This window comes from Vicia villosa, linkage group LG6, assembly GCF_029867415.1.
Source record: "Vicia villosa cultivar HV-30 ecotype Madison, WI linkage group LG6, Vvil1.0, whole genome shotgun sequence".
In the NCBI taxonomy this organism is placed as follows: domain Eukaryota; kingdom Viridiplantae; phylum Streptophyta; class Magnoliopsida; order Fabales; family Fabaceae; genus Vicia; species Vicia villosa.
The window spans coordinates 78,833,658-78,904,000 of NC_081185.1; the positions used below are offsets into that span (position 1 = coordinate 78,833,658).

General features: G+C 35.4%; 2 protein-coding genes, 1 long non-coding RNA gene, 1 other non-coding gene and 1 pseudogene across 4 annotated transcripts; 3 read left to right on the forward strand and 2 right to left on the reverse strand.

Annotated features, from left to right (window-relative positions):
* Positions 1-6,487: 6,487 nt before the first annotated feature.
* Positions 6,488-6,594, reverse strand: LOC131615358 (small nucleolar RNA R71). The gene has a single exon (XR_009287777.1). It is a non-coding gene; the product is annotated as a small nucleolar RNA R71 (small nucleolar RNA).
* Positions 6,595-25,643: 19,049 nt separating this feature from the next.
* LOC131613954 (uncharacterized) lies at positions 25,644-36,537 on the forward strand. Its single transcript, XM_058885593.1, has 6 exons — positions 25,644-25,794; positions 25,887-26,134; positions 26,223-26,435; positions 26,540-26,632; positions 36,055-36,369; positions 36,451-36,537. Exons 1-6 carry the CDS (start codon positions 25,644-25,646, stop codon positions 36,535-36,537), a joined length of 1,107 nt encoding a protein of 368 aa, XP_058741576.1.
* Positions 36,538-38,767: 2,230 nt separating this feature from the next.
* Positions 38,768-39,967, forward strand: LOC131613955 (F-box/kelch-repeat protein At3g23880-like). The gene has a single exon (XM_058885595.1). It carries the CDS (start codon positions 38,768-38,770, stop codon positions 39,965-39,967), a length of 1,200 nt encoding a protein of 399 aa, XP_058741578.1.
* A 4,455-nt stretch (positions 39,968-44,422) lies between these two features.
* Positions 44,423-50,117, reverse strand: LOC131613956 (agamous-like MADS-box protein MADS2; annotated as a pseudogene).
* Positions 50,118-55,317: 5,200 nt separating this feature from the next.
* LOC131611707 (uncharacterized) lies at positions 55,318-60,550 on the forward strand. The gene is made up of 5 exons (XR_009287098.1): positions 55,318-56,385; positions 56,541-56,676; positions 57,471-57,547; positions 57,632-57,779; positions 58,649-60,550. It is a non-coding gene; the product is annotated as an uncharacterized LOC131611707 (long non-coding RNA).
* The last annotated feature ends 9,793 nt before the right edge of the window (positions 60,551-70,343 follow it).

Here is a 70,343-nt window from a genome sequence, read left to right on the forward strand (position 1 = left end):
TACGAATGCGAATGAGGAAGCTGGTTCGGTTCATGTAAATACGTAAGCGAACAGTAATGGGGACTATTCTGCGTGCTGTAGGAAAGTCGTGTCTTCGGCATGTCCGGTGGATATTTCCGATTCACATGTGGTGGGAACAAGGGGGTGTGAGAGAAACGTGGTGCTTGATATAAATGTTATAGAGGAGGAAAACTCTCGTTCCCTGGTTCCCGATTCTGTAGGAGGTGGCAATTCAGTGGGTTGTTTTGATGAAGCGGTGAGGTCGGTTGGCAAAGAGATTAACAGTGGGGGTGGGGATTCTATGGCGCCTATATGCAATGTGGTAGACAGGATTTATAAAGAGGGGCCTATTGGTGGTGGTGGAGTTATTTCTCTAGGTGCGGATGTTCCTTTACATGTTGGGGATATTAGAGTTAAAAAAGGAGATGCAGGGGCTAGCAACTTTGTCTCAAAAAAAAGGTTTTATGTCCTAAAAGTGTTAGATTTAGAAACTTATTGGAACTAGGAAGAGGGGGTTTATTGAAAAGAAAAAAAAAGCTATTCAAATAGGGGGAAGAAGAAGGCTAGTGGTGTGTTTTCGAAGAAGTCGAGGGGAGGCATTCTTTCTGATACGGTGGACGTTTCCTCACTGGCGTCGGGTGTAAATCACCACAGTAGGGAGATGGTTTGTTATGAAAATCTTTCGGAGAATGATTTAATCAGAACAAACAATACGAAACAACGGGAGTTTGTGAAAAAAAATGTGGGGGTCAAATTGTGGTCGGATTTTGAAGAATTGGGATTGGGTTATATGAAGGACCGAATAAATTTTATCAATAAGTGGGGAGTATCGGAGAACAAGGAGCTTGAGGATGATTTATCAAGGAAGGAGCTTTCTTCTATTTTGAAATGATTATAGGACTGGTTAACATTTGAGGGGGAGGGAATGCTCTTAAAAGAAGAAGGATTAAGTCAATAATTAAGAAGGTAGATATTGATATCGTTTTGATTCAAGAAACAAAAATAACAAATATGGATGATGCAATTGCTTTTAGTTTGTGGAGTAACACGGATGTGGGGCTTTCTTTCTCTAATTCTAATGGGAGGTCGGGAGGAATTTTAACTCTATGGAGGAAAGATAGGGTGGAAGTTCTTCAAAGTTTTAAAGGAGAGGGATTCTTAGGGATCAAGGTGGGGTGGAAGGAAAATATTTATTATGCTGTGAACATATACTCATCTTGCTTTCTAAACAAGAAAAAGGAGTTATGGAATAAGTTGTTAGGGTTGAAAAGTGCTTATTCGGATGGGGAATGGATTATTGGTGGTGATTTTAATGCGACTAAAAGTTCTATTGAAAGGAAAGGGAGATCGGATAGGGAGATGGTGTCCGGTTCGGATCTCTTTGGTAAATTTATTGATGATAGCGAATTGGTGGATGTGCCTTGATCCACTGTTGCGCACGGATCAAAAACGAGTATTTTGTAAAACAATAGTTTAGCGGTAACGAAAGCTCGAATATAGTTCTCACAAGGATTCTTGTTGATTAACCAAAGGTAAGTCGATTTTTGGGGGGTTTATGGTTTCAGGATCGATTTGAAGGAACAAAGTAATAAAGCGATTAAAATAAGTGATTATAAAATTAAGCCAATCTACTGTTTTCGGTTCCGGCTTATCACAGATTTCTACCTAACAAATTCACTAAGCGGCTCCGATCTCTATTCGATTTCTATATCAATTGATAAGCGCAAAATCGATATAGAATAGATTGAATTCCTATTTTCCGAATTAAGCAAACGGATAAGCCCTTGTGAATTAAGCAAACACGAATTACAAACGCGAATTAATGACAAAGCGACGTAACGGCGAATAAAAGTTAGGGATGCAATCATACAAATTTAATCAATACAATTCTATGTAATAACAAATTAAGCAAATGCAATTCATATAATAGTATTGAAAGAGAAACGAATTAAATTGATAGAGTATAAACCTCAAAGCGTTGGAAACGCGATTACGGCAGATTGACTCTGAAGAATTTAGCTATCCATACGGTTTGTACAAAGCAAAAGTTTGGAAGATGAAATCGTGAATAGTGAAAAAACATGTTACCTGAACCGTACGTCCAGTCCTTGGTAAATGGGAGAAATAAGAATTTGGGTCATAACCCAACTAGGTCAAACAAACATAACCCAGGCCCAAAACTAGCGACCCAAAACTAAATAAAACTAGTGCTACAACTTCAAACGCAATTCTGGAAAATATGCACTCTAAATCTAACTTCGACTCCAACATGAAAGTTGTAACTCTTTCTCTTAGCTTTCCGGCGATTATTAGAATGCGTCAATTGGATTCCCGTAGCTCTAGTTATGATCATTTTAGTACAGACTGCTAATGCTGAAAATAAAGTGCGAAAATCAAATAACAATAAAAATAAACTGAAATACAAAAACATGATAAAATAGAAAAATAAATAAACCAACCCATAGAAATGCCCAAGGTTGTCAAACTCGCGAGTCTACTCAAACTCGTAAAGGGTTCATAGACTCAACTCGTAGACTCGACTCGCAAACTCGTACGAGTCTATGGAAAATCAAAAATGACTTTCAAAAACTGTAAATGACAAATATATGACACACTCCTAAATTTTTACACTTGTAAATACCTCATATATGGCACAAATATATATAATAGAACACCAATTAACATTAAAATTTAAATTTCATACTCTATAACAAATTTCTTAGCAAAAAACTCAAAATAAAACAAATAAAATAGTAGAGTATGTAGTTAAAGACTTAATGTACTAATATCTTTTTAATTGGCAACTACATAAAGCAAAAAAAAATCATAAAACAAATATGCAAATAATTTCAATCATCGAAAGTTCCAGTGAAATAATCACCATCAATATTATCATCATCTTCTTCATCGGTATCTTGAGTATCATTATCAAACTCTACCCCAGATGAATCAACTTCATCATTAACCATTGTTGGATTGCTTCAAGTTCCACTTTCACCTAACTCCACATTGTCAACCCACCACTGCATAACATTAATAACAACAACATCAGCTTACACAATATTGTAAACAATAACATCATCTTACTCAACGATAACTACAGTTTGCATATTTTCTTCATTAGGATCTTCAGTTATCCATTCATCATCTGAATGAATATCTTAAAATGAAATAACAACACTCTTTACTTCTCCTTTTCTACTTTTCAACTTCAAATTGCATATCGTATAAACCAAATTATTTATCTTTTTCATGCAACATATTTCTTCTCTTTGAATGAAATTGCAAAGTAACTATTAATTCAACTCAATGTTTCTAAAAAAATAAAAAATAAAGTCTATAAACAAACAAATAACAATTACTCCAATTCCATTCAAAACCAGAGGAGCTACAAGTTAAGCTTTGGACACGAATTGCAAACCTCTTTAATTCTGGAGTCATATCCCCATTGAAATCTCATACTAGAGACTAGGAGGGAGGGAGAGAGAGAGAGAGAGAGAGAGAGAGAGAGAGAGAGAGAGAGATATTATAATTCTTGTACAACCAAAACTAAATAAGGATTTTTTAGAAAAATACAAAAAAATCTTTTGGGGGAATTTGGACCTTTATTGGTTTAAAAAAACAAAATTAAAAAACTTATAGACTCGTAAACTCATGATAGACTCGCGAGTCTATATAAGTTTGTGCGAGTCTACCTGAGTCTACTCGAGTCTATCAAAAAATGATTCTATGTGCGAGTCTACTCGTTTATGCTTCCTAGACTCGTAAACTCGTACGAGTTTACAGGTCTACCCGCGAGTTTGACAACCATGGAAATGCCTAAGTAAAAACATAAAGGAACGTGCATCAAAATGAACTGATCATGCCTTGTAAAGGGAAAAGATTTACTTGGTATAGCAGAGATGGTAGGTCCATGAGTAGGATTGATCGTTTCATTGTGTCTAATGTTATTGTTAATAGATGGGGAGTGGTTGGTCAACTTGTGGGGGAAATGTACATTTCGGATCATTGTCCGGTATGGTTAGTGATGGATAAATTAAATTGGGGTCCTAAACCATTCAAGTTCAACAATGAATGGTTTACTTTTAACTCTAATAACACGATTTTATATAGGATATTTAGCTTAAAATCCATGAATATTATTAGCATTTTCTTTTAATTATATTGTTTTATTATGATATTATGCGGGTATTTGCGATGTTTCAGGTTTTACGTTCATATTGAGACTATTAGTGAAAAGGAGAAGAAATGGAGCTAAATTCATTATTATTTATTCTTAAAAGATGAAAAAGAGGTGTTGAAGTAACTAAGGGGTGCAAAAGAAGACCCAAAGGCCCAAAGATAGAGCCAGCCCACAAACGAACTGGATCAGACTACTAGAGCACGTGGAGACGCCCGTCTCCAACGTCTCTCTGCCACGTCACACAATGGAGACGCCCGTCTCCCACCTTCCCTGAAGAATCTCCACTTGAGACGCACGTCTCAAGTCTGTTACCTGGTCTCCCCAAAAAGTGGAGACATGTGTCTCCCAAGTCCCAGTCAGAAGTGCCTACATTCACGGAACGAATCTGCAGACCCTCAACTATAAAGGGAGACTGATACCTCAGTTCTCCGGGTCCGAAATTTTGCTAACGAAGTGCTGCCAAATTCATTCCTCAAGCATTTTATTTTTCTCCGCATTTTAATCAATTGCTTTCTTTTTCTCATAATAATTTCTACACCGGAAATTGTTGTGAACCTTTTATAGATCTAGCCTTACGTTAGATTTATTTTTATTTTCCTTGCCTTTAAATTTTACGCCTAATAATTTTTGAAGAACGGTCCAGCCAACCTGTGGTGGAAGTTCGAGTACTTCAAGATTCAATTTCATTTCAGATTAATTTTATTCAGGATTATTATTTACCGCCTTTATTTATATTTATTTGCATGATATATTGTATGCCATTTAATATGCCTTTCATTATGAACCAAACGAATTTATGCATGTTTAACCGTATCAATATGTCTGGCTAATTAATTAAGATATCGGTATGTAAAGTAAGTTAACCGTGGGATCCGAAATAAATTGGCTTAATTATGTTTTATTAAATATCACTTGTTTTTGGTTTTTATGTCTAATTTAATTAATAGAGTCTTAAAATCAATAGAGCGAAAGTTTGAGGTTTTAAGGCCGACAAAGGTTAAAATCAATAGAGCGAAAGTTTGAGATCTTTAATTGGATAGTAGACATAGGACATTAGTTTTAAGGATGGCGAAAGCGTATTGAAACTAATTAGAAATTATTTACTTTCAAAAAGTGTTTTTAAACCCGACGCGGGATGGCGAAAGCGTACGTTAGGGAATACTAGCATGAACCGAGTCAACAGAGCGAGAGTTTGAGAATAGGGGATTTAAGTAGATAACGACTTCATAAAGCAAGCATTATATTAACTAAGTTGTTTTCAAAAAGCGTTTCTAAATCTAATGGGATGGCGAGAGCGTACATTATGAGTTAAGATAGTGGTCTAAATCAACAGAGCGAGAGTTTGAGAGGAGGACTTTTAATTAACTAAATTAATAAAGATCTTTAATCGAATGAATACCATAGCCAATGGACCTTCGGATCACCTAAGTTAAACGAAATACATACTGATATCCGTTTATTATTATATTTCTTAGAATTCACAATCACATTACCTTTAGAAACAATCAAAATATTAGTATCCTTAGCTTTACATAGTAACCTTAGATAACGGTAGGTCTATTCATAGTCCCTATAGATTTGATATCTTTTAAAACTACACGACACGACTGTGCACTTGCAGTTATTAGATTTATAGACACGTAAAGTCGCGATCAAGTTTTTGGCACCGTTGCCGGGAACTATTTAAGTCGATATCGTAACTCACTGTTACACCGTAGAGACTAGGGCAAATTATTTCCTTTCTTTTTGAACGATTGTATGCCAAGTACTCGTTCACAAGGAGGAGACCGGATACAACGAATCAACGAGATCAAACGTTTTGTTAACGTAAGACGTCGAGCTTATCATCTTCCCGAAGTAGCACCATTTCCGATTTCTCAGGAATTGATCTTTACTGATCAAATCAATCAAATTATCCCGAAGTTAGAGATGGTTTCCCCTCGTCCTCTTACAGACTATGCCGCTCCTTCACGAGCTGAACCGCACTCAAGCATCGCACCACCTGCGATTGAGGCAAACAATTTCGAACTGAAACCTTCATTGATACAAGCTGTCCAACAGAACCAATTCTCTGGAAGCCCTGCGGACGATCCTAATCTCCATTTATCCGTGTTCGTGCAATATGCCGACACTATCAAAGCTAACAACGTTAGCCCCGAAGCTATTCGATTACGCCTTTTTCCCTTCTCCTTGAGAGATAGAGCTAGGGCGTAGCTTCAGTCCCTGCCTTCTAATTCCATAACTACATGGGACGAACTAAAGAGAGTATTCTTAGCTAGATATTTTCCGCCTAGCAAAACTGCTATGCTAAGTGGTCAAATCAACGGATTTACCCATAAAGATAACGAATCACTCTTCGAAGCTTGGGAGCGATACAAGGACATGCTTAGACTATGCCCTCATCATGGACTCAACCCATGGCTGATCAACCATACTTTCTATGGTGGTCTACTTTATAACACTAAAATGACTATAGATGCCGCTGTTTGCGGATCTCTAATGGACAAACCCCATGATGAAGCATACAACCTCATAGAAAACATGGCACAAAACAATTATCAATGGGGAGGAGAACGAGCTGCTCTAGAGAAAACCCAAACCAAAGGAGGAATGTACGAAGTAAGTGGAATAGACCGCGTTAACGCTAAAGTAGACGCTTTAACTCAAAAGATCGAGAACTTAACCATCACTCCTTCAGCCACCGCGGCTGTTGTAGCACCTAACTGCGAGATTTGTGGATTAACTGGACACGTTGTTGCCGAATGTCAACTCCTGACTAGTATTCCATCTGATCAAGTAAACTACGCTCAAGGAAACTGATCAGTGCATTTTAATGCACGTTCTTCCATGTTTGTACTCAAGCATTTCTTCGGTTTGTTTTATTTATTTTTATGTTTTAATATGTTTTTATATTTTATTTTATTTTTGCACTTATTTGTTTTTCGTATTAATTTTTCAGCATTAACAGTCTGCACGGAAACGATCATATATGGAGTTCCAGGAGTCCGATTGAGGCGTTCTAATAATCGCCGGAAAGCTAAGAGAAAGAGCTACAATTATTATGTTGGAGTCAAAGTAATAATCGGACTGTAGAAGGGCCAGAATATTCGTTGAAGTTGCAGCACTAGTTTTATTTCAGTTTCGGGTCATTAGTTTTGGGCCTGGGTCGTATGTTTGACCCAGTTGGATTGTAAAACGGGTTGTCTTAGTTTCTCCTAGGGCAGCAGCCGAAAGATTGTTCACGAATACACTGTTCACGATTTGGATGGAGGGCTTTTACGAACTCATGGAGAACTAATCGCATTTGAGTCGATCTACTGTAATTCAGGTTCCAATACTTGAGATTATTATAATGTTAATTCTAGTTTAATTCCTTTCGATGATGTTTTGTGTTCTTGTTTGCTTAATTCAATTACATGAAATATATTGATTAAATTTGGTTGATTGTATGATCCTAACCTAGGCACGATACGTTTGCTTAATCCGTTTTTGTGCCTGATCAATCATGTTTGCTTAATCCATGAAAATCTATCCCGTTTGCTTAATTCGGACAATAGGATCATACCTCTCACAAACTTAACCGCTTGTCACTGAGTTTGTATCCAAATAGGAACAGACAATCCGCTTAGGGAATTAAAATTATGATAATCGATGATAGTAGGAACTGATTCAGTAGATTGGCTTATTTCAATAATCATTTTTTCAAAACAGCTTATTTCAGAATCACTTATTTTAAGCGCTTCTTTTTCTGTAATTCGACCACCAAACCAACCCCCCCCCCCCCAAATTCGACTTTGCTTTTAGTTAATAGAATCAAGAATCCTTGCGATATGACTCGAGCCATTGTCGCTATACTACGTTTTTGAAAACTATTCGTTTTGACCCGCGAGCGACAGCGGATCAGAAACCCTTACTCTGATACGTACAGCCCTGGATGGAAGAACCATCCAAACTTTTCGTATAAGAACAACAATGCGTTGTACGTACCTGGACAAGCACCTGCTGTCCCACCTGGCTATCAAAAAGCGCCTGTAGCTGCTCCAAACGCCCCTAGGAAGTCAAATCTAGAAACCATGATGGAAAACTTTATAGCTTCCCAACAACAAACCAACAAAGACTTCCTAAATCAAAATATTCATAATAGTGAGCAACTAAAACAATTATCAAACAAAGTAGATGCTTTAGCTACACATAACAAGATGCTAGAGACACAAATCTCAAAAGTAGCTCAACAACAAGCACCTACTGCTGCCCCTGCTGGCACGTTTCCTGCTCAACCACAACCTATTCCTAAAGGACATGCGAACGCGATTACACTGCAAAGTGGAACGAACTATGATGGACCTATCGATCATAGAACTCAAAACGCACCCATGTCACAACAAGAGCCAAAGGAAACCAAAAAGACATCAACTGATGATCAAACTGCTAAAACAAATGAAAACAACACCGAAGTGGAACCTGAAAAAGAAAAACCTTATGTTCCACCACCACCTTATAGGCTACCAATTCCCTACCCTTAGAGATTAGCTAAATCTAAAACCGAAGCGCAATTTAAAAAGTTTGTAGAACTTCTGAAACAATTAAACATAACCATACCTTTCATAGAAGCTATAACTCAGATGCCTTCGTATGCAAAGTTCTTAAAAGAAATTCTATCGAACAAAAAGAAACTCGAGGATAACGAAACTATAATGCTTACCGCTGAATGTAGCGCTATCATTCAAAACAACATGCCTCCCAAGCTAAAAGATCCTGGTAGTTTTTCCATACCCTGTGTAATAGGAAAGACTGTTATAGACAAAGCCTTATGCAATTTAGGAGCCAGTGTTAGTTTGATGCCTCTTTCAACCTGTAAGAAACTAAAACTAGGTGAGCTTAAAACAACGAGAATGTCTCTTCAACTGGATGACCTTTCAGTTAAATACCCTGTAGGAATGTTGGAAAATATCCCTGTGCGAGTAGGTCAATTCTACATCCCAACTGACTTTATCATTATGGATATCCAGGAAGATTCTAACATCCCAATCATATTAGGAAGACCATTCTTAGCAATTGCTGGTGCAATTATAGACGTTAAACGAGGAAAGCTTACCTTCGAAGTCGGAGAAGAGAAGATTGATTTCAGTCTTTCTTAATTCCTGAAAGCACTTTCTATAGTTGATACATGCTGTTCCGCTGACATCATTGATGAGTGTGTAAATGAAATAATATCTGAACCACATGAGGAAACCGAGATCCTAAGAATTCCTATACCGCCTATTCTTGAAGACGACAACTGGCGTGGGGAATATCAAGATAACCACCTGAGTGAATGTCTAACATTAACTCCTGATCCTATACCTGGACCTAAGAAACCCGCCATAGAACTTAAAACATTACCTAATGACCTAAGGTACGAATTCTTAGACGAAGAACTTAACCGATCTGTCATAGTTAATGCCGATTTAGGACGAACCTAAACCGAAAAGTTACTCGCTGTCCTAAGAAAATACCCAACCGCTCTAGGGTATAACATCTCAGATCTGAAAGGAATAAGCCCTTCTCTCTGTATGCACCACATTATGCTCGAAGAAGATTGCAAAACCTCTAGAGAGCATCAAATACGAATTAATCCCATCATGAGCGATGTCGTTAAAAAGGAAATTCAAAAACTATTAGAAGTCGGAATCATATATCCTATATCCAATAGTAAATGGGTTAGTCATATTCATGTCATACCTAAGAAAGGAGGAGTCACCGTAATCACTAACGCAAAAGGAGAATCTGTAGCACAACGTACCCAAATTGGATGGAGAATGTGCATCGATTATAGGAAGTTAAACAAAGCCACTCGCAAAGATCATTTCCCTTTACCGTTCATAGATCAAATGCTCGAGCGCTTGGCCAAACACTCTCATTTCTGTTATCTAGGTGGATACTCTGGATTCTTCCAAATTCCTATTCACCCCGATGACCAAGAAAAGACCACATTTACATGTCCTTATGGTACATTCACTTATAGACGAATGCCTTTCAGACTTTGCAATGCACCCGCAACCTTCCAGAGATGCATGATGGCAATATTTGCCGATTTCCTGGATGGGATAATGGAAGTCTTTATGGACGATTTCTCTGTCTGTGGAGAAAGTTTTGAAGCATGTTTAACGAACCTTGAATTAGTGCTCAAACGATGTGTGAGCGTCAATCTCGTACTCAATTGGGAAAAATGCCACTTCATGGTTCGACAAGAAATCGTACTTTGACACATCGTGTCCGATAGAGGAATCGAAATGGATAAGGCAAAAATTGAAGTCATTGAAAACCTTCAACCTCCCAAAATCGTTAGAGAAATAAGAAGCTTTCTAGGACATGCCAATTTTTACCGATGTTTCATTAAAGATTTCTCTAAAATAACCAAGCCCTTAACTGAAAGATGTTGAATTCATCTTTAACGACAAATGCACTGAAGTGTTTCAAACACTTAAACAAGCATTAATCTCTACGCCGATTATGCAACCTCCTGACTGGAGTGAACCCTTCGAAATAATGTGCGACGCAAGCGATTATGCTATAGGTGTTGTTCTAGGCCAATGAAAATATAAGAAACTCCATGTCATATACTATGCGAGTAGGACCCTAGACGAAGCCCAAATGAATTACGCCACAAAAGAAAAGGAACGATTAGCAGTTGTGTTTGCGTTAGACAAATTCCGTTCCTACTTGTTAGGGGCCAAAATCATCATATACACTAACCACGCTACTATTAGGTACCTTCTAACTAAGAAAGACGCCAAGCCTAGATTATTAAGATGGATCCTTTTATTACAAGAATTCGATTTAGAAATTAAAGATAAAAAGGGAACCGAAAATGTCGTAGCCGATTATCTTTCTCGACTCGAAAATATGAAACCCGAACAAGTGCCAATCGATGACGATTTCCCTTACGAAAGACTCATAGCTCAGTTGGAAGCTAACGAAATAGAACCATACCATCCAACCATTAAATCCAACAACTTAGTAGAAGTGACTTTAGCTCACTCTGCAGCACCTTGGTACGCAGATTTTGTAAACTACCTAGCCGCTAATGTTCTTCCACCTGATCTAACATATCAACAAAAGAAAAAGTTCTTCCACGACCTCAAACAATACTATTGGGACGACCCCCTCCTTTTAAAAAGAGGCCCCGATGGAATCTTTAGACGTTGTGTACCTGAGGAAGAGGTAGGAAGTATAATAACGCATTGCCATGCAGCCCCTTATGGTGAACATGCTAGCACGTCTAAAACCTGTGCTAAAATCCTCCAATCTGGACTCTATTGGCCCAACCTATGGAAAGACATTCACTTTGCCGTTATAAACTGTGATAGATGTCAACGAACCGGAAATATCTCAAGACGAGACGAAATGCCTCAAAAAGGCATTCTAGAAGTAGAAATATTTGACGTCTGGGGAATAGACTTTATTGGTCCCTTTCCTTCATCATTCGAAAATAAATATATCCTCAGAGCTGTCGATTACGTTTCGAAATGGATAGAAGCTATCGCTTCTCCTACAAACGACACACGAGTAGTGATCAAACTCTTTAAAAATGTTATCTTTCCTAGGTTTGGTGTACCAAGACTGGTAATTAGCGATGGTGGATCTCATTTCATTTCAAGAATCCTTGAAAAACTCCTTCGAAAATACAGAGTAAATCATCGAATAGCTACACCATACCACCCACAAACAAGCGGACAAGTAGAAGTCTCTAACCGAGAAATTAAGCAAATATTGGAAAAGACTGTTGCTATATCTAGAAAGAATTGGTCATCCAAGCTAAATGAAGCTTTATGGGCATATAGAACAGCTTTCAAAACTCCAATAGGAACCACCCCATTCAAACTCTTTTATGGAAAATCATGTCACCTCCCGGTAGAATTGGAACATAAAGCCTATTGGGCCATTAAGAATTTCAATTTAAATTACACTTCTGCTGGTGAAAAATGAATTCTAGACATAAACGAATTAGACGAGCTTAGACAAGACGCTTACGAAAACGCTAAAATCTATAAAGAAAGAACAAAAAAATGGCACGACAAGCGTATATCTAGGAAATTTTTTAGCATAGGCGATAGAGTCCTGTTATTTAATTCTAGACTAAAATTATTTCCTGGAAAGCTACGATCTAGATGGTATGGTCTATTCGAAATTACTAACATATTTCCGAGCGGAGCGATAGAAATTAAAGGAGAAACGGTCGAGCCTTTTGTCGTAAATGGGCAACGTCTTAAATATTACCATCGTCTCGAGCACGATGAAAATATTCAAATTTTAAAACTTGACGAGCTGCCCGCTCATTCGAAAAAATGATTTTCATTTAAATCGTCGAGCTTACGACCTAAAACAAAGCGCTTAGTGGGAGACAACCCACATTTTTATTTCATTTTCTTACCTTTATCTCTTTAATTTAAAAATATTTTTTTTAATCTTAATTTTATTTTTACTTTTCTATTTAGATTTTTATTTTCTGCCACTTATAATAATTATTATGATTATAATCATTATTTTAATCTTTGCTATAAAAATCTCATCATTTTATAATTATAATTATAATCATTATTATAATTTGTCACATCTTTTAAATTTTTATTTCTTTTTAATTTTTATTTTTTTTCAACACTAGCCTAATTCTAACTTAATTTTCATATTTTTCAACTTATAGACTTATTTAGTTACTAACTCATCAAGATGCAAGAAGTTGACAATATGGAAGTTGTGTTCCGTGGGAGAGCACAAGAAGCGAGATATGCTAAGTTAGCTCAGAGGCAAATGGATTTGACTCGCTATCCTCACCACCCGACTATGGAAAAGTTAGGAATCGATGAAAGTGTCATGTACTTGCTGAACCAAATCGGTTGGACTGGTTCTCACCTGTTCCGCAAATTCTGTACCTTCCGAAAGCTCACTCTGGAATTCTTGAGCTCATTGACTTACCTGCCTAACTGTGGACAAGGATTGAGGAAAGGAATTATCCTTTTTCGACTTTTTGGATTGGAATATTAGTTTTGTGTCCGTGATTTTGCTGGTATGTTAGAAATCCCTAATGGATCGGATGCATACACCACATTTTCAGAGGAACATCTTGCTCACTGGGAGTTGGAAAATTTATGGGGTAAGATTACTGGAAACGGTAATCCTGAAGAGCATGAGTTTCGCTCAGAGAACATTCATAATCCTTGCTTCAGATACCTGCATAAGATTATCGCTCACTACATTTTCGGTAAACCTGAGAATGTCACTGAAGTTTCTAGAGAAGAGCTATTCATCATGTTCTGCACTTCTCAGAATTGTCCGGTCAATGCTATTACATTTATGCTAGCAAAATTCGAGCGCATCACGCAAGACGAATTTTCACCTATTCTGATCGGCGGATTCGTCACTATGATAGCAAATGCTATAGGACTGAGACAACCACTACTTAGATTGACACCTTTTGGTTCCTATAACTCCATGAACATTCGTTTCTGCTTCAATCGAGGTATCATTGGAAACCTTGGTCCTGATCAGTTTGACCTACTTATTGACAACAAAGTACTGGATCAGTTCACCTTACCGAATCCGAGGACGAGTGTGCACAACCCTGCTAACTGGCTTTACTTTGGTCAGATTCCTAATAGAGAGTCATCTCCTGAAACTCCACAAGCCTATGAACAATTGGATAATGACTTGTATGTAGCAGAAGAAGACTCTGAACCTGACACTCCTCCCAGATACTATGACATGAATCCTCCTGAAGACGAGCCAGTGCCTGAGTATGAACCAATGCCCGAGGATGAACCTGTGCCTGAGTATGAACCATTGCCCGAGGATGAACCTGTGCCTGAGTATGAACCAATGCCAGAGGCCGAACCTGTTCCTGAGTATGAGCCTGAGACTCCTACTGGTTCACAAGAAAATTAATCTGAAGATATGACCGATGTCGAGCCTGAACAACAACATCCTGCTGCATCCGCTGAATCAGTGGCCCCGAGAAATGCTCCTCCAAGGATCAAGCATGCTCATAATCCGATCACACATGGCCAAGCTATATATACATTACAACATAAAGTTCAGCATATGCGTGACGAGCTACACACTTTACAAATGCACTTCTTTGATTTCATCGACACCGTTAATGCTCAATTCGACGAAGTCTTCAAGCACATTTATTCTAATGTGCACAACAACAGACGTGGCTAGATGTTTACTTTTAGGATATTAGATTTTTATTTCTATTTTTAGCAATTTCTTATTCCTAGTTTAGATTTTCATTTTATGCATTTTACATTCTACTGCTATTAACACTCAGTACCCAGTTTTAATTCGAAATGCAATATTTTATTCATCACTGCTACTGTGTTTTATATATTCTGCTATCTGACTGCTATATATTCATGAATGCATATAATATACTCAGTCAGGTCAAAAGCATTTTGCTGTTTATAGTAACATAGCATATCACTGTTCTGTACTGTTTATCATGTTTTATTGTACCTGTCAGAACATGACCACAAAGGTGCATGCGAGACAGGCATGTTCCCTAGGCTAGGAGACGCCCGTATCCACCCCTGTAGGACCACCTTTCTGCATGCAAAGGACAGGAGACGTCCGTCTCCATACACTGTCCCCCGACAGACTGCACACTTGAGACGTGCGTCTCCCAAGGGTGTGTAGCAGATGCTTTATTCGTTTGACCACGCAGAGAACATCAATAATTCCCACTTTGAATTTTAAATTTTGAATTTCAAAATTCATCATTCAATATTCTTTCCCTTCCCCATTATTTATTCCATTTAAACACCATAAACCACATTCATCCCTCCATCACCACCTCCGTAACTCTACATCATTTTCCATTCTTCCTTCCATTCAAAATTCAAACACCACCATAAATCCCTTTTAATTCTATCTTTACTCCACCACTTCCAAACTTCACTATAAGTTCATACCACCACCATTCTTTATCTTCACAACCTCCAAACCATTTTCTACTCTTCTATTCTCCACACTCTTTTCTCCTAAACACACTATGCCTCCATGTTCAATCATCTGAAGTGTGCGCCCTGAGAGACCACCTCCCGACCTTTCACAAATTATTTTTCGAGAGGAAAACAACGATGCTCAAAGAACCAAATATCCTGCTTTCTATGAACGTTCAGTTGTCCCCACGAAATTCGTGAACACTGAGTGTCTAGAAACTTTGGTTCTAATAGATGGTGTCACCCGTTTACTCACAAAATCTAGCCTACACCATCTCTGTACCGAACCCGAACCCACTTATGAGCCTCTAGTCTTAGAGTTCTTAAGCTCTTTCAACTACGACACTCCTTTTGATCAACCACACTCAACCGGTAACATCCAATTTCGGATGTTTAACCGTGAATATAATTTAAATCAAGAAGTTGCTACGTACTTGCATTTTAATAATGCACCAAATGCTCATCGCACCATCTTCGAAGAACTCCATGGCCGACCTTGGGAGCAACTCGCTTTTGAATTATGGTTTAATCTGACTGGCGAAAATGCTACCGGTTGGAGGAATCTTCATGCTTCTCACATTCAAAATCCCGCTATACGCTACTTTCAACGTGTTTTGGGTAACACTATTTTTGCAAGATCCAACAACCACAAGGTAAACCAAAATGAGTTATTTTTCCTTTTTTGTGCGCTAAATAATATCCGCATCAATGCCGCACCATTTATGCTCCAACACATCCACGGCTGCATCAATGCTCCCGCTACAAACCCATTTTGTTTTGGCGGCATTATTACCACATTGGCATGTGCCTTAGGCCTCGCTGACGACCTCATCTCCCTTTCCCATCTCATGATGCCTGCTCAGTCCCTCGATCTCACTTACTTCCGTGACTCTCACTTGGTGTCACCCCGTCATGATGGCCGTTACACTCTGGTTATCAACAAAGTTCTAATTCCAAATGTCATCCTGCCATGCCCCGAGCAAATCAACATCCATTATATTCAGCGTTGGAGGCTTGTTAATGAAATTCCTCAAGACAACCAACCTGAACATCCTAATGAGCCAGTGGATGAAATGGAACAAGAGTTCAACCAAGCAGATGCTGATTTCAACCAACCTCCTCAAAATAATCCTCCACCAATTACTCTCGATGCCATGTATGCTGCAATTCAACGCCAAGACCAACTTTTTCAAGCCATGCAGACAAATCAAAACGAAACACTAAGGCTAATTCGAGAAATGCAACAAGAGCACCGTGACTACGCTATTAAGACTGAAGGCCACTACACAGAAATTGCTACACAATTGAATGATCTCAACCTCCATGCAAATGGCTCTCCTATTGATAGACGTCGACGTGTTCGTACAAGAGGTGCAAGCAGTTCTCGCAACCGCAACAACGAGAAATAGTACCTATGCATTGAGGACACTGCATCATTTAAGTCTGGGGGAGTCGTATTACTCGCTTTAGTATTATTTTTCTTTTATTTCCTTTCCTTGTAACGTTTCTTTTCAAATTCAATAAAGCATATCTATGAAATTTTAAGTCTTATATGCATATTCCCGTGTCTATTATAACTTTTCCATTTTCTTGAGCCATAACAAAATTTTTATTCCAAAACGATAAACACATAACCCCGCACGTTCGAGAAATACGAAGCTACTCAATTACTTAACACATAGAAACCAGAGTAAAGATTCGAGACAATACCCTTATCGTCCCGACACTCTACAACCCCCAATTATGCGTAACCGATTTGAATACCCTTCATACCGAAACCATTGACTTTAATTTTGAAGTAACCCTTATTAGTTTATTCTAGCAGTCGGCACCGTCTTAGACACCAACTACGCAGAGAGTCGATGAATATAAGTGTATGATCCATATAATTATTATTATATGCTTAACTGCCAATAGAAATGTACCTACTAAGTAAGGTGATCCTCACACGATCATTTAACCTAACGGTTACAAATCTCAAATATTAAAAACTCATTGTTGATTGGTTCAGAAGTTACCTGGTACTGAACTTGGTAGGAAGGACTATGGTTCGATTCCCCACATTCCACAAATGAGCGCTAAGGAGTATACCACATAAATGTGCCAGAACTCCATACAAGGATCATAATCACTAACCGGCTACTCTGCTATGTGCGTGTTAAGATAATGGGCTTAATGTGATTGCACGCGAATGAAACGGGTAAAACAAGATGATAAGGCAAGGTTGAGCTATGATAGCATGATTCAGATTGGTATGCATGCTGGGAGTTGTCTAGTGTCGCTACTGTAAGTTTATTGCTAAGATTCATCTCTTAAGTTTCCGACGAAAACACTCTGTGGCTGAAGACGACCCGAACGACGTGGCGAACATGCATTTCATTTGGCTGTCCTCCTATTTTTATCTTATTATTTGCTTGAGGACAAGCAAAGGTTCAAGTCTGGGGGAGTTTGATAACACAATTTTATATCGCATATTTAGCTTAAAATCCATGAATATTATTAGCATTTTCTTTTAATTATATTGTTTTATTATGATATTATGCGGGTATTTGCGATGTTTCAGGTTTTACGTTCATATTGAGACAATTAGTGAAAAGGAGAAGAAATAGAGCTAAATTCATTATTATTTATTCTTAAAAGATGAAAAAGAGGTGTTGAAGTAACTAAGGGGTGCAAAATAAGACCCAAAGGCCCAAAGATAAAGCCAGCCCACGAAGGAACTGGATCAGACTACTAGAGCACGTGGAGTAGCCCGTCTCCAACGTCTCTCTGCCACGTCACGCAATGGAGACGCCCGTCTCCCACCTTCCCTGAAGAATCTCCACTTGAGACGCACGTCTCAAGTCTGTTACCTGGTCTCCCCAAAAAGTGGAGACGTGCGTCTCCCAAGTCCCAATCAGAAGTGCCTACATTCACGGAACGAATCTGCAGACCATCAGCTATGAAAGGAGACTGATACCTCAATTCTCCGGGTCCGAAATTTTGCTAACAAAGTGCTGCCAAATTCATTCCTCAAGCATTTTATTTTTCTCCGCATTTTATTCATTTGCTTTCTTTTTCTCATAACAAATTCTACACCGGAAATTGTTGTGAACCTTTTATAGATCTAGCCTTACGTTAGATTTATTTTTATTTTCCTTGCCTTTAAATTTTACGCCTAATAATTTCTGAAGAACGATCCAGCCAACCTGTGGTGGAAGTTCGAGATTCAATTTCATTTCAGATTAATTTTATTCAGGTTTATTATTTACCGCCTTTATTTATACTTATTTGCATGATGTATTGTATGCCATTTAATATGCCTTTCATTATGAACTAAACGAATTTATGCATGTTTAACCGTATCAATATGTCTGGCTAATTAATTAAGATATCGGTATTTAAAGTAAGTTAACCGTGGGATCCGAAATAAATTGGCTTAATTATGTTTTATTAAATATCACTTGTTTTTGTTTTTATGTCTAATTTAATTAATAGAATCTTAAAATCAATAGAGCGAAAGTTTGAGATCTTTAACTGGATAGTAGACATAGGACATTAGTTTTAAGGATGACGAAAGAGTATTAAAACTAATTAGAAATTATTTACTTTCAAAAAGTGTTTTTAAACCCGACGCGCGATGGCGAAAGCGTACGTTAGGGAATACTAGCATGAACCGGGTCAACAGAGCGAGAGTTTAAGACTAGGGGATTTAAGTAGATAACGACTTCATAAAGCAAGCATTTTATTAACTAAGTTCTTTTCAAAAAGCTTTTCTAAATCTAATGGGATGGCGAGAGCGTACATTATGAGTTAGGATAGTGGTCTAAATCAACAGAGCGAGAATTTGAGAGGAGGACTTTTAATCAACTAAATTAATAAAGATCTTTAATCGAATGAATACCATAGCCAATGGACCTTCTGATCACCTAAGTTAAACGAAATACATACTGATATCCGTTTATTATTATATCTCTTAGAATTCACAATCACATTCCCTTTAGAAACAATCAAAATATTAGTAGCCTTAGCTTTACATAGTAACCTTAGATAACGGTAGGTCGATTCATAGTCCATGCGGATTCGATATCTTTTAAAACTACACGACACGACTGTGTACTTGCAGTTATCAGATTTATAGACACGTAAAGTCGCAATCAAACTCTTTCTTACCTTTTGTTTAAAAAAATTGGAAGGAGATTGAGTTGGAAGGTAGAAGGGATTTTGTTCTTAAAGAAAAGCTTAGTCGGATTAAAGAGAGATTAAAGTGGTGGAATAAGACGGTTTTTGGTAGAGTTGAATTAGAAGTGGAGGATAGTGTGAGGGACATAAATTATGGGAATTAGAAGAGGTTTTGGTTGAACTTGAGGATAAAGAAAAATATGCTTGTTCAAAAATCAAGACTTAAATGGCTTAACGATGGTGATTCAAATAGTAATTTTTTTCATAAAGTTTTGAAAGAAAGAAGAAGACAAATTCACTTAGGACCTATCTCTACGCAAACAGGTTTGGTGGAGAAGGTAGAGGAAGTGAGGGAGGAAGTAAGGAAGCACTTCTCTAATAAATTTTTAGAAGAGGACTCAAATAGAATTCTCTTATTAGTTCCAACGATGTTGCTTTCCTTGAAAGGCCTTTTCTAGTGGACGAAATTAAAGAAGCTATTTACGGGTGTGGTAGTTCCAAGAGTATGGGTCCAGACGGTTTCTCCTTTTTGTTTATAAAGAAGTGTTGGAGTTTCATCAAGGAGGATTTTTTGAATTTTCTTAATTATTTTACGAAGGGTTTCTCCTCTAAGGCGATAACCTCTTATTTTTTTATGTTGGTTCCTAAGTCTCCAAGTCCTATCTCTTTGGATGACTATAGGCCTATTTGTTTGGTGGGTTGTATGTATAAGGTTATTTCAAATATTTTGGCGGGTAGATTGAAAAAGGTCCTTCGCTCTATTATTTCTCCGTGTCAAAGTGCTTTTGTGCCGGATAGGCAACTTCTTGATGGGGTTATGGTGGCTAATGAGGTAGTGGATTTTGTGAAGAAAGAAGGGAAAAGGTGTCTTTTATTCAAAGTGGACTTTGAGAAGGCATACTATAAAGTCTCTTGGAATTTTCTTAGATATATGATAAGGAGGATGGGGTTCGGGGAGAAGTGGAAAAAATGGATGGAAAGGTTGGTGTTTCATAGTAATATGTCTGTGATGGTTAATGGGTGCCCAACGGAGGAGTTTCGTGTTGAAAAAGGATTAAGGCAAGGAGACCCTTTATCCCCCTTTCTTTATGTTTTAATTTCCGAACGTCTTGCAGGTCTTGTTCAAAAGTCGGATGAGAATGGAGTTTTTAGAGGTGTGGGAATTAATGGGAGTAGTGTAGTGGATATTCTACAATTCGCGGACGATACTTTATTAGTGGGGGAAGGTGCTTGGAATCAAGTTTGGGCTATTAAAGTGGTGATGAAGGCGTTTGAGTTGGTATCGGGTCTTGGAAAAAATTACAATAAGAGTAAGTTGATTAGAATAAATGTGAGTAAAATTTTTTTGGATGTCGCCGCCTATGTTCTCTCTTGCAAAGTGGAGGATTGCTCATTGTCTTTCCTTGGGATTAACATTGGTTGTAATCCTTGGAAAATTTCTTCTTGGATTTCATTTTTATCTAAGATAAAGAAACGGTTGGCGGGTTGGAAGAATCGTTTTCTTACTTTGGGTGGAAGAATAACTCTCTTAAAATCCATCCTTGGATCGCTTGCTATTTTCACTATGTCATTTTATAAGATGCCCAAAAGGGTTGTTAAGGAGATTACTAGAATGCAGAGTAATTTTCTTTAGGGAGGGATGGTGGAGGATAACAAAAGGAGAATTCATTGGGTGAGTTGGAAGAGTGTTTGTCTCCCGATTGAGAATGGTGGGCTCGGCTTAAAAAATATTTCGAATTTCAATTTGGCTCTTCTTAACAAATGGAGGTGGAGAATTCTAAAGGGAGAGGATTCGCTTTGGTATAACTTGTTGAAGGCCCGTTATGGTGATGTCTCCATGAAAAGCTTATGCGGAGGTATGTTTTCTTTACTCTCTTCTCATCCACACTCTTCTCTTCCTTCTTCTACTTCTTCTTCTTCTTCTATATGGTGGAAAGATTTGATCGCTATAGGTGATGGTGGGGGGGGGGGGGGGGGACACTACAAGAAAATTATAGATTTACGACACAAAAATTGCGACAATTACTTGATAACTGTCGTAACTCTCCTGTATAGACGGTTGCCATGACGGTTTAGACCAACTGTCCTTATATTTTTTAAAAATTAATAAAGACTGTGACGGTTGTAACATGAACCACCCTAAACATAAGGTTACAACGGTTACTTCAACCGTCCTAATATACAGGTCACAACAGTAAAAAATAAAAAATCACCAAAGGTCACATATTACCACTTAAAAAAAATTAACCAAAGGTCACGGCCGTAAAATCAACCGTCACACCAAAGGTCACATATTATCACTTAAAACATATACTCTCTCAATACGCAGTTATGAACATTTTATCAAAGGCCACGACGGTTACCTCATCCGCCGTCACCGTAAACCATTTGCCCGCGCACAAACACCATACACACATTAATTTATTTCATTTTTACTTTGTTCACACAGACTTTTGTTAGACCTTGAGTTGAGCAGCTTCAATGGCTTGTGGAAATTAGGGCATCGAGTTCGTGTTTGGTGATTTCGTGCATGGTTGTGGAAATTAGGGCATCGAGTTCACTTCCTAACTCACATCAAGTTCTGCTTCTATAGATTATAAACTTTAAGTTTCAATATTCTTTTCTATTGTTTCTTCTATCAATTAGGGTTTTCTATTGATGGTTTTATCAATTTAAGGTTTTCTAAGGAAATGAGATAATGAATAGTTAGAACAGAGTAGGTCTATGCATTGATGTTCTATCTTGAGTTGCTTTAAATTGTGCCTTTGGTTGTTGAATATGAATTGTATCAATATGATGATTTTTCGACCTGTTTAATTTTCTCTGTATTCTGAATTTTGTTTTACATGTTTTCTTTTGAATGCTTGAATTGAAATGGCAATAGAAAACGTTGTCGACTCGCCTTGTTGTAAGTTTGGGTCTTAACCAAACCATACACCAGAGTCCTGTTGCTTATAGTCTGTGATGTCTCATTTGATTTTACCTCATCACTAGTTTCCGCGATATGACTAAGTGGACTTCGTAAAGACTTCGATTTTTTGAAATTATTCATCCTTTTCTTGACGGAATTGAATCGCACTTTTGATAAGTAATCATTTTCCAAAGAGATATCAAATTAGAGGCTTCCACTTTAGTAGAGAGTGACTTCTGCAATGAGTGAACTCTGTCTTTTTCAATAAGAAAATTACCATTCATTATAGCTAGTTATCTTGACTCCTATCAACTATTCTTCCCCCCATAAATCCTACATGAGTAGCAAGCTAATAAGCATGATACATGAATGGAAATAGTTTACATCACATCCATTTAATTATCAAGTGAGGTCGTAATAGTTTTGGAATAGTTACTAGTGAGGCTGCAAAGGGTATTTGAAACATCTTAGAAAATATACATTCTGTTAGTTTTTTTTTTTTGGGAAATATCTTAGAAAATATTTAGATGAGCTTTAGATTGTCTCAGTATATATTGTGACCATTAGTTTAGTATCTTAGAATATATTTTTATTAGTAATACTAAACTAATACTTTGACCATTAGTTTAATATTTGACACTGTGCCGTAAATGAATAAAAAAATCATTTGGTATTTGTTTTGAAAGCATTCCAGTGTCGTAACAGATCTAAATTTTTCAACAAAATCTGAAGGCCTCAAATACCTTTTGCATACATTTCAAACATGTCTGATACACTACAAGTTGGTTTTAAACCAGTTTAAAAATAGTTTGAAAATGAGTTTAAAACAACCCCAATTCATACATGCAAGAACACATACAATCCTAATTAGCATACATTTCAAAGACACATACATTTCAAACATGTCTCATACACTACAAGCTGGTTTTAAACAAGTTTGAAAACAATTTGAAAATAAGTTTGAAAATCAGTATAAAACAGCCCCAATTCATATATTCATACAACACATATAATCTTATTAACATACATTTCAAAGACACAAAGTCAAATACACTTACAATTACAATTACATTGCTCTTCTCTAAAACTCTTTCCATTCTACTTTGCATTGATGATCCATGCTACTTTTACGTTGATAATCCATCTGTCAAAAAGATGGACCCAATATGAAAGGTAATACATACTCAATTCAATTCATGTTTTCAATTCACTTCAAGAAACATCTTTCAATTCACTTGAAAGTAAAACAATATTAGATAGCTATGTTTGTTACAAAGAAATACATAATTATTCCAAGGAAAAAAATATTACCAGGAACTCTTTATTCCCACGTAGCCAGGAACTTTATTACCCCCTCATGAGCATGGGAATTTTTTGTTCCAGTCAGTTTTTGTGTGAATTTTTATATTCACTAAGCATATGCACGTTTCATTTATTATTGGATAGGATTTGATTTTCTTGTGTATGATGTAATAGTTAACTATTTCTTATATTAGATGAATAAAATAATTACAAAATTCATTCATTTCTATCATTATATGCGTGGGAATAATTTTCCTGAGAAAGAATTTGGAATCCGGAAAACAAACACTCCCTTAGTTTTATTTCTGTTCAAGTTATACAACAAGCTTTTATGGAATAAATGGGTAGTAGTGGAGCTGGGAATATCTTATAGTTTGGTGTTTTTTACAGTTTCGGTAGCGTATTATTTGGGCATATCTCATAGACACGTTTTAACGAATTGTCCAATAGTTGACGACTATCTAAAGTAAGTAGTTTTATTCCATTTAAGTTGTTTCATCTACACTATTAAGATTTTTTTTACATCTAATAACGAATATCCAAATAGGCAGTTTCGAAGTATTACTCAGAACCAAATGAGGCGTAGTAAAAGAAGTGCTACTGAGATAGACAAGAAGGTTCATAGAGAGTTTGCTCATTGGTTCCGCAATCGAGTGAGTTTTCGTACAAAAATAAATTTTTATATGGAATTGATTTTTAATAATAACCAAACTAATTGGATGTTATATCGTGTATAGATTTGCAACAATCTTGACAACATTGATGGAGTAGATAAAGATGTTCTCATTAGCCTTACTTATGGCCCTTTTGATAAAGTTAAAAGGTTTATCGCGTTCAATGTCAATGGATTCAAGTTTCGAACGTTGGAATGAGACAATTCTTTAAAAACTCTAAATAGTGGAGTTTTTGGCATGTTTGGGACACGGAGTTATTCAAGCAATAGTGATACCCAAATGAGATTTGGAGGGGTCCCTTACTATGGAAGATTGATAGACATTATTGTGCTTTCCTACGATGGCTTCACAGTGCCCATGTTTAAATGTGAATGGGCTAATACCACAAACCCAAGAGGCATTAAGATAGATAAGTTGGGTTTTAACTCTATAAACTTTGCAAGACTACTACATACTGGGGAACATGAAGATAATGAGCCATACATTCAAGCGTCAGAAGCTCAGATGGTTTTTTATGTGGATGATGAGAGTGAGCAAGGATGGAGCATACCTGTTCATTTGAAGCCAAGAGACTTGTATGACATGAGTGGAAATGATGAAATCATGACACCCATTGAGCCATATCCATCACAAGATTTGGAACAAATTTTTTCTAATGATGATCTTGGAACTTCAGAGGAAAATGATGACAATAAATTAAGATATAATTTTTTTATAATTAGAAGTCTAGTTTGTTTGTAACTCGTGTGATACTTATGCTTTTTGTTGCTTATCCCTAATTAATGTATGAGATTCTTACTTTTCATGTTGATTCATCATTATAAAAATGAATTACCAAGATATGACATTGTTACTCTATGTTTTTATTGGATTTATGTTATGTTTATTAAATTTGTAGTCAGTAATATAAAAATTTTATGTTTACTACTTTTAGTGTACAGACCTGTTTATCACCTATACTTGCAGTTGAAGCCTGTTGTGTGACAATGACTTCATCATATGAGGATATTCGCCTCAAAACAATTGCAGAGAATAAGAAAAAGCTAGAGGCTCTCAATCTTAATAAACTCTCTCAATCCCTTTACAAATCATCTTCGTCTTCTTCCAAACCATCATCGGTTAGTAAATAATTCTCATTACTACTCTACAAATTAATTATATGGATTGTTGATTGATACTCACTAATGCATTTTATTTAGTCTGTGAAGGGTCGTCTGAGGTTTTTACAACCTGGAGAGCTTGAAGTAAATAAGAAGCGCCTACGTTCAACGACAACTAGAAAATCATCAATAACCCCTTTGCCAGTCCAAACTACAATAACCCCTCCGCCAATCCAAACTACAATAACGCCTCCGCCAATCCAACTGCAGAAGAATTAGTGGTAGAAGATGAGGATGGAGATGTTGTTATAGGAGATAATACTGAAAAATATTATGGTAGGAGATGAGGGTGAAGATGGTGTGGTAGGAGATGAGGGTGAAGATGGTGTGGTAGGAGATGAGGCTGAAGATGTTGTGTTAGGAGATGAGACTGAAGATGTTGTTCATGTGGCTAGTTCTGAGTATTGGGATGTAAATGTTATTAGTAAGTAATTTAAGGTTAAAGTATCTATAAATAATTTAAATTTATTACGAAGTTGAGTTATGACATTAATTTGTTTATTTTTTATGTGATAGATGAGGATGGTTATGTTTCAAAGACCCGTTTATGTGTGAAAGACTTGGTTGCGAACTCAGAGTTTTATGGAACATGGATAATACTTGAATGGGTTAAGAGTCATCGTGCAGTAGGATCAGCTGCTCGTTTGTTAGCAGAGTATTTGGGTACACTTGTCAGAATGTATAAAGACTTTCCCATGATGTTCGAGAGCTGGAAGGCTATTCCAATGGATAAAAAAATAAAGTTTTATGATACGAAGATAAAGGTGGAATTAATAAACAATTACATTTTTTTAATAAATTTCATGGTGATTATTATTTGCTTTGTCAATTAATTTTTATATTTGTGGTTAGCGCCATTTTGTTGTTGATGATGCGCGTGACAAAGATTACATACTTGCTTCTGCTGGGAAGAAATGGAAGGATCGTCGACATCACTTGTTTCATAAATTTTATAAATGGGATCTCACTTTGGAGGAAAATCTTAAACATTATCCAAAATGCCAAGGCATTACAGAAAACGATTGGACCCTTTTTGTTCAATATAGGCGAAAAGAAAAAACACAGGTAATATTAGTGTTTTACGCTTATAATTGTATTTTTAATATATAACTAATGCATTGTACTTTATCCTTATCTATAACGTGTGTTTTTATTTGTTACCAATGTAGAGAATAGCAACAAAAAATACCCAAAATAGAGGAAAATTGAAGATTCCGCATACACTCGGATCTAAGTCGCTTGCAAGGAAGCAACATGAGTTGGTATGTCTAAATCTATATATTCTTAATTGTATGCCTGAAGTACAAATAATTAACATTTGTTCTTATTTATAGGAAGTGAGAGATGGGCGATCATATAGCAGAGGAGAAATGTATGCAGTTTCACATAAAAAATCGGACGGGTCTTTTGTCAATGAAGATGCATACCACAATAATCTAAGTACAAGTTAATTTTAAAAAAATATTTGTTAGTCTCGTTAAGGTTTGAGAAAAAATCAAACCTTTTGGCATCTCTTAGAGTGGGGAGAACCTGTCTGAAAACTGATTAAATTAACTTGAGAATTGTGATTATTTTTTCTGTATCTACTTTGTCTCATGATACAAATAGTTTGTGCTTAGCCAATTTTGTTGTGTTCTATTAGTAGAAAATGAAATTTTGATAGCATGCTAAATCAATTTTTACATCGGGATCGTAGTCGTGCATACATGTAACGTGTGGATCACTGAGAATTTTTGGACACATATCATGTTTGAAACGATGATGTTATGTTTAGATTATCGAACTTGAGCGCTTCATTCCAAACACAGTGATTAAATAAGAATAGGAGCATGTAGTTTGCACACTTCTTTAGTCCGAAAATCACTTGTTTTTCCCCATGGTTCCAAAGTTCTTTTGGTCTAATTTTGGACTTATTAAAGTTAGCCAAAGTTCTTAGTTTGCACACTGTTAGTCTGAAAACTTGTATTGTTTCATCAGCCAAAGTTCTTAGTTCATAGTGACACTTCATTGTGTAAACTTGTATTGTTTCATCTACGAGATGCAATGAGTCTTGAGTTGCATTGTGTAAACTTGTATTGTGTAAATTTGTATTATTTCATCCAGTGTTTGTAAACATGATGCCGTGTTGTGTAAACTTCTATTGTTTCATCAGCCACCCCTATCAACATGCTGTCATGATGTATCTGTAACACCCCATGTTTTCCCTTAATTAATTTAAATTGAAATTAAATTATTTATTGGAATTATTTGGTATTTTATTGGATTTATTGGAGAATTATGGAAAATAAGGCTAATGGGCCAGTGTCGCTTTTAGTAGGAGGGGGTGTCAGTTGTGAAGCCCATTGCTAATAATAAACTATTTTCATAAAATAGAGAAAGAAAAGGATTTGTGAAAATGGAACCAAAAAGGAGAAGAGAAGTCTGAACGTGAAAGAGCAGAGAAGCGAGAAAGTGCGACGCGAGGAAGAACGAAGAATCAACCTTCAGGTAAGGGGGGACTCTTCCGTTTAACTTCTATTATGGAATTATAGATAGTAGGATAGATTGAGCATGTTGTTTGTGTCAATTGGGTTATGGTTAGATTGTAGGATGTTAGGGTTGGGAGAATTGTTGAATTGTTTGCATTGATTTTGTATGGTAGTAATTGGATGTTTGAAATGAGTTATAAACATGCTAAATTGTGTTTGTTGATGCTGTTTGATGTTGCAATACGTTATGGTATGTTCTGGTATGGTTTGGAATGATGCAAGTGCTGTAAAAATGGTGATTTTGGGTTCAGACTCGAAGTAATCGGGTACCGTAGGGTGGGTAATCGATTACCCATAGTAAAAAAAGCAAATTTGAGTTTTTGAGTCTCAGTAACCGATTACTGGTGTTTGGGTAATCGGTTACCGCTGTACGTTTTTGAAAAATACTTGTTTTTATAAAACTCATAACTTTTGATCCGTAAGTCCGTTTTGGGTGCCGTTCGAAGCGTTACGAAGCTAATGAAATGCTCTTTGTGATTAAAATAAATTAATTAGCACTAAATAATTTAATTAGTATGTGGTTTTGAAAATGACATGTAATTGTGTATGTGTATGTCGTGGATTAATGTTATTTAAGAATAACATGTATGGGTGTTGTGTATTATGTGCTAATTGTGATACATGGAATTGATAAATGATAAGTTCTATGTATTGTTGTGATTGTTACATGATGAATGTATGTTATATCAATGGTGGATAATTCAAGATGTTGAATTGTGATGGATGTGTTATACGTGGTATTATGGTGATGTAAATCTCATATTGTTGTTGTGTTGATTTGATGTACTTGGTACATAATTGTGGAGTGTATTATTGTCGTATGCACTGTGTGATGAGTCGAGATATGATAATGTTGTTCATATGATTGAAGTGACGATGTTGTGATAACATGATTATAATTTTGATAATGTGATCATGTGGTGATTGTTTTGATTGTGTGATGATGTTTGATTTTTATGAATAATGCATGATACATGTACATACTTGTTGGTGATAACTATGATGAGTTATGTGAGACGATGTTGTTCATCGGATCGGTGGTGTTGTAAGTATGTGATATGTGTGCATCCATTCATAAAGCATTTTGTTGTGGGCTGTATCCCCTATGGTGGTGGGACAACGGTAGCTAATTCCCATTGTGTGGAATTAGTGAGAGAAGTAGCCGAATCTTTATGGTGGTGGATCGGTGAGATGGGTTATCCCATGTTTGGTACCACATGCATGTAGTTGCATTGCATTAGGTGTTTGATATATTATAACATGAATGGAAGTTGTCCAATGTTATAATATTGTGTGTTTGGCCAATTGTTGTATTTGGTGTACGTGTGTATAGCCTGAATCTGATCATAACTGTAATTGGGTGAATAATATGTGATTGAATATTTTATTATTTATATCTTATAACCTTGGTTAAATGTGAATGAGACTCACCCTTACTATTGATTATTTTTCAGATTAAAGATTAGCGGCTTGTGCTGGGTGAGGATAACTCGTAGAGTTACTTCGTTAGTATGGTTGTGTCGGTGTCATGCTCTGGTCTTGTAACACTGGGGGAACGTCTGTTTTAGTATTTGATTGATGGATTATTTCTTATGTGGAATGATGTTTTGTTGGTTTGGATTGGTGAATTTGGATATAAATCCCGATGTTTTATATTTATTCAGTTTGAGATAAAATTCCGCTGTGTTAACATAATTACTGAATAATGTGTTTTGAAGTTCCTCATAAGGCATGGCATAGCTTAATGTTTTAAATATTTTGAAGTTGTAATACCCTTTTCATGTTTTACTCTGAATTTTAATTGATATTCCGCGGGGTTTTAGAAGGGTGTTACAATAGTGGTATCAGAGCAGGTCGGTCCGTCCGGCCAATTGTCGAGTCAGTTGAGTTGCACGACAGTTGTATACTGTCGGCGTTTTATCCATTGGTACACGACATGTGAGTGAATCCCTTTCGGTACTTGTTTCTTTTGTTGCAGGTGTTGGATTGAAACAAGTGGGGGAGAAGCTTTGCTTCTTGGTTATGTTTCAGTTGTAAGATGATTGGTTCAGTAGACTGCTATTGGCAACAGTGCAAGCGTTATTGGAGTCGTTGTTTCCCGGATCGAAGGTGACTTGGAATTAAGGCTTGATTGGTAATTAAGTTGGAGCATATTGAAGGAAGATGATTAGATGTAATTGATAATTATTTATAGGAGAGGGAAATTATAAAGTTGCAATGTATCAGCTCTACTGGTGGACTGCGAAGTTGTCAGTTGAGCAGCCTTGCGTCTCGGAAGAGGTTCAATTGCAAGTTGCAAAGAGGATTGCTGTCGTGAGGTTTCAGAAAACGAACTTCGGCGAGGGAATGTGTTGCTCAAGTTATAAGAATGTTTGGAAGCGAAGAGATGTGATAAAGAGCTTCATAGAATGTGATCGATTTGAAAGGGATGAGTTTCGGAGTGGAATTTCCGCAAGCAAAACGCAGGAAAGTTGTTGAATCATTATGAAACTTCGAAAATTCATAACTAGAGTTCTGGACATCTGATTTAAGTTCCGTTTGAAGCAACGGAAAGCTAACGAGATGAACTTTGTTATAAAAATGGTTGCAGCAGCTGTAACATATTTAATTGTGACAGGATGACGTTAGAAAGCGGTGAAGTTATGGTTACACTTGTCCTTAGAACTAGACTTGTTCGCGGGTACTGCACGAGATGTCAGTGTCAGAGTTTAACGGATTAAAGGAATAACTAAAGGCTTGTTGAGAAGTAATTTTAGAAATTAAGTGTACCATTTGAGGAGTTTTGGAAATATCGTTTAAAATGTTGCTGCATGGCGTCGGTGTTGCATTTCGGATAACGATTGAAAAATTCATATCTTGAGTTCCGAGTGTCGGAATTATGTGCCGTTTGAACCTACGAAGAGGACAGATTATGTTCTACCTGATGGGAGGGATATAAATACAGTAGAGTGATCCTATGAGGAGAGGTTCTGAATTTGGTTATGGAAGCGTGAAACTTGTTGAATAAGAATGCCTACTATCGCGATTGTTTGAAACGAAATTGAGTAGAACGTGTTGTTGATGAATAAGTTGATGAGATGTTCGATCATAAAGATGATTTGAGTACCGATGGATTTTAGTGAGAAGTGAATTAGTAGTAAAGGTGGAATAAACTTTAGAACTCTTGGAGTCGTATTTGTGATGACAAAGTAACTATAGGTATAAAAGAAGAATTGTTGAGAATTTCTAATACCTGTTGATGTGAGGAAGACTTTGTTGAGATGTCGAGTGGAATGAAATTTGGGCGCGAAAGATGCCATGGAATTTAGAGCAAAACCACGAGTTATGAATGTTGTCGCGGTCTTTTGCTAAGATGAGGATTTGATTTGGAACGAGATGAATAGTAATGTTCGAGTATATTAGTGATTATGAAGTTTGAAAGTAATTAACAAGTGTGTGATGCTAAGTGACTATGAAGCGGATTGCGTAAAATGTTTGGACATTGGTGTCTCACCGACAAGATCCAATGAGAAGGAAGTGTGTGAGTTGTAAAGATTCAGAGTGAATTATTGGATTATGATGATATTAATGAGTTGGAGTGCAAACTCAGGAAGGACACTATTATATAGTAACGACAGTTTATGCTTAAATATGGTTGTCGGCTAACTATTGACAAATTGAGGACTTGATCACCCTTAATCTCTTGTTGATAGTAGACGAAATCATATAAATGAGATGAGCTTGTTTTGTTACCTTAATGGTATAAATTGTGATGGATATTAAACCGTGAGAATAATCACTCACCATGTTGTGTGAACTTATGAAGAAGTGAATATGAAAGAGTGCAACATATTGGTCGGTGACTTAAGACGGGTAATTGGAGTCGCACATCGAAAGTGTGATGTGGAGTGGTGCTATGAGTACTACTCGTTGGCAGTGAGGAATTAAAATGTCAGGAGCATACGTAGAGGATATGTATTGATCTATATGTTGGATTTAGAATCTAGTGGATATAAGGATGTTGTACCATAGAATTAGAACCCTTTTGAATAAATGCCGAGATGATGAATATGTTATCATGGTTGTACGTAGTTAACGAGTATGTATTCGGCGAAGTTAAGACGATGAGTTAATACTATATGATGCTATAATAATTTTGTGTTGTTGTAAGATGTTATTGTAGATTCCAGATATAATGAGGAATTATACTCTAACAAGGACGAAGTTGATTTAATTCTTAGAGAAGAGCGGGACTCAGTTTGAGCTATTTCGTAAGCAATGGTATATTGAGGTTGATGGGTGTGATTATAACTACTTGTGTGTACTTGTTCTGATGGTTAGAATTTTTTTATATAGATGAAGTAAAGCAGCAATTTGATTTTTAGTACGAGTAAGTATTGCTAAGTGGTAGATTGGTACCATGTATGGTAAAGAATGATTCTTGAACGAATGAGTAAAGAGGGCAAGAATTGGGTAAAAACTCGAAAATCTAATTGGTAATGATGATTGTAATGAGTAATCAGAGCAGTGCAGCGGAAATGAAATGTAACGTGTTGGATGATTGTTGGTCTGACTTGAGAGGAGTCAGATAGTTGAAATTTAATGATATGAGGAATACGATTATTAAGTTTTCTTGAAGGAAGTAGTTGGTGAAAAGTGTTAGTATTATGTTATCGCTCAAATGGAAAAGTATGTTTAAGGTTGGTACGTTCGTTAGATGGAATGTATTATTGCGGTGTTGATCAGGTGTGATCATGCTATGGGTAAGGAATTATTTTGCACAACGTGTGCAGCGGAAATCTATATAAGTGTTGAATGGAAACCTTGTTCACATATGCAGATAAGTTAATGTCCCAATGACAGTGATATTAAGTAGTAGGATATTGAGAAGGGCGGACATGATTGTAGAAAGATCCTTGTCCTAAGTAAGGTTGTGATCTCGCTTTCTAGGATGGGATCCTAATACGTATGTATAACCTTCTAAGATAGAGAGGTTAGAGCAATGCTATACATCTTGCTGACGTGGATGTTGAGTTCTCTTTCAGTTTGAGGATGAATATGATTCTAAGGTAGTATGATGAAGAATAGTGTACAACTTTGATTATGCGTTGGGTGACCATTCATGTCTTATTCAGTCATTGACTGCATTGTATGGGTTGTACCTCAATGTCCCATTGTTGTTAACCTTTTAGGGGTATAACGAGTGTACATCTTTGGATGGCCAAATATGACGTAAGAGTTGAGATTTGAATGCATGAGATATGCTTTTTGTTGGCTATATCAGATGAATTTTGAGGATCAAAATAGGAAGTTGAAGTAATTGCGTGGTAAATAGATACCATTGGTCAGAGTAGCTTGGGGAGGACCATCAAGTGGCAATGTTAATTGGGAGCTGGAGAGTCAAATGAAGGACTCTTATACAAGCTGGTTACTTGAGGTATGTTTTCGAGGACGAAAACTCTTTTAGTGGGGGAGAGTTGTAACACCCCATGTTTTCCCTTAATTAATTTAAATTGAAATTAAATTATTTATTAGAATTATTTGGAATTGTATTGGATTTATTGGAGAATTATGGAAAATAAGGCTAATGGGCCAGTGTCGCTTTTAGTAGGAGGGGGTGTCAGTTGTGAAGCCCATTGCTAATAATAAACTATTTTCATAAAATAGAGAAAGAGAAGGATTTGTGAAAATAGAACCAAAAAGGAGAAGAGAAGTCTGAACGTGAAAGAGCAGAGAAGCGAGAAAGTGCGACGCGAGGAAGAACTAAGAATCAACCTTCAGGTAAGGGGGGACTCTTCCGTTTAACTTCTATTATGGGATTATAGATAGTAGGATAGATTGAGCATGTTGTTTGTGTCAATTGGGTTATGGTTAGATTGTAGGATGTTAGGGTTGGGAGAATTGTTGAATTGTTTGCATTGATTGTGTATGGTAGTAATTGGATGTTTGAAATGAGTTATAAACATGCCAAATTGTGTTTGTTGATGCTGTTTGATGTTGCAATACGTTATGGTACGTTCTGGTATGGTTTGGAATGATGCAGGTGCTGTAAAAATGGTGATTTTGGGTTGCAGACTCGAAGTAATCGGTTACCGTAGGGTGGGTAATCGATTACCCATAGTAAAAACAGCAAATTTGAGTTTTTGAGTCTCAGTAACCGATTACTGGTGTTTGGGTAATCGGTTACCGCTGTACGTTTTTGAAAAATACTTGTTTTTATAAAACTCATAACTTTTGATCCGTAAGTCCGTTTTGGGTGTCGTTCGAAGCGTTACAAAGCTAATGAAATGCTCTTCGTGATTAAAATAAATTAATTAGCACTAAATAATTTAATTATTATGTGGTTTTGAAAATGACATGTAATTGTGTATGTGTATGTCGTGGATTAATGTTATTTAAGAATAACATGTATGGGTGTTGTGTATTATGTGCTAATTGTGATACATGGAATTGATAAATGATAAGTTCTATGTATTGTTGTGATTGTTACATGATGAATGTATGTTATATCAATGGTGGATAATTCAAGATGTTGAATTGTGATGGATGTGTTATACGTGGTATTATGGTGATGTAAATCTCATATTGTTGTTGTGTTGATTTGATGTACTTGATACATAATTGTGGAGTGTATTATTGTCGTATGCACTGTGTGATGAGTCGAGATATGATAATGTTGTTCATATGATTGAAGTGACAATGTTGTGATAACATGATTATAATGTTGATAATGTGATCATGTGGTGATTGTTTTGATTGTGTGATGATGTTTGATTTTTATGAATAATGCATGATACATGTACATACTTGTTGGTGATAACTATGATGAGTTATGTGAGACGATGTTGTTCATCGGATCGGTGGTGTTGTAAGTATGTGATATGTGTGCATCCATTCATAAAGCATTTTGTTGTGGGTTGTATCCCTTATGGTGGTGGGATAGCGGTAGCTAATTCCCATTGTGTGGAATTAGTGAGAGAAGTAGCCGAATCTTTATGGTGGTGGATCGGTGAAATGGGTTATCCCATGTTTGGTACCACATGCATGTAGTTGCATTGCATTAGGTGTTTGATATATTATAACATGAATGAAAGTTGTCCAATGTTATAATATTGTGTGTTTGGCCAATTGTTGTATTTGGTGTACGTGTGTATAGCCTGAATCTGATCATAACTGTAATTGGGTGAATAATATGTGATTGAATATTTTATTATTTATATCTTATAACCTTGGTTAAATGTGAATGAGACTCACCCTTACTATTGATTATTTTTCAGATTAAAGATTAGCGGCTTGTGCTGGGTGAGGATAACTCGTAGAGTTACTTCGTTAGTATGGTTGTGTCGGTGTCGTGCTCTGGTCTTGTAACACTGGGGGAACGTCTGTTTTAGTATTTGATTGATGGATTATTTCTTATGTGGAATGATGTTTTATTGGTTTGGATCGGTGAATTTGGATATAAATCCCGATGTTTTATATTTATTCAGTTTGAGATAAATTCTGCTGTGTTAACATAATTACTGAATAATGTGTTTTGAAGTTCCTCATAAGGCATGGCATAGCTTAATGTTTTAAATATTTTGAAGTTGTAATACCCTTTTCATGTTTTACTCTGAATTTTAATTGTTATTCCGCGAGGTTTTATAAGGGTGTTAGAGTATCAACATGCTGCCGTTACTGTGTCATCATTATTAAACATTGGTTTCATCCACTTTTTGCCGATTAGTCTTGAGTTGCAATGAGCTTAAGTAGAATTTCACTGAATAGATACTGCTGAAAAAAATGGATCTACGATATGCCATGGGCTAAAAAAATGGTAGTATTATTATCTTAGACCAGATACTGCTGAATATTGTAGTTTCATCTACACTTTTATAGTATTACCAATACTGCTGAATACTGCAGTTTCATCTACACTTTTGTCTAGATAGCTAGTAGGGTTAAAAAATGGTAGAAAAGTATAATTGACATTTGTATTGTTTTTTTATTATGGGAGTATATTGTCTTTTACAATGATGTTATTAATTATGTGTTCTATAGTGAAGTGAAAGTGAGAGTAATTAACATGTGAAATAACATTCGTATGGTTTTTACGAATTCTTTTTCGAGCTATAACAAGATCTTTATTTTTGAAATAAATCAAAAGAGTAGCTCAATTTTCTCTTTTGCATGTGCAGGAAAAATTACAAGCTGCAATTAAGGATTCTGTGTCTGAAAATGAGGCATTTCAGAAAGTATTTGGAAAAGAGCATCTTGGATATGTTCGTAGTATGGGACTTGGAGTTACGCCGTCTCAAATTAATAGATCGACGACTTCTTTGGAAGAAAATGAAAAAATAAAGGAAATGCAAGAAGAAATTAATGCACTTAAAGAAAAGAATTCAAAAATTGATGAATTGATGAAGGCAGTCGCATTCTTAAAGCAAAGGGACAATGCTATGACAGAGGAAATTGAACGCTTAAGGCAAATGCAAAATTCTAGTGGAAGACAGGTATATTATTTTGTTGCATTTAAAATTAAAGTTCATGAGTATTATTTTAAATATTATTATTTTAATACTTTTTTCTTTCAGAGATTGGAATCACCCGCTGATGGTAGACGTTCTTCTGAGTCTAGCTACCGAATTGCAGATAATGGATCATCAAGAAGGACAAATTAGACGTTGCTATGAATTAATTAGATTATAAAATTTCCTATGTATTTTTGGCACTATGAATCTTATTACTATAAGATTAGGATTTGATATGTTTTTCGGTTTTTTGTATTACATGACATGATTATGGAACTCACATTTTTTTGATATCATGATGTTTATTTGATATTACATGTTTTTGTATTGAAATTAATTTTACTACGTTTAAAAGTGATAGAAAATCAAATAAAAAATATTACAAAATAATAATAACATAAATAGAAATAATTTAAAGAAAAAAATGATACTGAATTTAAAAATATTTCAGTAGATTATAATTAAAATAAAAAATATTTAAAAAATACTATAGATTAAAATTAATAATGGTTTAAACTGTTATTAAAAGTAAAAATTTAATAATTAATGGCGCTTTAAACCGTTACCATGAGAAATATATTAAACAAATTTATATCAAAATTACGACGGTTTGAACAGTCACAATGTCACACACACGACAGTTTGAAACCGTCACAATTAAAATTAAAAACAAAAAACAAACGACATTTCCCGACTGTTGGTAACCATCGCAATTATCATTAAACGACAGTTCCCAAACCGTCGTAACATAGAACGACAGTTGGTATAACGGTTTTGACAACCGTCGCAATGCAGTCTCGCGACACACTTTTTTAGGACAGAATAACAACCGTCGTAATGTGCAAATTGTGACGGTTCTAACCGTCGTAACCTTCTAAAATGAACCGTCGTAATTCGCTAATTTTCTTGTAGTAGGAGATCCCATGGTAACTCATTGTTGTTTTAAGATGGGTAATGGGTTCGCTACTCCCTTTTGGGAGGCAAAGTGGAGGAACGACATAAGTTTGAAAGATGAATTTTCGGATTTATATTTTTTCTCTTTATTGAAAAAAGTGTCGGTGGCAGGAATGGGAGGATGGGAAAATGGTATTTGGAAATGGGGAAATTGTGGTATATTGGAGTCACATCTTACAAACATATCCATAAGGTCGAATTACGTTTCTTTTCAGAATTCTCTAGTTGGGGGCGGTCCAAGCATAATGGGAAAGGACGATATTAGTTAGAATTTTTTGGCGGACGATGCTTTTTCCGTGGCTTCTTGTTATAGGCATTATGCCGGCAAGCACATTCCGTTCGGGCCTTTTATGAAGAACGATGTTGCGTTGTCTTTAATTTGGAAGTTGGAAGTTCCTTTCAAAATCAAAGCATTTGGATGGAGACTTTTTGTGAATAGACTTCCGTTAAAGGATTTACTTTTGGTTAGAGGTATAGCGTTGTCTTTGGATAACATAAAGGTTTTTGCGGTATTGATCCAGAAAATCGGGATAACTCTTTTTTGAAGTGCAAGGCGATGGAGCCGGTGTGGAGGGAGATTTCTATTTGGATTGGTAAGCCTTGGGGGTTTTGGAAGAAGAGTGTTTATAGTGTTTCATTGATTGGTGTTCTTTTTGTAAAAAAAAAAGAGAGTGAAAGAAGGTAAATTAGGAGCGGGGTGGTTAGCGATAGTGTGGATTATTTGGTTAAGTAGGAATGAGATTTGTTTTCGCAATGAGATTTGGAATGTGAATAACACGGTATGGAACATTAAATCTTTGATTTGGAAGTGGTCTTTTATAGGAGAAATTACTCATCCTATTTGTAACTTTTACGAATTTAACAAAGATTCTTTGTTATTTCTTTCGTAATTATAATTGGTCTGTAATTTCTTTTTGTTGGCGGGTTAACCCCATTTTATGTGTAATCAGATTTTGAGAACATTTAGTTCCCCGTTACATTGATATCTTTCTTACACACAAAAAAAAAATATTAATTCCCTAATTATTAAACCTTATACTTACTATTTACACACCTTTAACTCACTAACGCATAACATATGAGTTAACCAATAGAATATAAAGGAAATTATGCATCCCTTCTAAAATTCTATCTTAAATTATACGTCATTTAAAAAAATATTTAACAATTATATTTTTACATATATTAAATCAAGTTGTTATGTAATATAACTTTTTTAGTTAATATTAAAATAGTCACAAATCTCTTTCTTTCTTTTTTTCTATTATAGAATTTCCTATTGATTATTTTTTTAAAAATTTATAAATTCTGAAAATTAGTACGCAGGTCGGCAGGTGTAAGGTGTATATAATAGAATTTGGGTCAGTTGTCTTTGGCTTGTTTAGTTATAAAGAAATTGCGGCATCAACATTAGGTTTAAATAATCATGGCTACCCCGTCGTTGAAGTTGCGGTGTTGCCTGAAATCAAATCCATCACCGCCACCAATTCTATTTCTACACGATGAGCTTATCACCCAAATTCTATCTTGTCTTAGGGTTAAATATCTGATGCAGATGAAATGCGTCTGTAGGTCATGGAATACTCTCATCTCTGATTCTATGTTCATCAAAATGCATCTTAATCGTTCATCACTAAATCCACAATTTTCACTTATATATTCGAACAACGACGATCACGGTTTTATACCCTTCCCTGTTAGTCTATTATGGGAAAACCGTAGCATCGATATCCCTAGTGATCCTTATTACCAATTGAATGACAAGAATTGTGATGAGATTGTTGGTTCTTGCAATGGACTAGTATGCTTGGCAGGTTATTCTCTCAATCAGATTACTGGGTATAAAAAAAGGTGGCTTCGGTTCTGGAATCCTGCTACAAGAGCAATATCTGATAAAGAAGGGACCGTTTTCTATAACTATAAATATTGTAAGTTCACGTTTGGTTACGATAATTCAACTGAAACTTATAAAGTGGTGCTGTTCGGTTCAAATTTGGATCATCCGGAAACCAATATTGTGAAAGTCTTGAATTTAGGTGATAATGTTTGGAGAACTATTCATGGTTTTCCTGCTATTCCTCTTCAATTGGAACATGGTTATGAGTATGATGGTGTACATTTGAGTTGCACTATTAACTGGATGGCATTTCAGAATGTGTATGATAGAGATGATATTCTTGAGGAATTTGTAATAATTTCACTTGATTTGAGCACAGAGACATTCACACAGTTGATGCCCCCTAAAAATTATAACAATGTTATGAGTATAATAAAATTTCCCAATATTTGTGTGTTGATGGATTCCCTTTGTTTTTCTTATGATAAGGAAACTGAATTTTTCATATGGCAGATGAAGAAATTCGGAGATGAAAAATCTTGGTCTCAATTCCTTAAATTTAGTTATCACAATATTGGAATAGATTATGAACTTGGTCACCCGCGTATTAAATTAACGCCGTTGCATCTTTCTGAGGATGGTGATACATTATTATTAGCAAACGGCCAACAAGACAGTGCAATTCTCTATAACTGGAGAAATAACCGAGCAAAGAAAACTAGAATCAACAATAAGATATGTTGGTTCTCTATCAGGGATTATGTTGAAAGTTTGGTTCCAACATGTTGAAAGTAAGTCCTTCTCCCATGATATACTTGTTCCAATTCTTATTAATTTGGCTTTGTTTGTGCGACCATTTCCTTTACCTTACTGTGTCACAGATATTTTGCAGATCTTATTACCATGTTTAGAACTCAACTATCTATGCACATTTTATGCATATAATGGTTTTGCAATTCAAAATATAGTGAACATTCTTCTAGATTTTATTACACCAACTCAAGTACGTCATTGATCATTGATGCATTTGGAGATGTGAATTACTTTCTTTGTGCGTATTGTTGTTTCAGTGCCTTGCCTAACACGAGTTCATTTTTAATTATAGGTTTGCAACCTTAACTTCAAGAAAATCCAACACTGTCAGTGGTGCATAGTAGATGGAGGAGCCTTCCTGTAGCTACATTATTTGCCGTTGTAGTGTTTGTTTTATTTAAAATTTTGACATCCCTCTTCTTGATGTCTCTATTAATGATAGCCTTTTGGAAACATTAATTTTCATTAGACAGTTTTGTTCATGTTTTTTCATTAATTTTCATCAAAATTTTAGAACATCAAAACTCAATTTTCTTCAGATGTAATGAAAAATCATTACTACAAGTATCTCTCAATTGTATTTTCAAGTACATCTCAGTCAAAATTCACGCTGTACCGGCTAAAATGTGTATCATAGCAATTACAAATAATCGCATTCACAACATCTGCAATTGCAACCACAATTTCAAATCTGAATGATTGTCTCCACTTTTCAATTTTTTCTCTAATACTTTCTTAGAATCAATTATATCTCTAATGAGCTGTAAATGTAATCAATCTGATTTTACTTGTCATGGTATACATGATGATGATGATGATGCTGAGAGGGAGATGAAAAACATTTTTCCTATCATAATATACACACTTACACAAGCCTTTTGTCACGTGGTCACTGCTTATTATATAAGTACTACTAAACGTGTTTTTTTTATGAGTCCTTTTTTGTGTTTATGTGAATCCAATTTGGTGGTAAATTGTTGAAGATGTGTATAGAAAATGGTACAAGACAATCAGAGATGAAATTGATTTTGAGTTTTCTAGTATTTCTTTCTTAGCTAAGTGTTGGCTGGAGATTTCGTTTAAAGAAAATATTCTTTGAAGAATCAGAGTTCGAAGAAGGATGGTTACTGATGACCATTTCGAGAAATAAATGGCTACTGATGACCATGTTCGAGAATGTTATTTAAGTTGAAGTAAAGACAATAAGTATTGGAGCTGGTTCGAAGTGAATTGTCTTTAAAAGACTTAAGCGTTTTTGCGAAATACGAAAGGTACTGAAGCTTGGCGTGTTTTCGTAAAGCATTCTCGGTGGTGATCACGTTGCCACGTATCGAAAGAGACTTCAGGCGGGATGATTTGAATTTCGAAATAATCTGTGTAACCGAACGAGGACAGATGGCGCCCCAGGGATTCGAAGCGTATGCATGTGAGCAACGTGGCATCTTATTAACGTAGGACCGTTAGGGTCGAAATTAGTTTAAATAAGGGTCTTAATGTTAGGATTCCGTGTGTTCATTTTGTACAAATCACTCACAAATCACTCAGGTATCAAGCGTTAAGAGAACGAGTTCGCTGAGAAATGTACGTATGACACCCCATCTTTAATATGTTTGTATTCATTTTAATACAAGTTTCTTTTCCAGTATTTTTCCTTTCTTTCGTTACATTCCAGTCATTTACATTCTTGCAACTTTATCTTTCGTTTTAACTTACTTCGAAACATTTACTTTCTGCAATTTACATTCTTGTACTTTAAGTTTCTGCAAGTTTATCTTTGCTATATCCTTCGCCAGAGTTATATTTACGTGTATAACAAGGCGATTGTTAGTCTTTACACTTTGTCTATTTAATTCTTATATCGAAGACCAAATAATCAACCAATATGAACCAATTCATCATAAATAACAAACTTTTTGACTATGTCTTAGGATCAATCTAGTCGATCCTGCGAGTAACTAAAGTATATTTTATAGTTTGGAAAACTAGCGGTTGTTTACCGGAAATTACGGTAAACACACTAAAGTGGATTGAAAATTTGTTTTCAAAGAAGAAACCAATGTACTTGTTTTCAAAGTGTATGGAACGCAGATGAATGAGCCACGAGGAGGACTCATTAAGTCCGTGGAAGTGATGTATGAAAGGAAAAATGTTATTTTCTTTTAATTAATTAAATAAACCTCTTTTCTTTCAATAATCATGGTTTACTATCTTTTTTTAAATACTTCCAGATTTAATCCGTGAGTATACTTTTGGATTTATTCCATGAAGAACTTACGAATGATTTTCTGTCAAAATGAAAGTGATTCACTTACGAAATATTTGTAAAAGTATTTTACTGTTCAACACTAGTAAGAGACCCGTGCTGCCGCACGGGTATTCGAATATTTCATGTAGTATATTTTGAATAATATGAATAATATGCGTAAATGCAAAAAAAAAATGTATGATCCATGATAATGAGGATAGAGGACACAACAACATTAAGATTATTAAGATAATGACCCGTGAGATAAATTAAGATAATAATCGATTAAAAATAAGAAAAATTAAAAATAAGCTATTATTAAGATAATAAATTATTATGAAGATAATGATAAATTAAAATAAGGATTTTGTCTCTTAAATTAAGATAATGATTGATTGATGATAGAATAGGAAAAGAATGAGAAAGGAATAAATGTGATACAAAATTTGGATTAGTAGTCTACACACTGTTGGTAGAAATTTCTTAAGTTACAGAATATTATGATGGTTAATAGATGCTGATTCATTTTGTATCTTAATCAGTGTTTAATCACTGTTGGTTGTGTTAGTCAAAGCGATGTGGGTAATAACAATCAAAACTGCGGTAATCAAATTCAATAGATGATTAGTGAATTGCAACCCATTGTTATATCATACCCCAATTATATTTACCCACATATTTAAAATGAATTAATGATCAAAATTATTGTAGAAATTAATTGTCTACATTGTGTGTCAAAATATCATTTATCCTACTCTTCTATAAATCCAGTGTACAACATGTCAACTGGCATTGTTATAAAGTCATATAGGAACTCCACAAAAATCAAGTATCCTTCAGAGAAATTGATATAAACAAACATGCAGATGAGGAACAAAATCCTCTTGGGTACCACATGACAAACCCTCCCTGTCTTTTGTCAAATGCCACTTGCTCAAGCAGTTTGATAGATATACCTCTGTTGCCCAATTGAGTAAATTCAAATTAACTTTCTCAATTTAACTTTCAATTTAACTTGTTCAATTGATATCTTACTGCAGAGAAATAAGTTGTGCAGACCAACTGTTTTCAATGCCAATTGTTTCTGGTTTTCTGGCATTATCTTCACCCTATACAGTATGTTTTTGGAGTGTAAGGGGATGTGGACAACACAGCCGGTGTTTTCCGGCGAAATCTAGTTGTAAATTCAGTATCAAACCATAAGACAACTCCATAACACCAGCAACATGTTTTCGGATTGAAATGTGTTTTTCCGTTTTCTGATGTGCTCGATTTTGGTTCCAAAGAAGCGGTTGCGGTGAAATCCACTTCATCAAGCTTCATCATAGCCAAGTCAAACGTCTGGAAGGAAAAAAACACAATTTAACATATTTAATGCATATATACACAACTAAAACCAAATATAAGAAACCAAAATGTAGATTAGCATGTGTCTATGTGCCTGTGTCTGCATAGGAACACATACATATTGCAAGGTTGAAAACAATGCACACAGTTTTGCTTCTTTTCCACTTGACCACCTTCTGGTTTCAGTATCCAGAGTTTCCGCTAATCTGTGCTAGTATTTTACCATGTTAAATCACATCTTGCAATAAATTTGTCTGGATGAAGCTTGTCTTGAAAATGGACTGGTGGACAACTGCAGCTTGGTCTAAACAGTTTGCTAGCATCAATTGTTGGTCTTTGAGTTAATTAAGAATGTATGCCAATATGGTAATGGATCGCAATGTTCCTCATATGTCTCATATGATTCAACAAAATAGCATAATGTCGTCCGACATCAATAGCACAGAGTGGTCATTTCCCATTCACTGCATAAAAATATCAGAAATGGGCACAAATGCATCAGTTCTTGATCCAACATTTACATCCAATGTGGCAAGTTCAGTAGGACTACAGCTGGTACAAGATGTGGGCAACATTAATAGATCTACAATTCTAATAATATAATAAACTCAAAATGTGTTGAGAGAACTTGTATAGTTGTATTCTTTTTATAAAGTTGAAAATTTGCTCAAAATCTTTCAGTTTCACCTTAAATGCCTGAGAATTAAGTGTAGGGGTGATCCATGCACTATATTTTTTTTATACTTTCCAGATATGACAACAGCCCTGATCTCACTCACAATATATACTCACTTATTTTCCCGAGACGGAGAGTGTGTAAAATTAAAGGGAAATGATATTTTGACACGAAATGGAAATTTGAACTTATAATATATTACCCGATTTGTAAGGTTGGATTGCAATCTAGTTGCTGGAAGTAGCTTTGAGAGTGAGGGTTTTGTTGATCGGCGTATTGCATGCTTTGATCGCCGGCTTCCAATGATTGCCTGTCGCAAATGTGGTTGCAAACTTGCAACTGCAGTCATTACAATTGCAACAACGCACATTGAAATCATTGCAACTTGAATTTTAATTGAGAAATTCTTGAAATATTGCAAAATGCTTAATGAAAACGCTTAATATTGTTCAAAATGCGAGCATAGTCATTTTAAATCCCCTAGTCCATTGCGGTTGTGGAGACTACCGCTACAGCAATATTACAGGTGCAATTGCGGTTGCAGAAGTCAGGGAGTTATCCGTGTAAGGTTATTTCCCACAAAGACATGATGGCTTAACCCGAACACGATATAGTATGTAACAAAAGCTGGTATTCTTATACTTATGGAAAGAAAATCATGGATATTGACATGAAGATTTTACCTTCATTGACAAGGATCTGTTTGCTTCTACCAACATATGTTCCTGTAAAAAAAAATTATAGTTTAGAAAGGTTAAGCACTCACTAATTTTCTTAAATTAATTAATTTCTTTACATAATATATGTCAAAACCATATACCTTATTTTGAAGATAAGCTAATTGGTCCAAAATGAATTGTGTCTGCAAATTCATGATTCAAACCAAAGTCACAACATTTAAGAGTGAACTAATGAATACTATTCAAATTTCTATTAATTCAATTAATCATATTGTAAATGTGAAACATTAGAAAAAACACGAAATCAAATTCATCTATAAACTTTGATGAAAAATCATCAGAAACTTTATACAAAATTAATACCTTTATTGACCTAACATGCTTCAGAGATGAATCCAATTGCTTTTCAAGCTGCTCAAGATCTTTAGAACTCAGTGGACCTAAATCTTCCCCTAAAAGATTTCTGAAATATTGCAAACACATACACAATTTATAATCAAAATAATTTAAAAAAAATTAATACATCGAATTTTTTTGCTAATGATTTTTTTAGCCAGTAAATATTCACCTTTGTGTTCTTTGAAGATTCTCAAATCATTGTTTCAGCTTCAAGTATTCACGGTAGCTACTCTGCTTCGAACAAACGCAATAATAAACAAATGAAAAATAATAAAACACGAAATTATATTGAGATTCAGAATCTGAAGGTCATGAAGTTTGAACTTCATGTGCTTCTTCTTTGAAACAACCTTTATCAACAACATCTTCACATGATTCTTCATCTTCTTCTGAGAGAAAGGAAATGTTTGTGCAAGAGAGAGAAAGAGAAAACATAGGGTTTGTGTGGAATGTTTCTTCAAAAAGATGATGGAGTAAGGTGGTTTATGTGTGGAATGTTAAGGTTGGAGGGTAAAGGGAGACCACAGAAAACAGAGCTGAGAGATTGAAAAAAGGGGGAGTAGTGTTTTGGGGGTGAAGGGAACGGCGGTGTTAGGGTTTGAAGCAAAAATAGAGAAGAGAGAAAACGTAAGGGAGAGAGAGAAAAAAAGGGAAAGTTGTGTGCAAAGAGAGAGAAAGCAAGGACATATTTGCATAAGCGGTCGAATGAGCAAACAACACATGGCAATTGGAAATATTCAATTTGTTAATTACTAAAGTAACCTTTTGTAAAGGTAAAGTTTTTTTGGCAAAAGGTTAAATTAGGGAGTTTGGTCAATTTTATAATATTGGATAGATAGTAGATGATTGGATGTGGTTTTAAAGAGAATTAAAAATTATATGATAAGATATAAAGTCCGTTTGTTTTAATTTTAAAAAATAATTTTTTTTAATATTTTAAAATGATTTTTTTTTAAATATCTTTTTAAATATATCCAGCTCTATAAATAGTTGATTGATAATCTCAAAATTGGGAAGGACTCTTCAATGTTAAAGATTACTTTAATTTAAGAGCCTATTAACTAGTGAGTAGGCAAGGAAAATAATTGAACAAAAGCATCAATGGAAAGTATTTGAATAAATATTATCATACTATTTACGAGAGTATTATTCGATTTCAATTTATTGGCTAAATATAAGGCCTCGAGCATCGACTCCTCCAACTCTTTCTTGATGCGCTCATTCTTTTCCTGAAGATGAATCTTCTTTTCTTCAATCTCCTTTTGTCTATGAAGCATTTATCTCATCTCCTTTTCAAGCACATCTTTTCACTACCACAACTTATCTAATTATTCAAGGTTACTAGCAACATGATGGTGTTGGTTTTTATAGTTCACTCAATGCAAGGGACATCCTAATGTAAATTTCCCACTAATGCATAGGCCGTGTAGCTGTCAAATATAGGAGCCTTCAAATTAGACTTCGTTATTTGAATGCATTAGCTTCTGGAGCTCCATCATTCTTGAATTTCTTAAGTAAGCTTTATGTGTATTTCTTTTGCGCGATGAATATTCCATCATTTCTTTGAATTACCTCTATGCGGAGGAAGTAACTCATCAAACCAAGATCGGTCATCTCAAAGGTTTTCATCATGTCTTTGAACTTCATCATCATCTTAGTATTGTTTCCCGTGTAGATAAGGTCATCTACATATAGAAAAAATAAGAGAGTGTAATGACCTTGAGACTTGATGTAATGTGTAGGCTCACTCTTGCTCCTTATGAATCCTCGACTCATGAAATAGTGATCAATTCTGCTATACCATGCTTGAGGTGCTTACTTCAAATCATAAACTGCTTTTATTAGTCTTAACACTTTGCTTTCTTCGCCTTCAAACATGAATCCTTATTGCTTCTCCACACAGATCTCTTTTTCAAGTACGTCATTAAGGAAGGCAGATTTGACATCTAGTTGATGGATACTCCATCCTTATTGTGTCGTAAGAGCTATTAGAGCTCTTATGGTATCAAGACAAGCAATTGGTTCAAATGTCTCATTGTAGTCAATCTCGGGTTGTTGTGAGTAACCTTTAGCTACTAGCCTCGCCTTGTGTTTCTATATGGTTTCATCAGGTTCGATCTTTGTCTGATAGACCCACTTAACCCCAATAATATTTTTTCCATGGAGACAATTTACTAACTCCCATGTGTTGTTTTTCTCAATCATCTTTATCTCTTCTTCCATTTCCTTGACCCATACTTCCTTCTTTGATGCTTCTTCAAAGCTTCCAGGTTCAAGTATGGCCAAGTTGCAAGTTTTATATATGTTCGCCAAATATCATACTCGTCTTGGAGTAGAGTATGGTGATGATAGTTTTTATTCTTGTTGATGTGGTGGAGGTGAAGGAGGTTTACCTAAGTCTTCTTACTCAGGTTCTTCTTGAGGTAGTTGAACTGGTATAAGGATGTTCTTTTCCGTATTTTCTTCATCCCAATTCCAAGAAGCATTCTCATCAACTTCAAAATCTATACTGATGACGAGTTTTTTTAGTTTGCAAGTTGTAGCCACGGTAGCCCTTAGATATTGTGTTAAACCCAAGGAAGATACCTCATAGAGTCTTGTCTTCAAGCTTGTGCCTCTTCTTGTCTAGAATATGAATGTAGCATATAGATCCAAAAACCCTTAGGTGCTTTGCTGATGGCTTCTTCCCATTCCAATATTTAATTGGAGTCTTATCTTGTACTGACTTAGTTAGACATCTGTTAAGTATGTAAACAACAGTGTAGACTACTTCAGCCTAGAATGTGTTAGACAATCCCTTCAGCTTGAGCATCGATCTAGCCATATCCATGATTGTGCGATTCTTTCTCTCGGACACACCATTTTGTTAAGGAGAATATGCGACATTAATTTTTCGATCTATACCTTTATCCTTACAAAATATATTCTCATCCTTGGCCATGTAATTACTACATCCATTATCCAAGTATCAGTTTCCTCCTTTTTCTTCGATTGAGTCTTGAGTGGCATAGAACATGGATTATTCTTGATCATTCTCCTCTGCGATATTAGCTTGATGCTTATATTTGTTGCGATATTTTTTCTCTATGTGCCCTAACTTCTTACAATGGTTGCATTGTGGCATATTACGGTACCAATAATTATTCTCTGCATGGCCTAGTATTTTGAATATATTTCATGAAGGATTTTTATTTGGCTTGTTCTTAAGGAAATTTCTAGTATCTTCTCTCCTTCTGGAAGTTTCTCCATAATTTTTTTCCTCCAGTTTCTTAATGTTCGGGCTAAAATTTGAGCTTTGACATTTTTAAATGTATCTTCTTTATGTCTATACATTCTTTGCTCATATGCTTTAAGAGAGCTCACAAGTTATGTCACTGATAGAGTGGACATATCTTTGGTTTCCTCAATCGTTGTCACAATTGGGTCAAACTTTGGGGACATAGTAATTAGATTTTTTTAACAATTTTCTTGTTAAGAATACCCTCCCCAAAAGCTCTCATTTGATTAATTATTTCTCATTTAGATATTAAAGTTTAACGGCATGTACCTTGTTGCTTTCTTGAAACTCCTCCTGTAATGTGTTACACGCTTCTTTGGCAGTCTTAGCTCCCATGATTCTTGGTAAAATTGCATCAGTCACTGTTTGTTACAAGGTGAACAACGCCTTTGAATTTTTCTATTTATTTTTCTTCAACTCTTTTTCTTGAGCTACATTAAAAGTTGAAGTATTCGCGGGAACGGTGAAGCCTTCTTCTACTATGTCCCATAAATCTCGATATGAAAAAAATATTTCCATTTTAACACGTCATAAATAACAATTTTCACCATTGAAAATAGGGACAGAAATAGTTGATGATTGAGTGGTGTTATCCTTAGCTTGGAAAAATTATTGGAGTGGGTTAATAGTACAAGGGAAATATTTTGAAGTAGCTTGGAAAAATTATTGGAGTGGGTTAATAGTTTTATTTTCTAAATTTTGTTGCGCACGTCATAAACCTTTCGTTTTTATTTAAAATTCGAGGTAAAAATTTATTATTTTACCTCGATTTTATGTGTTACCGAGGGATTTAATCTCTTTTTTGTTGTATTTGTAGCAATTTTTGCCTGATCATTTTTACTGACATGTATCATATCATTATAAATCTATTAACCTGCATGTATCATTTTTTACACAGAAACTACAAAATATGTAACAGAATTGGAATATATCATATCATTTTAAACAAAATGTACAAATTTACATGTTATCATCATCAAGACAGAATACACACATTTGACATTTACATATTTGTACATAAAAAATGACAAAACCTCTGCTCATATACAAATTAAAATTGCAGAAACCAAGAAAAACAATTGTTGTTATAGATATTTATAACAAGATAAGAATACATTGACCCAACATGATTCGAATGTCATCAATTTTTTCTTTCGAGTAAGGTGTTAGGTTGCTAAGATCCTATAATAAGAACAAAATTTGAAGTATGATAAGGTAAAAACAATAACATTAACTTATAAGTACATATGTGTACATGTATATATGGATTAAACTAATACCTTATTCTTCATCCATCCATTTGTAATGCATTTAGAGACAATATGGAGCATAATATCCACAAAAATAGCTATCGGGTTATTTTTACCACTACAAATAATTTTGATTTATTTATGTCACACTAATACACACAAATAATATAATGTCAAAAACCACAAGTAATATACTTACTCTTGGTTGAACATAGAGTGGCTTTTTACAAATAAGATTTCTTTTGCACGCATTATATTCCTCCATCACTCTACACATGTCGGTTAAAATAAAAAATGAATAAAAACTATTCAATTCTAAATTTAAATATGAGAATTTAAAATAATAGCACTTACTCATTCAAAGCGTCAATCACAACTACGGGCAGTCTAGAGTACAACGAGCAAAACACAACTATAGTATTTTTCTTCGGACATATGACTAGTATTTTCCAATGTCGACTGCATAAAGATTCAGAATAATTAATAATATGAACAAATTGATTTATGAAAGAAAACACAAATTAATATATACTTAGTCGCGGTAAAACGGGGCAAATAACAATCTTTGGTGTTCTCTTTCTCCATTAACTTGTCATGCAAGTAATTTCTTACTTCGTGTCCTGGAGAATCGTGAGTAAGAGAAATCTTCGCTGCATCCAAGATACAATACTTGTTTAGAAGCTTCCTTTCAGCACAAAACTCATGGATTTGCCTGCAAGGGCAAATCTCTGTGTTAAAGTACAAGAAAGTATGAATATAAATAGAAATCAACGTAAAAATTATACTTACGAGGACCAGAATTATAATACGGAATTGTCTATCCACTCATTCCCTTTCAAAAATTCATGTACATAGAGCTTAGAAAGTAGGAATATCTGCTTTGGATCATGGCTTAATGGAACACCCAAGATTAGATCTTCATTAATACTCGACATCATCGTCTCTAGTCTCTGAACGCTATTTGATTTGGTGGTGAGGGTTCAACACTGCCCTGGATGGCAGAAAAACTATGTGTGGCGCTTGTACCACTCGTAAATTTATCAACCATTCTCTTAAATTTTGAACTGATTTGAATTTGTGTAGCTGAATATACCCAATGAACTCAATTTTTGCATCATAAACACAGCGAATAATAACAACAACATACAACTTATACCTTAAGAACATCCTGATGAAACTTCTCGGACATCTTCTCCTCATTCATCCTCTCTCGCTCCTTTTTCTTCTTCTGGACACTCTCTCACACCGTTTGCAAAAACTTCTCCCTCTCCTCCTCCAAGAACTTCTCCTGCACTATCTGTAACAACTTATTTCTTTCCTCCTCCAAGAACTTCTCCCACACCATCTGCAACAACCTCTCCCTCTCCTCCTCTAAGTACCTTTCCCTATCCGCCTTCTCCTCCTTCTACTTCTCCCTTTCTATCCCCAACTCAACAACAATAATCTCTTCAATCTCTCTTGATCTTACCCGATCAGACGGATCTTCGTGGCCTGCAAAGAAATGGATCTTCAATGAACTGGGGGGTGTACCTAAAAGGTACTCCGATGCCAATGTGAGAAGGGGGAGCAATCAGAGTGCAAGTACAAGGTAAGAAGGGAAAGAATTATGGTACCTGACCCTCTAGTGAAAGAGGGTATTTATAGCCCCCAGCGCTGGGCCAAGGTCTCGCTATTGGACTGAATGCCCAAACCCAAATCGGAGACTGCCAGGATCCTACTTGTGTAGTGGAGACCAGCATGTGGTCTCTATCATGGGTCAACCACTTCGCAGTTAAAGGAGGAGACGCGGTCTTCCAAGGAGTGTGTGGACTACGTTTAATCCGGAGGATTGAGAGTGAAGGAACCCTACAAGGAGGAGCGTCCTCGGCTGAGGGAGTAGACGGAAGCGCTCGCAGGGAGAGTCTTCCCGATGTCGCTGATGGAAACGCCCGGGTCCTATCCTGTCCGACTGAGGTTGGCGAAGTCGGTTGGCAGAGGGCCACGTGCTCGGGCATGCTTGGGGACCACATGCTCGTGTACATCGGGAGCATTTAGTTCGGCCGGCGTGCACGGCGCCACGTGTCAGGGAGGAATGCCCTGTGGGTTGAGAGAGATCCACGTGCCGGGGAGGAATGCCCTGTGGGTTGAGAGATATTTAGGCCTTAGTCTAATAGGGTCAGGTGCTGGCCTAGCCCAGAACATCTCTCTTATTAATTTTCTCTCTATATGATTCAAAGCGTCCAAAATGTACCTTGAATCCAATGCCTTTACCAAGACTACAGACACGACCAGGATTCTCCTCTATTCCAATCAGTTCTACCAAGATGTCATGACGACCTTATGAAGTGAATTGGCCGGCCGTGGTTTGTTCAAGAAGTTTATTCTATGACACATGAAATTTTATCATTACCAAATTGATTTAACTATAATAAATATTGTTGAAAAAAGTATCTACTTATAATCCTTTAAGCCATTTCGCGCGTAGCATCTGATGTGTACTCGTCATCTTTTCTTTGGTGTGCCATCTTCCAATTCTCGTGTCGTGATGGTGGAGATGGGGTGCGATCAAGACTTATCGAATCTCTTAACTCTTCCTCCATTTGTTTTCTTTTTTCTTCGATCAAAGTTTTTTCAAGTCTTTGATACCCTCCACAAGACAGCCTGTAATAATGGATATTTCTAGCTTGATTTTCCTTTCCTTGTTGACTCTTTTCCAAGAACTTGGGAGTGTTGCAAGAGTATACAAATTTTTCCCATGTAGCTTTATCAATAAACGAATATACCTCATATGGAGGATGTTCTTTATTTTCTCCATTTGTAATATAATCATGAGAGATGTTATTAGTATTGCACAAAAAATATATTTGTAAAACAAATGATAGAATACAAAAATAAATACCATAATATATGTTCATGGGTCGTCTTTCAATCCTTCATCAACAACATGCCAATTATCTATCAAAATACTCACTTTACTTTTACCTTGCAAGGCAACGTAACCCAAAAAATCATCAGCATGTTCACCAAAAGCCCTGATGATTTGGGCATCAACTATAACAGGGTATCGAATACCAATTTAGTGGGCTTTTTTCACCTTTGTAACATCATGGCACCTTTAGTTTTTCTTTTACGTGTATTAACAGAGTTTGCAGCAGATGTTGTATGGGAGGTGCTAGTCGAATCGGCCATGACTATCAAGACGAATCAAACAGTAACGTTTTTGTCAAACAAAATAATCAATAGACAAACTAACAAAAAACCCTAAAGAACACGATCAAGAGATTATTTCAGTGAAAAACTAATGTTGATGAATATACAAAATAACACTTCAGTGAAGAACAAGCCTACTTGAGAAAATGACGTTTGATGAATATCTTTTGGAAGAGTTTTGACTAATATCAGCTTGAAAATCGCCTAGGGTTTTTTGCAAAATGACGATCTGACTTTTGAGTCTTGATAGGTAAATGAAAAGTTAGAAACTAGATAGTACTTTGAAGTATTTCATGCAAAATTAGTTTCAAGTTGGTTTTACACAAAAACCAATTGTTAAAAATATGAAATATAAAAAAAAAAAATCATAGCGCCATATGGTGGGAATTCATTTAAAAGATATATCACGTCAGCTTTTTCATCAAACCGAGGGGTTAAAGTATTATAATAAGATTTTGAAATTAGTATTTGAAATTATTAATGCAAAATATTTTACCTCTCAGTTGGAACAAATTAAAATATTTAAAAAAAATAAAACTTCATTGGAAAGGCGGTAAGTGAGAAATATCAATTAAACAATTGAAAAAAACATAAAATGCAATAACTGGGTGTTGAAGCGGGATCCCTTATTGCTAACTTACCTCGGTTTTACTAAATATCTGGGGACCAAAGTTTTTTATTAAAAAAATAAATAAAATATGGTGCTCCCAGGACCTATACCCTCGTTTTTTCACTGTTCGAGGTGTAAGTTTCGTCATAAAAAACGTTATTTGTCCTAGTGAAAGAAGGTAGTGACATTGACTTTTTGGGTGATAATTTACAAAATACCAATTGTCTATTTATAGACTCAAGTCATCAACCTCTCAATGGTGGTGAGTGTTTCTATATTATTTTAATTATTCAATGTCACAAAATATTAATGAGAAATTTACATGATACATTCTTAATAAAATAGACATGTCGTTGCGGCTATTGAGCCTGTGGCAGTAGATATTAGGTGTCTGTTAAGCCATTTTGCCTTTGCTTCTATTATGTTTGTTAGTTGTTAAGAAGTGTGGTTAGGCCTAACTCAACCCTACAAAACCGGCTTGTAGGGTGAGGATTGCCCCCACTTATAAGGACATGTTTAGGCCATTTATTGTCCGATGTGGGACTCTTAACACACCCCCTCACGTCCAGGACTAGACAACTGGAGCGTGGAAATAAATGGTGGGTGGCCCGATAGCGGAAACCATAGAAGGTGGCCCACCGGATCTTAAACGAGGCTCTTGATACCATGTTAAGAAGTGTGGTTAGGCCTAACTCAACCCTACAAATCCGGCTTGTTGGGTGAGGATTGCCCCCACTTATAAGGACATGTTTAGACCATTTATTGTCCAATGTGGGACTCTTAACAGTCAATTCAATGCTGAGGCTCATAGCTTGGTTGGTGGTGGTAATGCCATTGGGTCTAAAACTTGGATTAGGCTCTCCCATCCTTTAACTCTATTGTATCTCCTGTTTGCATAAAAAAATAGACATTTCTTTCATTTGACTCTTTAAATAAGTCTCCACTTCCATATACCTCTCCATAATATCTCCAACAATGTTTAAAATTCTTCAATTCTAACATTTCATAACAATAAAAAAATATAAGGTGAAACATGCCTACAAAAATTCTGACCTTGAACCTTAGCATTTTTTTAAAGCAATAGAACTAATAAAACACCGTGCACTAGTACAAATAAAACAATATAATTTTAAAATTTACACCCGATTTACTAAAAACGGGTGTAATTGAGAATTTTTGGTGGCAATTTTGTAAATAAAATGTCACTTTTGCATTATCTGGTTATAATATACACCTTTTTTCCTAAAAACGGGTTTAAATTAAAAAATTTATTATAATCAAATTTCAATTACTCCTTTTAAACTAAAAAACGGGTGTAAATTTATATAAACAAAAAAAATTGTTTGATGTTCTTACTTGAAATTCTTCTTTGTTTTGGTGTTTTGATTATATATGAAGGCTGGAAGGGAGAAGGTGCACTACAAAAAATTTGCCATATACCATCGGACACCTTTAGTGACGGTAAAAAAAAGTGTTGGTATAGATGGCCTATAGAGACCAAAATTACATGCCAACCATTGGTAAAAGATCTGAAATAAAAGGCTCTCAATTTTCAATAAAGGCGCTTAATTTATTTTTATAAAAACAAATAAGTAAAAGAAATATACATCGCTTCAAATTTCTCATTACCGAAACTCTCATATTTCTCTCACACTTCAATAGCTCTATCTCATAAAATTTCTCTTCAGAAACCCTAAATCCCAAAATTTCTCTTCGCACGATAACCCTTCAGTCGCTAAACGCTCCTTCCCTGAACTCAATCGTTCAACCCTTCATATGCTGCTGAAACCCTCATTCGATGGCTGAACTCAACCGCTCGCTGAACTCAATCGATGGCTGAACACTTGATTCGCTCAATAGCTCCCTCCCTAAACTGAATCGCTCCAAATTTCTTCTCACAAGCCATCAATCCTTCAGTGGCTCAACCCCTCTTCTCTAAATCTCTTGTCACAACTAGATTTACTGGAGGTAAGGGAGAACCGCGTTTCTCTGCAGTTATTTTGTGGGTTTAAGCTATTATTTTCAGCGTTTGGTCGCAAGTTCCATGATTTTGTTCGATTCATATTTAGAATGCTTACTGTAGGTTTTTTTTAGAAGCTACTTGTTTCTTTCATATTTTCCTTATACAACAAAATGTTGTTTGTGATTTTTTCTCACAAGTATTTTGTATTCCTGCTTTATTTTTTATTTTCAAGTGTCAATAATCTTTAGTGGGAACTGACCTATTATATTAGGTTTGTAGATGCAACAATGTATTTGAATCTACCTTATTGTGTTTCCTGTATGAATAAAGTGAGGATAACTCAAATTTCTGTGAGACTTATATATGCTATTGTTTTTTATTCTGATTTCTTGTCTTGTGTTGTGTGTCTCTTAATGGCTTTTTTTACAATTTACTATAATGACATTACCCTTTGAGAATTATTGGCTATGATTGGATTCCCTTATCTGCCAAACTAGTTTTAACTATGAACAATGTATACATACTCTTCTGGATTTGCAAACTCAATGAGATGTAGGAAAGGGAAAAAAGATGGCAAGTTTTTCTAGCAGTGCCAGTGCTTCGATGATGACGAAATGTACTGCTGACAGTTTGAATTCTGATTGTACGTGTGCGGGTTCTTTGACCTTCTCTCTAGACCTTGGTGAAGCCGGTTTCTTGGGATTAACTGGATTACAGAATCTAGGAAATATTTGCTTCATGAACAGTGCCCTTCAATGGTTAGCACATACACCAAAGCTTTTTGACTATTTTCTTCACTTCAGATCTAATTTCATATATGATCAAGGGTATAACAAGTCATAATACTTTTGAAACTTATTTTCTCTCAAACGTTTTTCATCAATTTTTTGTGGTGATGATGATGGTATTGAAGTGAAATGTGTAAGTGGATCAAGCTACTCATGGTGGTGGCAGAGCATATGGTGCATTGCTGTTGGATGCTGGAGGTACCCTCTTGAAGTTGATCAATCTTGTTCAATATACTTATGCCGTTATTGGATCAAGATATGGTACTTTCTTCACTTATTCTCTAAACTAGGCGATATCGTATGAACTATGGTGTATTTGCTATCATGTGCTATTTAATATCGTATGTGCTATTGTTAAGAATAATCTTATTTTCAAAACTGTAAATCACCATGTTCCTCCTCCTGTCTCGCCTTTTCTCTTGCACGACAGCTTATTTTATTGCTCATTGACTGTCCATTTCAGCAATAAGCAATGCCCACTTCTTTATAAGCCTAATGTAAGATGAGAACATGGTCAATCATTGGGAAAATTGAATGTGAAGTTTTAAAATTATATGGCAATGTTTTAGCCAATGCTGTTAAATAGACATTACAGCAGCGCTGCATTGATACGATGTAGTGAAACTTCGCTCAGCTGCTATTGTTATTAAGAGTTTGCTTGGATAAATGGCTTATTTGTAGCTTATAGCTCAAGTACTTATCAAAATAAGCACTTATGAATAAGCTCACATAAACCATTTTTATAACAAAAGATAACATAAATTCAAATTATTTTTATATATGATATAAGTTGTTTTCTTAATAAGTTCAAAAAGTGTATGAAAAATGTTACAAGTTGTATTGATATAGTTTTCCAAATAGTGTCACATAACTACTTGCACTGTAAAAAGGCTTTTGGAGGCTATAGAAGAATACTGTATAAGATGGATTTTATTGAAATGCATTCTGAATTGTTAGTAAGGGAATGTGACATTTATAAATGATAGCTGATAGACCATGATTGTTTCTGGCACAGCATGACTTAAGAGAATAACAGTGTAAGTTCTTGTGTATAGGAGGTCAGGTCAGAGCGGAATTACAACTTCTAGAAAGGAGACTGATACATGTAAAATATTTTCAGGAGTTTCAGATGGTCAGTATTTCTTCCTACTACTATTAATTGGGAAGTTACAAGTTTATCGACAAAAGGTCTTAAAATATAATTTATTAATTGCAGGTGTTACTACAGAAACTCCAATCCACGTATTTGTGCCTATCTCTTATTTATGGGCAAAATACCTCAATTGTCCATAATGGTTTTTTGGGATGAAGGGAAAATGTATATTGGCATTCCATTACCAGAATATGTTTTGTACTCTTATAAGGTAACTGGTTTTACTAACTCTATGGATTCATTTGGGATGAATCGCTCCAAAGAACTAAATGAAATTTCTCCCGTGATCCTGCTACCTGTGAGTTATTAGAAAGAGAATATCAATTGCATTAAGTTGTTTTTATACTATAGCTCTTTTCTTGGAATTGACTGATGTTGGTGATAATGGATTGTGGGAATTCACTCTAGAAGTGAAGTAAAATAAAAATTAGTTTTGTATCCATAAAGATGACTTAGGTTAGAGAATGAAATCTTGTAAAGATGACTATAATATAATAATTTACACATACACGGGCTACTTTACGTATGTCAACCCCCTAATGCTTGAGCCTCAATATAGTCGAACCGGACTTCAAACTCGAACTTGTTTTTTAGGTAACAAAATAGCTTCATCATGTATTCAATGCTTTAAGCTCAAATAATTTCAGAACTACTCATCTCATATACCCAGTGTATAAAATGTGGGGGCTTTATTAACCTATTGACCATTTTCTGTTCCTATTACATTGTTAACTTAGTTCAATTTTTTGTGTCTCTGCTTCTGATGAGATGGCAAAATCACTGGATTCTGTTCACAATACTACGTACAGGACATTCGAACTGAAATACATATTAGGGGAGCCCTATGAATAAATCAAATGTATTGTAAATTTTTGTTAAAAACCTATATGAATCTATTGACCAGATACCTTTATTGAATTGCATATGATACTTTCAAAAGTTATTTTGCACAATCAAGTGCAGTTTAAGTGTCCGTTTAAAATGTTTGCTGCTTCTCATTTATGCAATGTTCTGTAACTTAATCTGCTTGAGATCAGTTGTGCATTGTTTTCTGATTGTTATGATGTTTTCCCATTAAAGGGAGGTTGGGAGAATGATGAAACTGTTGAAGAGGCTGCTGTAAGAGAAGCTATAGAAGAAGCAGGAGTTCGAGGTGATCTAATGGTGAGAAATGTGAATTTAATAACTTTTGAGCTTCTGCAATAATGCTTTTGATTTTTCTGTAATATCACGATGGATTTAAGAGTCTGAATGTTTTGACTTTTGATGATCTCATAATGGGAATCTAGGTTCGGTGCATATAGTAAAGTCATATCATCTTCGGTCCCTGTAATTTTTTTTGGCTGAAATGGTTCCTATAATATTTACCTTTTTCACTTCAGTCGATGTTTGCTTTGTTTCCGTCCCTATAAAATACTTTTTTTGGATTTGTTTTAGTCCCTGTGAGGATCACTAACACCACTGCCAATAGCAGCTGCAAAAGTACTAGTTGATCCCGATCCTAATCCTGTTTCCCAAACATCCCGATTCTAATCCTTTTTAGTCAACAGGGTTATTGTCATGTTGGTGATGTTTTGATAATATTACACAACATTGGTACCATTGTTTTGCAGCTTGCAGTTTGAAAATACCTTCTACCATAGAATTCTCAAGGCTAGGAACTTTTCTCCACTATAAGAGATTACTACTCTCACATGTACTTAAAACCAGTAAATTTTATATCACCGGGCTTATTAGTTAATATACCCCTCTCATGGCAAGTAACAAGAAGCAAGGCTTAATCTCAAGTAAGGCTTGATGAGTGGTGCCTGTGATTAGCATACTCCCGATTAGCATAGTTGGGAGTTTCCCAAAGAAAAATTGAAGGTGTATCCCGTGTTCGACACTAACATAACACCGACACATGCAATTAGTATTTAGTACACTTCATTCATTTCCTTAAATCATTGTCGGTGTTCTGTCTAGTCTTAGTATTTGACACTAACACAACATCAACACATTTGATCAGTACACTTAATTCACTTTGTTAATTATTGTCGTTGCCATGTCTAGTCTCTAGTTTCTGTAAATGTTTGATAGCAAATTTGGCTCAAAAATCAAAATGAGAAAACCATGATAATTCTACTAGGATGAATGAAGATCTAATGGTTAAAGGGGATAATATAACAATAGAAATTAATAAACATCTTTCTTTGGATGGAACTGTAAAACCGAAAGTTGATTATCAAGTGAAAGGCTTATTTCTGTCTTGAAGTACAATCAACAAATGAAATCATGTTTAGAGAATTCAATTACATTTATGGTATCATAACAAATCTATAGAGATGTGAAGAAAACTGAGTTCTAACAGAAATCTGTGTCTTATGAATCCCATCTTGTGCTAATGAATGAGGTTGCATTAAAATATTTATTAAATCTAATGTGTTTCCATACTAGCATCTATTTTATAAGATATTATGAACCTATCTTGTGATATCTTCATGTTGTTTTGAAGTATTTTGGAATTTGGATTGTCTCATAGGGTTTGTTTATCATCTCAAATTGTTGCAAATTATTTTATCAGAAAGTTTTCATGTTTGTTTGTAATAGTTAGTATAAATGAAAGTTAAGGTTTAGTCTTTTTGTATCATAATGTAACAATTAATCAATCATATCAAACCATAATCATAATTTAAATTTTTTATTTTTGCTGTTCTGTTTAACTGCAACTTCGACAACCTAAAGGAGTAATGCAATATGAACTCAGAGTCATTGAATAATATGTCTTCATTTATCTTTGGCATCTCACCATTTTGATCTTCACTTTTTTCAGATAGCTTAAATTTTCTTTTTGTCTAGTATTAGAACATGTTTAATTTTCCATTTGAGCAAGATTGAGGAGCAAAATCTACAAGATCAAATGCAAATGGTTGAAGAGGATAAGGACATAGAAATGTTGCCCAAACAAAAGCCAAAGAAGAAGAAGAAAACTTATATAGGAAGAAAGTGTTATGACTTAGTTAAAATATAATTTTTATGTGTATGATTTTATAGTACTTGAAATATTATGACAGCACATGATTTTGTATACTTTTTGGTTAATACTAAAAATATTTTGACTTAGTTAAAATATGGTTTTTATGTGTATGATTTTATAGTATTTGCAATATTATGACTGAAAATGAAATATAACTAAATGGTGTGTATGAAATAGGGTGTAAATAGATATAATTGTTCATTCATAAATGGCGTATTTACACCCGGTTTTTACTAAAATAGGGGGTAATTAAGAACATATTTACACCCAATTTTTAATAAAATAGGGTGTAATTAAAACATAATTAAGTTCAATTACACCCGATTTTTATTAAAAGAGGGTGTAATTAAAACGTAATTACGCCCAATTACACCCGATTTTTATTAAAACAGGGTGTAATTAAAACGTAATTACGCCAAATAACACCCGATCTTTATTAAAACAGAGTGTAATTAAAAACGTAAATACACCCAATTACACCCGATTTTTATTAAAACAGGGTGTAATTAAAAACGTAATTACGTCCAATTACACCCGATTTTTATTAAAACATGGTGTAATTAAAAACGTAATTACACTCAATTACACCCGATTTTTGTTAAAAATAACGGGTGTAAATTCGTTAGACATTTCTCACCCTGTGGATATACACCCGATTTTTATTAAAAATAATGGGTGTAAATTTAATAAAAAACGGGTGTAAATTAACATTTTTGTACTAGTGGTGATTCTATAATTTATTAAATATTTAGATTCAAATAAAAATTAGATAATCAAATCTTATACAATCCTTGGAAACAATGCAGATCTGAGATTTATGATGTGGAAGTGAATGGTGGAGGCAGAAACTGAAATGAAGTACATCTAAGCAATGAAATAAAAAAGAAAATAATTATGTTGTGTTTGCGAGTTTGGAGAGGAGGGGAAGGGAGGGAGAGACTTTGGAAAATAGAAAAGATTAAATGTAAAGAATAGAAAAATTTTGACTTAGAAGATTTTGGAGTGTACGTTTTCCTTCATAACACCTAAAATCTCTTAAATATGGAAACTCAAAATTTGTATTGAATGAAGATTTTAAGAATTTATATAAAATTTTCAAATATCTTTCATGTTGTTACAATATTCTGAAAAATTAAAAATACAGTAATAATAAACACTATTTTATGATTTTATATAAAATTATTTTTTAAAAATGTCAAATATTTTCTTATATTTTTTAAAAAATTCGTTTTCGGATGCCTTTTCTTCCCCTTCATTTCAAACTCGCAAGCAAAGCCTTAGGATTTATAAATAAAATAGAGAAATCCAAACAACAATAATAGAGTGGGAAATTTTAATTGAAAGGGGAAAACCTAAAAAAAAAATGTAAATGATTAATAAAAATGGAAAATCGAGGCACCAAATGATTTTTTTTCATTAGAAAATGAGTCGAGTTTTTTTTTATATAAAAGGTTTTTTACCCTCTTTAAGTTTATTTTTAAGGAGAAAATTTACCTACAATTTTTTAAGTGTGGCATATGTTATTTGTCAGTGAAAATATGGCAAATGAACTTTAACATCATTTAAGGAGTAAATAGTAGAAAAATACATGTGTATGAGAAAATTACACACTTGACATATTTTTATTGAAAAATAGTTCAAACCACATCTAAGAAATTGTATCTAAGTATTCTTTTATTTTTAATTTAATCATTATGCTAACAAAATCATTTTGCTAGACTTTGATTTTCCATAATTGAATTTATTTATATTTTATGTGGATAACTTATTTATATGAAATTTTTCTCTATTAATTTTTTATTTTCTTTTATTTAAAATTTTATATATAATATAAAATACTAAAAATATATTTAAGAAAACAAGAAATATATATTATTATTTTTATCTATATCATCTATAAGATGAAATCAATTTTTATATATTTTTATTAAACATTTTGATCGCGACTTTAACATCTATCGGATTCACTGACTGCAAGTGCACAGTCTATCGCATAATTTTAATAGATATCGAACCCACAAGGACTAACAGTCAAACTAATGCTATCGAATTGTTACCATTTTTAGCTAAGGCGAATGATATTTCTAGTGAGAAAATAAGACTTAAGAAAAAGATAGTTTAGAAAATAAGAGATTTAGAAGAAACCAGAATGTGTATTTCGTGCGTCTCTAGGACTTCATAACTCGTTGACTCGCCTGAACTTAAGGGGTGCTTGGTAGGAAATAATAGTTTAAAGACTAAACCTCTCACTATTGTGATTTTGAATAAAGTCATGTTCCCTAACCATGAGATTTTTCTCTCGCTCGCCCATTTTAATTAAGGATCGCGTTTTAGAAACAAATTAAATCCTAGTCGATACCTAAAGCGTTATCGCCCTCTTTAGGATTGATGCCTAGTTTTTACTATCCAGTTAGACCCCCTCGCAATGCCAGTTCAAACCTTAATAGATTTCTCACTCTCGTGACAAAATTGTGATAAGTAACCTCTCACTCTCGTGACAAGGTTACCTAAATTAATTCTAAAAACTAAAACCAAAACAAAATTTGCAAACAATTATTAAGGAGAACATAATTACCAAGTCAAGTCAAAACAACGCTCCTCACATACCGGACTCGAACTTATTTAGCCGAACATGATTTTAGTTAAAACATTACCTATAATGCATAATATTAAAGAAGTAAACATGGTAGAAGAGATGGAGATCATACAAACATTAAATTGAAAAACATGTGAATAAAGAAGCTGAAACGGAAAACTTGAATATATATATATATATATATATATATATATATATATATATATATATATATATATATATATATATAAGTACAAATCGTGTCTTTAATTTGCGAGAGCTTCGTTATACGTTCCAAGATCAACTAAAACTAAAATCCTAGCTCTATATATAGTGTTACAAGTTTGGAATACGTGCAATTTCGTGAAAAAAAAGAGGAGAAAAAGGTGGGAAAGTGGGTAACAGACTCTGCAAGTATGTTAACCCATGTTCTGCATAAGTGGAGCAATCTATGCTTCTTTTAAAAAAAATATTTTACTGTGATTTTTAATAAAAAAAGTTAAGCTACAATATCATAAAAAAATAATTTAAATCAACTAATTTTTATAAAAAATGTTAGAAATGGAACAATTCTTTCACAAATTCATCAATGATAACTTTTAACCTTTTTATGTCGGAAATATTAGAGAGGAAACAAATTCATCTCAATATCCCTCACTAAATTTACTCTAACCAAATTAAATTTATTTTTATCAAATTTGTGAGGAAAGTTTTGTGACAGAAAAAATTTGTCACAAATTTCATCGTTAATTTTCACCCGTTTAAATTTTATCATTTGTACCATTTTCTGTCATAAAATCCATCACAATTAACGAGAGATTAACTTCCTTCACTGATTTCTATCTCTAAATTACTTTTATTTTGTAGGAAAAGTTTGTAGTGATGTTACTTCTACCATCTTAGTGAAAATTTCTTATTGTAAAGTTGAGTTTAAATTTTCCTGAGTGGAATGAGAGACATTTGAAGAAATATTACCTCCTGAGAAATACTTTCTTAACCCCTCTTATGAAATTCTTGGTAGATGGAGTGATAGTTGAGCTAATGCAGGGGTAAACAATCGTGGAGGTGTACTAATCTGAAAGTATGGGTGACAAAACGGGTTCGGCCTGTTGGGCATGCCCGTTTTGTCTGCACTTTAGTGCGGGGAAGGCCAAGGTTTTAGGCCCTCACCCTCTAATTTCACCGCTCCGCCCCGTTTTTTATGCGGGCTTTTGCAGACATAGACAATAACATAAATTTTTGCATTTTTAGGCTTAAAATGTCTAATGCCTGCGGGCTTAGCCCGCCCCACCCTCACTTGTTTGCGGGGCGAGCCAACATTTTATGCATGCACCCTCAACTATGCCCGTCCCACCCTGTTTTCTTGCGGGATTTTGCGGGAAGGACATTCTCGTTTGCCTCCCCTATCTGAAAGGAAAACCTTTCTCTTGAAACTGAGACGCGCTAAGAGGCTCTAGTTTTGAAGACCTTTTGAACTGAAGAGAACATTAGACCAGTCACTCAGAGATAGTAACACATGCAAAATTAAAATAACGTGTAGTCAGGAAAACAACTTACCATGTTGGTAGGCTTTGGAAAATATTTGATCTCTTCAAATTACAGGAAATAGATAAGCTAGAAGATTATGTTGGAAACTCTTCATCCAATATTTTCTGGATGTCTACTCAAAATCTCCAAATTAGTTTCCTTTCATCCAAACCTTTTTTGGATGTCTTAGACGTATTTCCGAGGTTTAGGTCTCTTATTATATTCTATGCTTACCTTAACATCTCTAATGTATATGAGGATTGAATTCTTGTTCATCCAATGCTTTTCTAGATGTTTATGATGTATTTTCTAGAGTTGTTGTTACATTCATTGCTTTTCTAAATGCCTCTGATGTGTCTTCAGATTGGTTTCTTGTTACATTCAACATTCTTCTAAATGTTTCTGATGTATTTTCTAAAGTTGTTGCATTTAGTATTCCCTAAATAACTCTGGTGTATCTTCAAATTAGTTTTGTTACATTCAATGCTTTGCTGGATATTTCTGATGTATTTTCTAGAGTTTGTCATATTCAATGTTTCCTTGAATGTCTTTGATGTATCTTCAGATGGGATTCTCTTTATCCAATGCTTTCCTGGATGTTTCAGATGTATTTTCCAGAGTTTGTCACGTTTAATGCTTCCCTAAATATCTTTGATGTATCTTCAGATGGGATTTTCTTTATCTAATGCTTCTTGGATGTTTCAGATGTATTTTCTAGAGTTTGTAACATTCAATGCTTCCCTGAATGTGTTTACGGTGATTTCCGGTAAACAACCGCTAGTCCTCCAAACTATAAAATATACTTTGGTTACTCGCAGGATCGACTAGATTGATCCTAGGACATAGTCTAACAATTGTCTTTCGATATGATTTGATTCATGCTTGTTTGTTTTGGCCTCGAGAAAACTTCTTTGTGGTATGATCGTGTGAATGTTTACTTAAAAACAACACTTGTTATGTATGTAAGTATGACTTTCGACAAAGAAACATAAATAAAAGCATGTAAACTGCAGAAATGTAAAGTGCGGGAATGTAACGTGCAAGAATGTTAAATGCAGGAATGTAAAGTACTTCGAAATGAAACAAAACAGAATAAAAGAAGTGCAGGAATATAAATGACAGAAAGTAAACGAAAGCAGTAATAATGAAAAGATACTTTGCATAAAAATGAAATACAAATGTATTAAACTGGTGTTGGTGTCATACGTACATTTCTCAGAGAACTCGTGCTCTAAACACTTGATACTTGAGTGATTTGTGAGTGATTTGTACAAAATGAACACACGGAATCCTAACATTAAGACCCTTATTTATACTAATTTCGACCCTAACGGTCCTACACTAATCTGATGCCACGTTACCCACAAGAATCCCTGGGATGCCATCTGTCCTTGTGCGGTTACACAGACTACTTCGAAATTCAAATCCTCCCGCCTGAATCCTCTTTCGACGCGTGGCAACGTGATCAGAACCGAGAATGCCACGAAAACACGTTAAGCTTCAGTACTTTACGTATTTCGCGAAAACGTTTAAGTCTCAAAATGATTCTCTTCGAACTAGCTCCAATTCTAACTATCTTCATTTCAACTTAAACAATCATTCTCGAAACATGGCCATCAGTAGCCATTTTTAAACTCAGAAATGGTCATCAGTAACCATCTTCCTTCGAATTCTAACTCTTCAAAGGATATTCTTTCTAAACGAAATCTTCAGCTAACAAATTGCCTCCAATAAATGCCTGTTTCGAAAACAAGAGAAATAGGCGTTTCTTGTTATGACGAGATTTCGTTTTACTCACTTCTTAGAGTTCCAAGACAACTGACTGACGTCATAATCATTTATGACTCCACTTTCAAAACGTCTTGTCATTTTCAAAGATGTCTTCTCAGAACTTACATTCCCACGTTCTAGCATTACTTCATGATCATTACTCCTATATACTAGGAGTAAGGCTAATAACTATTCGACCGCCGTTGGATTAAATCAACGCCTGCCGCGTGTCTTTGACTTTTACCTAAAAGATTTGAAAGGGTTTCCGTTAAACCTTTAAATACTTGAACTTTCACCCTCACATAACTTTCACTTCTATTCTCCTACTTTCTCCATAGCAAAGAAAAATCCTCTTTGGTTACATTCAACCCATTTTCTCAAATCAAACTTACTCATGGAGTCTCCCTCAAATGTTCTTCAACCTGTTCAAAAACTCCAGAAACCTACACAAATAGGGAATCAAGAACACATTCCAGACCCAAATACTGAAGAGGCGCGCGCTATCTACGCTTCTCAGGTAATCATTCCTTTTGAACTTTCTGGAAAAACTCATGCCTTCATGGGTCCTTTACCAGGAGGAACTAACCCCTCTTTGAGTAAATTTTTCCCTGCTTATTATAAAACTAGACCTTTAATTAGCAAGAATAGGATAGATGAAGATGGTCATCAAATCTTAGCTAATCCTGACCACGCCGAAGAAACCTCGACTGAAACCTCTTTGGCCTTAGAGAAAATTAGGTTAAACTATGTAACCAATTTCGTGAAAGTCTTTAGGTCAATCCCTTTAGCAAAAGATCCTGACTTGTACTACGCTTGGTTAGCGAAGGTAGAAAAACAAAAGGCTTCTTTTTGGAAACAACTTGAGATTTATGACCTAATCCAGTTATCCAAAATGGGTTTAGAATATAACCAAACCATGTTGGTAGCGTTAGTTTATTTCTGGGATGCTTCTCACAATACTTTCCATCTTCCATGTGGAATGGTCACCCCTACCCTCTTCGACGTAGCTGCTATCACAGGGCTTCGACCAACGGGAGAAACCTTCGATCCCCATTTCATGGACACTGACACCATCAACTTCAATGAAGCAACGGTCACTTATACTGCTTTCATTCAACAATATCATGACGCAGCGAACGCAGAAGTCTCAGATGAAGAACATATTGCCTTTCTAGCACTATGGCTTTTGAGATGCGTTTTTGCTCTAGATCCATACAAGTAGCAAAGAGATATCTTTGCATGGCTAATCAGCTACATGCTGGGAAAAAGTTAAACCTAAGCCAGTTAATTCTAGGATTTCTCTACGAGAACCTCGGTGAAGCAACGGACCTTGTTAAGAGCTATAAAACAGGATCCCTGCTTTTTGCTGGTCCCTTCTGGTTGTTGCAATTATGGCTCAACGCTACTTTCGAAACTCACCTCCCATTTTGAGGTGTTGTAAATGAAGAGGATCCAGCCATCAAAAATCGAGCAGTAGAAGGAACTAGATTGGCTCTCCTGACTCCAAAAGAAGAAACTGGGAAGCTTCGTGAACACTTCTTAGCATACATAATGATGTTTGCTAAACGTTATCAATTTAGTCCCTCGATGGCTCCATTCGTACAACGGAAAGTGGGTCCTGAATAGTTTACTCGACAGTTTCCAGCAACGTCTCCAAGAACTTCTCCCACACAATCTGCAACAACCTCTCCCTCTCCTCCTCTAAGTACCTCTCCCTATCCGCCTTCTCCTCCTTCTACTTCTCCATTTCTATCCCCAACTCAACAACAACAATCTCTTCAATCTCTCTTGATCTTACCCGATCAGACGGATCTTCGTGGCCTGCAAAGAAATGGATCTTCAATGAACTAGGGGGTGTACCTACAAGGTACTCCGATGCCAATGTGAGAAGGGAGAGCAATCAGAGTGCAAGTACAAGGTAAGAAGGGAAAGAATTATGTTACCTGACCCTCTAGTGAAAGAGGGTATTTATAGCCCCCAACGCTGGGCCAAGGTCTCGCTATTGAACTGAATGCCCAAACCCAATTCGGAGACTGCCAGGATTCTACTTGTGTAGTGGAGACCAGCATGTGGTCTCTATCATGGGTCAACCAATCCGCAGTTAAATGAGGAGACGCGGTCTTCCAAGGAGTGTGTGGACTACGTTTAATCCGGAGGATTGAGAGTGAAGGAACCCTACAAGGAGGAGCGTCCTCGGCCGAGGGAGTAGACGGAAGCGCTCGCAGGGAGAGTCTTCTCGATGTCGCTGATGGAAACGCTTGGGTCCTATCCTGTCCGACTGAGGTTGGCGAAGTCGGTTGGCAGAGGGCCACGTGCTCGCGCATGCTTGGGGACCACATGCTCGTGTACATCGGGAGCATTTAGTTCGGCCGGCGTGCACGGCGCCACGTGCCGGGGAGGAATGCCCTGTGGGTTGAGAGAGATCCACGTGCCGGGGAGGAATGCCATGTGGGATGAGAGATATTTAGGCCTTAGTCTAATGGGGTCAGGTGCTGGCCTAGCCCAGAACATCTCTCTTACTAATTTTCTCTCTATATGACTCAAAGCGTCCAAAATGTACCTTGAATCCAATGCCTTTACCAAGACTACAGACACGACCAGGATTCTCCTCTATTCCAATCAGTTCTACCAAGATGTCATGACGACCTTATGAAGTGAATTGGCCGGCCGTGGTTTGTTCGAGAAGTTCATCCTATAACACATGAAATTTTATCATTACCAAATTGATTTAACTATAATAAATATTGTTGAAAAAAGTATCTACTTATAATCCTTTAAGCCATTTCGCGCGTAGCATCTGATGTGTACTCGTCATCTTTTCTTTGGTGTGCCATCTTCCATTTCTCGTGTCATGATGGTGGAGATGGGGTGCGATCAAGACTTATCGATTCTCTTAACTCTTCCTCCATTTGTTTTCTTTTTTCTTCGATCAAAGTTTTTTCAAGTCTTTGATACCCTCCACAAGACAGCCTATAATAATGGATATTTCTAGCTCGATTTTCCTTTCCTTTTTGACTCTTTTCCAAGAACTTGGGAGTGTTGCAAGAGTATACAAATTTTTCCCATGTAGCTTTATCAATAAACGAATATACCTCATATGGAGGATGTTCTTTATTTTCTCCATTTGTAATATAATCATGAGAGATGTTATTAGTATTGCACAAAAAATATACTTGTAAAACAAATGATAGAATACAAAAATAAATACCATAATATATGTTCATAGGTCGTCTTTCAATCCTTCATCAACAACATGCCAATTATCTATCAAAATACTCACTTTACTTTTACCTTGCAAGACAACGTAACCCAAAAAATCATCAGCATGTTCACCAAAAGCCCTGATGATTTGGGCATCAACTATAATAGGGTATCGAATACCAATTTAGTGGGCTTTTTTCACCTTTTTATACATCATGGCACCTCTAGTTTTTCTTTTACGTGTATTAACAGAGTTTGCAGCAGATGTTGTATGGGAGGTGCTAGTCGAATCGGCCATGACTATCAAGACGAATCAAACAGTAACGTTTTTGTCAAACAAAATGATCAATAGACAAACTAACAAAAAACCCTAAACAACACGATCAAGAGATTATTTCAGTGAAAAACTAATGTTGATGAATATACAAAATAACACTTCAGTGAAGAACAAGCCTACTTGAGAAAATGACGTTTGATGAATATCTTTTGGAAGAGTTTTGACTAATCACTAGTGCAAAAACAACAATATAATTTTAAAATTTACACCCGATATACTAAAAACGGGTGTAAATAAGTAACACGATGGCACTTTTGTAAATAAAATGTCATTTTAAGTATTATCAAATGACAATATACACCCTATTTTTTAAAAACGGGTTTAAATTAAAAATATTATTATAATCAAA

What these genes read in the sequence shown, in the direction of transcription:
- LOC131613955 (XM_058885595.1), top strand. Translation starts at nt 38,768, where the DNA reads ATGGCTACCCCGTCGTTGAAGTTGCGGTGTTGCCTGAAATCAAATCCA.
- LOC131613954 (XM_058885593.1), top strand. Translation starts at nt 25,644, where the DNA reads ATGGTAGGAGATGAGGGTGAAGATGGTGTGGTAGGAGATGAGGGTGAA. An exon ending in GGCGAAAAGAAAAAACACAG is followed by an intron (nt 26,436 to 26,539) that starts GTAATATTAGTG and finishes TTACCAATGTAG; the next exon opens with AGAATAGCAACAAAAAATAC. An exon ending in CAAGGAAGCAACATGAGTTG is followed by an intron (nt 26,633 to 36,054) that starts GTATGTCTAAAT and finishes TTGCATGTGCAG; the next exon opens with GAAAAATTACAAGCTGCAAT.